Consider the following 62688-nt stretch of genomic DNA (forward strand, 5'->3'; position numbering starts at 1 on the left):
TACACAGCACTACAAGACATCACAGTTACAGCACCTCAGCATCATTGGTCTCTACACAGCACTACAAGACATCACAGTTACAGCACCTCAACATCATTGGTCTCTACACAGCACTACAAGACATCACTCTTACAGCACCTCAACACCATTGGTCACTACACAGCACTACAAGACATCACTCTTACAGCACACCAACACCATTGGTCACTACACAGCACTACAAGACATCACTCTTACAGCACACCAACACCATTGGTCACTACACAGCACTACAAGACATCACTCTTACAGCACATCAACATCATTGGTCACTACACAGCACCACAAGACATCACTCTTACAGCACATCAACATCATTGGTCACTACAGAGCACCACAAGACATCACTCTAACAGCACATCAACATCATTGGTCACTACAGAGCACCACAAGACATCACTCTTACAGCACATCAACATCATTGGTCACTACACAGCTCCACAAGACATCACTCTTACAGCACATCAACATCATTGGTCACTACAAAGCACCACAAGACATCACTCTAACAGCACATCAACATCATTGGTCACTACACAGCACCACAAGACATCACTCTTACAGCACATCAACATCATTGGTCACTACACAGCACCACTAGACATCACTCTAACAGCACATCAACATCATTGGTCACTACACAGCACTACAAGACATTACTCTAGCAGCACATCAACATCATTGGTCACTACACAACACTACAAGACATTACTCTTACAGGACATCAACATCATTGGTCACTATACAGCACTACACGACATCACTCAGAGAGCAGACATTAAGTAGCATCTCAGTGGTACACATTTTGTATCACGCACCATAACCATAATAAAAGTAAGTAACTTTTATCAACTGACAATATAAAACAAACCCTGTTTTTGTGAGAAATTTTTTTTGGTCTGTGTTGCATTCTTTTTCGCGGTTCAACTTTTAAAAATGGGCCTTTTTAATAATATTATATATAATTATATGTAGATACACAGTTCTATGCAAAGTAAGTGACCTAATTAATGCGTATAGTGTAGTGAAGAAAACTAGTAGGCCTACTGTTAACCCAATCCAACCCTCTTTACACATGCTCAATATATCTCAAATTTAGTGTATGTTGACTGTTTTGTTGGTGTTTGTTTACTTTGGATTTTTGGGGGGGGTTGAGTGGTGGGCTTTTTTTTTTTTTTTGTTATTTCTTTTGCTCAGAGGTATGTGTGTGTGTGTGTGTGTGTGTGTGTGTGGGTGTGTGTGTGTGTGTTGTATGAGCGCACGCGTGTGCTTTTGGGACGTTTTCTATTTTCTTGTAATATGCTATCCCTCTTCAAGCGAATGTTCTCCATCGTTGTGTTGGCACTAAACCCCGTCAACTTGGACGGTTGTGAATATTTTGTTATGAATATTAATCAAAGTTTCAAATCACTAACTTTTTTATTACCGATCTTCCTATTCGGTTATTGACGAAACAATATCTGAAATACTTTTAAAATATTTATAGTCCTGGGCCCCGTTCCACGAAGCGATCTTAGGGCTAAGATCACCTTAGTGCATAAGGTAACTATGGACTTAAGGTGATCTTAGGGCTAAGATCGCTTCGTGGAACGGGGCCCAGTTCAATTGTTTAGACCCTAAGTTTTTACAACTGTTACGTTTAATTTCTATTCAATCCTTGGTTCTTTTTTTTTTTTTACATTTGCATGAAAACAAACCCCAACCCCAACAGGTTTTATATAGAATTCATCATCTAAAATGCACGAAGTTGACAAACAATATATAATGTTTTAATTTTTAGTTTTATCTTTATTTGTTTCTATTTTATATCAAGTTGATAAAGGGACACACTATATTCGGAATTTGTAGAATGACCCTTTTGTGCTTGTTTGTTTTTTAAAATTAAATCTATAACAGGTGAGTAGATGTTGCCAGTTCGTATCGTTATGGCAAGCTACTGACTCTCTCCCTCATTCGTTATGGCAAGCTACTGACTCTCCGTCGTTCGTTATGGCAAGCTACTGACTCTCTCCCTCATTCGTTATGGCAAGCTACTGACTCTCTCCGTCGTTCGTTATGGCAAGCTACTGACTCTCTCCGTCGTTCGTTATGGCAAGCTACCGACTCTCTCCGTCGTTCGTTATGGCAAGCTACCGACTCTCTCCCTCGTTCGTTATGGCAAGCTACCGACTCTCTCCGTCGTTCGTTATGGCAAGCTACTGACTCTCTCCGTCGTTCGAGGGTCGGGACGTAGCCCAGTAGTAAAGCGCTCGCTTGATGCACGGTCGGTCTGAGATCGATCTCCGTCGGTGGGCCCAATGGTCTATTTCTCGTCACAGCCAGTGCACCACTACTGGTATATCAAAGGCCGTGGTATGTGCTATCCTGTCTGTGGGATGGTGCATATAAAAGACCCCTTGCTACTAATGAAAAAATGTAGCGGGTTTCCTCTCTATGACTGTGTCAAAATGACCATATGTTTGACATCCAATAGTCGATGATTAATAAATCAATGTGCTCTAGTGGTGTCGTTAAACAAAACAAACTTTTAACTCTCCCTCGTTCGTTATGGCAAGCAATAATATTGACTCTCCTTCCGACCGTCATTCGTTTTATTCTAAATCCAGATTTTACATTCGTCATGTCCGTGTTTATTTGTTGGCATACTTCTTAATGATGTAATCACTTTAAATATATTTTCAATCGCGTAGAGATTTCTGGGTAAAGATTGGCTTTCTCGGGAAAAGGTAAAGCATTACTGGTTGCCGAGCTGAAGACGCCAGCCGTGATAAGTAATGGATCACGATACAGGTATTTTTAAACAATTAAGAGATTTGTTGTACAGAATTCATCTATCAATAACTTGTTCTAACAAAATGAAAGTTTCTCTGTACACCACAAAACAAAATTCATCGTTTCGTTAGTATATTACTGACATCGTTGAGAACATTTTATCTGTCATATATATATATATACACACACATATACTAGTATGTATACATTGTATGATGTATTCTGCATAATGTTATTATTTCAAATAAAGACAAAGTTACTCTTCGTTTCAAAAATTAATTATATATTTATATAAACAAATGTGTGTGTATGCATATATGCATACATACATACATACATACATACATACATACATACGTGGAACGTAATTGGTCTGATTGGTAGCGTTCCGGCCCAACAATTGTCAATGCCCCACACTCACCCCAATACACCAATTAGTGCCCTACGACTGGTATATTAAAGGTCGTGGTATGTACCGTTCTGCCTATGACAAAATGACGTATATCAATGATTACGTTTTCAGTAGGAGTAGCCTATGTGACGGATCTTTTTCTTCGTCTTCTTCTCTCTCTCTCTCTCTCTCTCTCTCTCTCTCTCTCTCTCTCTCTCTCTCTCTCTCTCTCAGTGACTATAAATATGTAAATACATATTTCAGAATACAACGACTTGGGCGATACGGTCAGAGTTCGGGTGCGAGTCCCAGGGCTAGAGCCAGAGGGTGGATCATGTTGTGGAAGCGACTCCAATGCAGAACCCAGAGCTAAAAATGCAACCTTTGATGGGCCGCATTTTGAAGAAAAGTGTGTATTGTTAATTACATCGAAACTAGTAAAACATGTTTATATCAAACTAAACAAGAATAAATAGTGTGTCTTGTGTAGAGAAAAATACATTTAGTTTTTATATTACATCTCGACAATAATTTTACGCATATTAGCCGATGTAAAACAGGATCTGCCGTTGTTGTCTGTTTATTGGAAAAGCAAATTATGTTCAGCTTTTGGGGTCATTGGTGATACTAACAAGTCGCGAAATATAGCAAATGCCAAAAATATATTGCTTGTAATTTATTATAAAACACTCGGCATTAGGCTATGCTGTGGTATTTTTAAATATACTTAATACGTGGCAGAATATTTTTAAATATACTTAATACGTGGCAGAATATTTTTAAATATACTTAATACGTGGCAGAATGTCCCAACACATTTAGCTTAAAATAACTGAAAAGAATAGAAAAGTATATTTGTTTAGGCTGTTTTTATACACACTCTAATATGCCTTTTCAACTTATTTTTCAGAGGTTATAGAGTAAAAGTCACTGTTAATAAAAGAAGTCACGAGATAGCAGAGTCAAACATTGAAAATGCTATTGTTCCTGGAGAATGCTATTCCCAGGTGAGATGTTTATGTTAGAACTTAACTACATTGAAACATGAGATGACTAAACAGATAACGATAAGATTCATGTATAATGCATTTTAGTTTATGTTGTAATCAAGATTGTGATACAGAGTATTGTTCATGTGTGTATCCTTATTTTACAGGTGAAGACCGGTTTCCTTCTCTTGTTTCTGAAAAAGAAAAGCCCACGTCAATCTTGGGAGAGCACTATCCGAGCTGGACATCTGTAACTATAGTGAAAAACTGCATCAAATGAAACGTTGGCTCCACAGATGGCAATGTGTTTACAATGTAGAATACACGCACTTTTGTTCGTTATTAGGCCTGGCTCACGCAACAAGGCGAAATGACCAAATACTTCGTTTTAATCGGCCTGATTTCGCCCTGTCATTGTCAATTAAACAAAACCGATATCGCCTTTTAAAAATAGTAGTGGTCACTTAGTATACAGTCATGGATAAATGTTAAATAACTTGAAGAAAGTTACATTTGAACGCCTCTTCTAGTGTCAGTTGCAATTATCTGTCAAGCGAGTCTCTGGAAAACCCCCCAATCTATTCCTTGACACATTACCCTGCGACATGGTTAAAGATAGCTAATCCCAGACCACGCCTTAGTGCCTAGCGCTAAAAGTAAAATATACTAGTGGCTGTTGAAGCGGATCTTTTAGCACCGGTAGTTCTATTATTTATTTCGTATACATACAATAAATATTTAAAACTCTTTAATTTGCTCAATGAAACCTCGTTTAAAACCATTTCTTTGCACGCTAAAATAATATTGTCACTTGATCATAAATGGTGATACTGTTTATTACAGTTTTCAGAAACAAGTTTTGTTTTGTTAATATATTTACACAATCTCGTGGAATTGATCATTGTCAAGTTTCACTTAAAAAGACACAAATAAATTATTATTCTGCATTAGGGGATCGCTTTTATATTAAAAAAGGTGTGGGGGGGGGGGGGGGGGGGGGGGGGTTCTACAGGAATATTGAAATTATCAAATCAACTCTTTCAAGAGGCTGTCCAGACTATTCTAAACCGTGTGATCGTAAGCCCATAAATAATGTACATACTTAAAACTGTTGTGTATACCTAGGATCTATAAAAGGAATGTACAAGAACTAGTCATATAACTAATTAAAGATAAACTAAAACGTCGTAATAAGAATTTCAGGCAATGTAGGATTCATAACTCCTCTCAAACAAACGGTTAGCTTAGTTCTTGCATACAGTTATACAGTTTAATTTTTTTTTTTTTTTAAGGAACACCATAAAGCTCTAAAGTGTTTAAATCGCTCTCTGATAAATTTAAAAAGTTTTATGACTGATGAAAATGAAATTGCAATAGCTCTGGACAAATACTGCTATTTAGGTTTTGAAGTCAGAAAATCCTATCTTAATACTAATTGTTTGACAGTGCAACAGACATAACTGTTAGTTAATAGTTTTCTTTCTTATATTGTTATGTTTATAGATATAGCTCAATATATTTGATACTGTACATTGCATTGTTACACGTTTGTCGTTTCATTATAACATACATAAACTTTGTCAATAAAAATGCAGGAAACTATTCCTTGTGACGTGTTTGATGTGGTGTAATATGAGGGGAGATTATATGATTGGGTGAATCGAAATCATCAAAAATTAGGGAATTGAGGTATTCGCTAAAAGATTGAGTAGAAAGTTATATTGCATTGTCATGATTACAAACAAAATGAATGCAATTTAAAATGGCTCGGAAAAGAGATGTATCTATACGTACTTGTTTAAAGAACATTAGCGAGTCGTTTCTTTAAATAGTTTTCATTTACGAGAAATACAAATATATTAAATTCAAACTTAGATAAAACTTTGCCAATATGTTACATTATTGAGGTGTATACTTTAAATTTGGCAGGTTATCTAAATACAAATCCAAATATTACGATATATGATGTGGTAATATGTAAGTCCGTGGTATCAAACTGAACATTGCAACAGGACCCACTGAAAGAGATGGGTACCTAAACCTATAGTACAACACGTAGTATCAAACTGAACATTGCAACAGGACCCACTGAAAGAGATGGATATTTAAACCTATAGTACAACACGTGTTATCGAACTGAACATTGCAACAGGACCCACTGAAAGAGATGGGTACCCAAACCTATAGTACAACACGTGGTATCGAACTGAACATTGCAACAGGACCCACTGAAAGAGATGGGTACCTAAACCTCTAGTACAACACGTGGTATCGAACTGAACATTGCAACAAGACCCACTGAAAGAGATGGGTACCTAAACCAATAGTACAACACGTGGTATCGAACTGAACATTGCAACAGGACCCACTAAAAGAGATGGATACCTAAACCTATAGTACAACACGTGGTATCGAACTGAACATTGCAACAGGACCCACTGAAAGAGATGGGTATTTAAACCTATAGAACAACACGTTGTATCAAACTGAATATTGCAACAGGACCCACTAAAAGAGATGGGTACCTAAACCTATAGTACAACACGTGGTATCAAACTGAACATTGGAACAGGACCCACTGAAAGAGATGGGTATTTAAACCTATAGAACAACACGTGGTATCAAATTGAATATTGCAACAGGACCCACTAAAAGAGATGGGTACCTAAACCTATAGGACAACACGTGGTATCAAACTGAACATTGCAACAGGACCCACTAAAAGAGATGGGTATTTAAATCTATAGAACAACACGTGGTATCAAACTGAACATTGCAACAGGACCCACTGAAAGAGATGGGTACCTAAACCTATAGTACAACACGTGGTATCAAACTGAACATTGTAACAGGACCCACTGAAAGAGATGGATATTTAAACCTATAGTACAACACGTGGTATCAAACTGAACATTGCAACAGAACCCACTGAAAGAGATGGGTACCTAAACTTATAGTACAACACGTGGTATCAAACTGAACATTGCAACAGGACCCACTGAAAGAGATGGGTACCCAAACCTATAGTACAACACGTGGTATCAAACTGAACATTGCAACAGGACCCACTAAAAGAGATGGATACCTAAACCAATAGTACAAGAGCACGGTTTGTTTACACTGTAGTCAGCAGTAATTTAAAATTTCAACCGAACGTGTGGTAACAGTTTTGTTCTGAGAATCAGAGAATAGGTACTAAATTGTGGTTTTAGACAGTAGTAATGGGGCAGCTTACACTCAATATTTGACTCAATTGTGTAATTTTGGTTAAAAGCATGAAACTTGGCACATAGGCGCCTTGATCCATAATAAATATGTTCAGATATATAACCAAGTCAGGAGCGCCCCCTGGTGTGTAGGGAGGATCTACAAATGTCCCCCACCCATTCTAATGGACAGCTTACAATTATATTGTGCACACTTGGTTAAAAACATGAAACTTGGCACACATATACCTTGACCCATTGCAAACGTTGTGAGATATGGACCCAAGTTAGGAGCTCCCCCTGGTAAAATGTGTTGAGTGCGTCGTTAAATAAAACATTTCCAATGTAGTCTGTAGTTATTTGTCACTAATAGATGTATGTAACGTAGTCTGTAGTTGTTTGTCACTAATACATGTATGTAACGTAGCCTGTAGTTATTTGTCACTAATACATGTATGTAACGTAGTCTGTCGTTATTTGTCACTAATACATGTATATCGTAGTCTGTCGTTATTTGTCACTAATACATGTATGTAACATAGCCCGTAGTTAGTTTTCACTAATACATGTATGTAACGTAGTCTGTAGTTATTTGTCACTAATACATGTATGTAACGTAGTCTGCAGTTATTTGTCACAGTTATTTGTCACTAATACATGTATGTAACGTAGTCTGCAGTTATTTGTCACTAATACATGTATGTAACGTAGTCTGTAGTTATCTGTCATTATTACATGTACACGACTGGCATATCAAAGGCCGTGGTATGTACTACCCTGTCTGTGGGATGGTGCATATAAAAGATCACTTGCTGCTAATCGAAAAAGACTAGCCCATGAAGTGGCGACAGCGGGTTTCCTCTCTCCGTATCTGTGTGGTCCTTAACCATATGTCTGACGCCATATAACCGTAAATAAAATGTGTTGAGTACGTCGTTAAATAAAACTTTTCTTTCTTTCTATTACATGTATGTAACATAGCGAAATATGACACCTTTAACTACATCTCAACTGTGGCGCAGAACTAAATAGGACACAAATTCCACTTGTTTGTCACTGTACAAAGACAGTGTTTACGTGACCATTGACGATGTCGGGTGACGGTCGGGTAGCTCTATTCATCTCCTTGGAGATGTATTGAATCAATACCTCCACTGTTGCTGACGTGTAACCCGAAAGAGAAAAATCGAATCTGTGTTATGAACTGGCTCTATTTTTACTGGCAGTCTAATATTTTATTTTAGAAATACATTGTGCATATACTATCCGACACATGACGCTTTAATATACAAGGATAACTACACTGAAACCAGAAGCGTCATAGCATTATAGTATATCAATTACTCTGTACTGACAGTTACTTAAGTTGTAGACCTGGACGACTCTAGACACTGTATAACTGAACAAATGCCATTTTAGGAAAGAAAAGGATATGTAACAATCGATTAACACGCTTAATATCGGTTGCTGAGTTGAGATCTTTGGTCAAATGGGAGAGAGAATCCCTTACTGCTTAGCGCTCGCTTTATGCCTGGTCGGTCTGGGATCGATCCCCATCGGTGGGTTTATTGGGATATTTCTCGCTCCAGCCAGTACATCACGACTGGTATATGAAAGGCCGTGGTATGTGTTACCCTGTCTGTGGTATGGTGCATATAAAAAATCCCTTGCTACTAATGGAAAAATGTAGCAGGTTTCCTCTCTAAGACTATGTCAAAATTACCATATGTTTGACGTCCAATAGCCGATGATTAATGTGCTATAGTGGTGTCGTTAAACAAAACAAACTTTTAAACTTCCAATATTATTTTTCAGGTAATTTAATAAAGTGTTTTTCCAAATTTAACATCTGGTTTTACTGTCAATAACAATTTTGTTATATAATCTAATTAATGGGCAAAATGCAAAAAGCAAAATCATCTAATGAGCTGTCGTGTTAAATTATATTGTAATGCGGAGGTGAACATGACATTTGCTCATACTAACCTAATCCTTTCATAGCCTTTCTCAACTTGGCTGCTGTTTTTTCTTCATTGAAAACAAACTCTTACTGCTTAGATAAGTGCGTGGGGTGACTACGCACCATTACCCCAACCCCATTTATGGTAGTTGTGTCAGTTGTTGAAAAGTAAGCTTATCATATTAGATCTACTTTAATCACCCCTTCCTAAAAAAAAACAACCTACAAAGTACAAATTAATTTTGAAGATCCAATTAATCACCCCGCCGCGATTTCAGACTACGTAACAGGTGCCGTGATAGATTACTCTGTTGGGTTCATTTATACTCGTCCCAGCTTCAACGGAAAATGGAAGATATTTGGCAGGAGTTGTTTTTCTCTATTCTTCTTTTCTTATCTTACCTTTTTTTTTAAAATGAAAGATCTAACTTCTTAGAACTAATCTTCCCCACCCCGACCAAAGAAAGTTCTCCACCACATCCTTCCTTATTACTAACCTTCCCAGCAGTAAAGCGCTCGCCTGATGCGCGGTTGGTCTAGGATTGATCCCCGTCAGTGGGCTCATTGGGCTTTTTCTTGTTCCAACCAGTGCATCACGACTGGTATACCAAAGGCCGCGGTATGTGATATTCTGTCTGTGGGATGGTGCATATAAAATATCACTTGCTACTAATCGAAAATGTAGCGGGTTTCCTCTCTAAGAATATATGTCACAATTACCAAATGTTTGACATCCAATAGCCGATAATTAATAAATTAATGTTCTCTTGTGGTGTCGTTAGACAAAACAAACTTTTACTAACCTTCCTCACCCCAACTAAAGAAAGTTCTTCACCACATCCATTCTAACTACTAACCTTCCTCACCCCGACTAAAGAAAGTTCTTCACCACATCCATTCTAACTACTAACCTTCCTCACCCCGACTAAAGAAAGTTCTTCACCACATCCATTCTAACTACTAACCTTCCTCACCCCGACTAAAGAAAGTTCTTCACCACATCCATTTTAACTACTAACCTTCCTCACTCCCACCAAAGAAAGTTCTTTACCACATCCATTCTTACTACTAACCTTCCTCACCCCCACTAAAGAAAGTTCTTCACCACATCCATTCTTACTACTAACCTTCCTCACTCCCACCAAAGAAAGTTCTTCACCACATCTATTCTAACTACTAACCTTCCTCACTCCCACTAAAGAAAGTTCTTCACCACATCCATTCTAACTACTAACCTTCCTCACCCCCACCAAAGAAAGTTCTTCACCACATCCATTCTAACTACTAACCTTCCTCAACCCCACTAAAGAAAGTTCTTCATCACATCCATTCTAACTACTAACCTTCCTCAACCCCACTAAAGAAAGTTCTTCATCACATCCATTCTAATTACTAACCTTCCTCAACCCCACTAAAGAAAGTTCTTCATCACATCCATTCTAACTACTAACCTTCCTCAACCCCACTAAAGAAAGTTCTTCATCACATCCATTCTAACTACTAACCTTCCTCAACCCCCACTAAAGAAAGTTCTTCACCACATCCATTCTAATTACTAACCTTCCTCAACCCCACTAAAGAAAGTTCTTCATCACATCCATTCTAACTACTAACCTTCCTCACCCCCCACTAAAGAAAGTTCTTCACCGCATCCATTCTTACTACTAACCTTCCTCACCTCCACTAAAGAAAGTTCTTCACCACATCCATTCTAACTACTAACCTTCCTCAACCCCACTAAAGAAAGTTCTTCACCACATCCATTCTAACTACTAACCTTCCTCACCCCCACCAAAGAAAGTTCTTCACCACATCCATTCTTACTGCTAACCTTCCTCACTCCCACTAAAGAAAGTTCTTCACCACATCCATTCTTACTACTAACCTTCCTCACCCCGACCAAAGAAAGTTCTTCACCACATCCATTCTAACTACTAACCTTCCTCACCCCCCACTAAAGAAAGTTCTTCACCGCATCCATTCTTACTACTAACCTTCCTCACCTCCACTAAAGAAAGTTCTTCACCACATCCATTCTAACTACTAACCTTCCTCAACCCCACTAAAGAAAGTTCTTCACCACATCCATTCTAACTACTAACCTTCCTCACCCCCACCAAAGAAAGTTCTTCACCACATCCATTCTTACTGCTAACCTTCCTCACTCCCACTAAAGAAAGTTCTTCACCACATCCATTCTTACTACTAACCTTCCTCACCCCGACCAAAGAAAGTTCTTCACCACATCCATTCTTACTACTAACCTTCCTCAACCCCACTAAAGAAAGTTCTTCACCGCATCCATTCTAACTTCTAACTTTCCTCACTCCCACCAAAGAAAGTTCTTCACCGCATCCATTCTAACTACTAACCTTCCTCACTCCCACCAAAGAAAGTTCTTCACCGCATCCATTCTTACTACTAACCTTCCTCACCCCGACCAAAGAAAGTTCTTCACCACATCCATTCTTACTACTAGCCTTCCTCACTCCCACCAAAGAAAGTTCTTCACCACATCCATTCTAATTACTAACCTTCCTCACCCCGACCAAAGAAAGTTCTTCACCACATCCATTCTTACTACTAACCTTCCTCACTCCCACCAAAGAAAGTTCTTCACCACATCCATTCTAATTACTAACCTTCCTCACCCCCACCAAAGAAAGTTCTTCACCACATCCATTCTTACTACTAACCTTCCTCACTCCCACCAAAGAAAGTTCTTCACCACATCCATTCTAACTACTAACCTTCCTCACCCCCACTAAAGAAAGTTCTTCACCGCATCCATTCTTACTACTAACCTTCCTCACTCCCACCAAAGAAAGTTCTTCACCGCATAACCATTCTTACTACTAAAGTTCTTCACCACTCCCACCAAAGAAAGTTCTTCACCGCATCCATTCTTACTACTAACCTTCCGAAATACTCCCACCAAAGAAAGTCCTCACTCCCACCAAAGAAAGTTCTTCACCGCATCCATTCTTACTACTAACCTTCCTCACTCCCACCAAAGAAAGTTCTTCACCACATCCATTCTTACTACTAACCTTCCTCACCCCCACCAAAGAAAGTTCTTCACCACATCCATTCTTACTACTAACCTTCCTCACCCCCACCAAAGAAAGTTCTTCACCACATCCATTCTTACTACTAACCTTCCTCACCCCAACCAAAGAAAGTTCTTCACCACATCCATTCTAACTACTAACCTTCCTCACTCCCACCAAAGAAAGTTCTTCACCGCATCCATTCTTACTACTAACCTTCCTCACCCCCACTAAAGAAAGTTCTTCACCGCATCCATTCTTACTACTAACCTTCCTCACCCCCACTAAAGAAAGTTCTTCACCACATCCATTCTTACTACTAACCTTCCTCACCCCCACTAAAGAAAGTTCTTCACCACATCCATTCTTACTACTAACCTTCCTCACTCCCACTAAAGAAAGTTCTTCACCACATCCATTCTTACTACTAACCTTCCTCACCCCCACTAAAGAAAGTTCTTCACCGCATCCATTCTTACTACTAACCTTCCTCACTCCCACCAAAGAAAGTTCTTCACCACATCCATTCTTACTACTAGCCTTCCTCACCTCCACTAAAGAAAGTTCTTCACCACATCCAGTCTTACTACTAACCTTCCTCACATCGACCAAACAAAGTTCTTCACCACATCTTTTCTTACTACTAAGCTTGCCCACCTCGACCAAAAACGTTTTTGTCACCTAATCCGTACTACTAAACTTACCCATTCCGATTAAAGAAAGTGCTTCACCACTGCCTTTCTTACTGCTAACCTTTCCTACCCGACCAACTAATAATCAATCATTGGCGAAGCTATATTTTGGAGATTTTAAAACTAATTGGTCTTATAGAGCTACCATCATATCATTTTTGCTATTATAAAAAAGTTTAAATATAATAGTGTTTGTTTTAAACACTTCACTAAATATATGGTACATTGCAATATTACACGAGAAATAAGTTTTATGCAGCAAATCTGTGGTTTGTATCCATAATTATACAAATAAATGTTTCCCCTTGGAATCGTTACAGTAAGTTGTTGGCTCGATCACTCGTTCGTTTCATCATAAATTCAAATTTTACGCTATTTGTTGTTGCTATTATTAAAGTACTAATCAAAATTATACCCAGGTGATTTTCCAGTCTTATATATTATTTATAAAAATCACTGGAATAAAAACCATAAAAATGCGTCAGTATTATTATGACCTGTTATGATATTCAAACAACTAATAAAAAAAATGACAATAAATTACCTATTATAGATAGAAATATGAGATGTATTTACAATTTTACTGCAAAACATATGTAATTTGAAACGGACTATAACACCCAGGTTGATATTGATTACACCTGACAGGTGAAATCACAAATACTAAGTGTAAGAATACATAGCAGTCCAGCATATTTAATCAAATAACTAAAATAATTATATAAATTTGCTACCAACAAAATGACTTCTGTTGTATCCATATAATCAATGTGCTAATAAATAATTTGTTAAAATCTTAATCTGACAAAGCAGTATATTGAACTTCTTTGTATTGGAAAGGACATGTGTATTATTTCTGCTATCTATAACAGGTCATTTATTGTTATTATTATTCTTTTTTCTTTCTTTTTTGTAGTGATGTTTATTAGTGATGTAATGACTTAAAATAGATTTGCGTAGAGATTTCTGGGTAAAGGTTGGTTTTCGTGAGAACAAGTTCAGCATTACTGGTCGATACGTTAAAGAAGAGAGACAGGATAATGGAGCCTGATACAGGTACTTTTAAATAATTAGTGATTTCTTATACAGTATTGTTGTGTAAATTTATCATCATCAAAATGAATTTAAAAAACCCAAACAGTAAATACAATCCACTTCATCCGCGGTTTATTTTTTCTCCAAAGTGTCCGTGCCGGTTGCTATTAGTGTTATATGCATTTATTCCTATTTATACGTCTTGTTTTCACTTTGAAACATGACAGGTAATTGTGAACATATAGCAAATGGTTACCGTCTGTCAAACGTTCTATTTACCAACCTAATGTCTTCGTTTGATTGTTAGTTTTAAATATTTTTAAATTCTGTTAGTTTTAATTAAATATAACAAAACTTTCTTTGTTTTGTTTTGTTGTTGTTGTTTGGTTTTTGTTTGTGTGTGTGCTTGTTTTTAACTAAATATAACTACACATTGCAGAATACAGTGACAACGGAAACACTGTGAGAGTTCGCTTGGGAATAAGAGGACTGATGCCAAACAGTACATGTTGCTCCGACATTACAGCAGAGGCGAGCAATGCAACGATTGACGGACCGCATTTCAATAACAGGTACATCTAGATCAATACGATTTTCAAATAGTAACATTACATTTAATAATACCGAAATTAATGTCTTGTGCTGAAGACATCCACAATTGACTGAAACAATTAACAGATCCGTCATTTTGAGTTGTCGTTGTTGGTAAAACGAAGTATACTGCTGGAATCTTGATTTCGTCAAGAACCATTTTAAATGCACTATTGTTGAAGTTCGTGTACAGAGCGCCAAGGACGAAAAACTCTCTCATGTGTTCACAGAGACTTAGGTAATTCCTAGCCTTTGAACACATGAATTTACACGTTAATAAAGATAGCAAATGCCAATCAGAAATTGTTTTTAATTTACTATTAAACACTCCACAATATGGTGTTTTGTAAAGATTGATGCCATGTTGCAGATTTATCCAACTGTTCAAGATACGTTCTTGCCGTGTCGGTTTCTTGGTTTCGTTTGTGATTGTTGTTGTTGTTGTTGTTTTTAAGTCTTACACAATCAAACATCAACCAAAGTTATATTTATTTAAATTGTTTTTACCATCATTTTATTTTTAATATATTTTTCAGAGGTTATCAAGTAGAAATCAAGATTAATGGCCAAACCTACAGAAAGACTGAAGCTGAAATCGAGCATGCTATTGTTCCTGATCAATGTTATCACGAGGTGGGCTGTTTGTTATAACATGTATACATATGTATGCATATATCTGTACAAATAGAAGATGTATGCATATATCTGTACAAACAGAAGATGTATACATATATCTGTACAAATAGAAGATGTATGCATATATCTGTACAAGTAGAAGATGTATACATATATCTGTACAAATAGAAGATGTATACATATATCTGTACAAGTAGAAGATGTATGCATATATCTGTACAAGTAGAAGATGTATACATATATATGTACAAACAGAAGATGTATGCATATATCTGTACAAATACAAGTTGTATACATATATCTGTACAAATACAAGATGTAGGTATATATCTGTACAAATAGAAAATTTATACACATATCTGTACAAATACAAGTTGTATGCATATATCTGTACAAATAGAAGATGGATGCATATATCTGTACAAATAGAAGATGGATGCATATATTTATACAAATACAAGTTGATTAAATAATAATAATAATAATAATAATAATAATACAAGCGATGTGTGATACATTTTATACATGCCGTAAACTTAACGGGCCCAATACATTAAGTTTTTATTATTGTTTAATTCTGTTTGGGTTATAATCATGTTACAATATATCGTTATTTTGTAGGTGAAAAAAGATGCTCTTCTCACATTTCTGAGAAAGGCAAACCCAAGCCAGTCTTGGCAGGGCGTGATTCAACAGGGACATCTGTAATGATGCTGAAACCTTCGTCAAGTGATAACATTGACTTTATTGATGACTATATCTAAAATGTAATTTACCTTTATATTTGTTCAAGTTCCTATGGTAGAAGTGTTTAAGTTATTTGTGAATCTTCAACAGATCTATGCATACCAGCCTCTGGCATCATAAACGCCCACCTATGTTTTAAAATGAAAGACCCTAGTTTTTAATAGAGCTGTTTTTTAATCACTGAAATCAGACAATACTTACATTTTATGGTTTAGATTATCTATTTCCGTATATCCGAAGTGTTTCTGGTCATCCTGGTGTTTCTAATGGCACGAAAAGATTTTGCCATATTATTAAAATGCAGGTGCCTCTGAGAAGTAACGGCTATGGAACTCTACTCTTTTGTACTTTATTCAAACGTATTACATATTTGTAGATTAACCAAATTTGGTGTCCATTTTCACGGGTTGAAACAAGGGTCTGTGACTTTAATAATAAAGAATCATACAGGTGTTTTTGGTCTTGAAGTAATTACAAATAGGGTCATAATTATAAACAGAACTCAATCATTTAAAACATTTTGAGATACATTTGTGTGTTACTGCCATAATAATAGACCCAAAATTTCAAAATGTGTTCCAAACAATACATGATTTTTGGTGCTTTTTTGACCATCTTCACAACTATGCTAACACAAGCGGGAGTTAGCGGATATGACACATATATTTATGAAAACTTAAAAATCATAAAGTCAGCTTGTTTGGAAATCACACATATTGTAGCGCCCCACTTTTGTAACAAGTGGAAACAGCCAAACAGTTTCACTCCTGGTTAAAATACAAATGTAATTTTAAAAAATAAACTTCTTAACCATCACTAATATTAATTTCATATTCGTAATAATTAGTCTTCAAACATGGATCTATGCAAACACGAGCGACAGAATGGAGATAACTATACTGCTCCCAAGTGTGTGTGTGTGTGTGTGTGTGTGTGTGTGTGCGCGTGTGTGCGTGTGTTATTAATTAAATCAGTTGACAATCTACAGCGTCTACTGTAAGGTAACAACGACAGAACGAAGTTCAAGTGAGAAAACAGCGTCTACCGTCTAGTAATAACGATGGGACAAAACGAAAACAACAAGGATTATTTCAAAATGAAATGATGCAAAAAACATTTTAAAAAGTATTTTGTCTGTTCTTTACCCACCTTTTCACAAGACTATAACGCATTTATAATTGGCATCAAGGATTATTTGCTATAAAACACACACCTGTGCACAGTTTATATTTCACATACAACTCCACCAACATGTATTGAGACGTATAATAAGGGTACAAAGCACAAATGAATTTGAAGAACGTCTCTAGCATAATAGTTTATTGAACGGCCTTAGGATTGGTAGATGCTGGGTTCGCTTCCAAACAGTGTTACTTTTAGTTTAACAACACCTCAACACACTTTCAACGATATGGCTATTTGGTGACTAACAATGCTTGGTTATTTTCACACTTCAGAGGAAACCCGCTGCAGTAGCTCAGCATATCCCTACCAAACAAGCAGCACGGGATCTTTTATAGGCACATTCTTATAGACAGGACAGTACATACTACGACTGTTGGTGTAAGAGTTGTTGGGTAAAACAGAGTCCATCGAGAATCGTCGATTTTGTCATCCATCGCACCTCGGGTGATCTCTCAGGACAGTACATACCAAAGCATTTGACACTAAGGAGATGTGACTGTAAGGTCACAACACCGACGTCTTTCTCACTAACCACTAATAACAACTAAACGCCAACTAATAATCATTAACTGTCCAAGAAAGTTGAGGTACCCAGGACAGTGTACTGGAACCTTAATTGGATATAATTGGTAGTGTTGGGAATCGGTTGCAGTTTCATCATCGATCATCGGTTATAATCGGTTAGCACTAACCGATCGAATATCGATTACACAATCGGTTAGAATGTATAGGAACATGGAGAGGATTTGACAAATTCGGAATTATGCACCTATTTAAAAAATATATACATGTATATATTTCATCATAATGATTATCTAAATGTCTGAAGTAGTAAATTTTACTTTTAAATGTTCTTACATTTCCCAAACAAATATCTTTTACATGAGCTGTGGATTTTGTGCAGGTTTGTAGAATATTTTGAGGAACAATATAGCAGAAACATAAATGTAGAGTTCAAATAGCATAATGGATTCATTTCTTCAATATAGGTCCGTATCCAAGAGCAACTGGATAGCTACATTTAAGCATTCTATAGTGATTCTTTGTTTAAGTAGTTTGTTATACAACTGAAACAAAATGCAAGGGGAAACATAGGAAATTGCTTAAAGTAAAAATAAGTATACTTCAGACATCAAATATGCTGGGATTTGTTTTGTTTTTTCACATATAGGTAAAATGAAAAATGACAATAATCATATCATAATACACTTTTATTTTACTTTCTGTTAATGACTGCTTGAACCTTTAAAAATGTAACACGAAAGACAAGTGCGAAAATAAATAAATGTCAATGAACACACTGATTTACCAGTACATAGCGGCATAACCTCAAAAGGTTAAAAATCAAGAAACGTACCTAATAATACTTCGCCAGACCCTAAAATCGATGGTCACCCAACGGACTATTTGCTAATTTTCAACCCTGTAACAGCCCACAAATACTGGATTTCATGAATACAAATTCTGACAACGAGCAAGGAAATATTTACTGCGGTTAACATTTTCCCGCGACAATCAATTATGAATTTCAAAATCGATCATCACATCGCTAGAGCCCTAACCGATCAATCTTCAATTATAATCGATCATCGGAACACCACTAATAATTGGATACAAGCACGAACAAAACAAAATGAAGATAAAACTGAACTAAAAAAAGAAGAACATAGTGTATCATCTTGGTCTAGTCCGTAAGGGAAACAAAGGTAGAAAAAGTAACACCTGTAGTGAGACTTGTTCTGCATGTCACTGAATGATCACGGTTTTCTTTTTTAATTCATTATTCTTTTCTTTTTTGTTTTTACTGACAGTGATGACAAAAATATAGGAAACAGACAAACTGGAGATGATATAAATTGCAAATCCCTCACCCTTACTGTAAATAGCACATACATACATCGGTCACAGGCTGACATGTTATAGAGCTATTTAAAAAAAAAACCCCACAACAACAACAAACCAACACAAAACTCCACCCCAAATAACAAAAAAACACCCCAACAAACCAAAACAAAACAAAACAAACAAAAAGAAACAACAGCAACAACATCACAAGAAGATGGAACCAAAAGGAATGTATTTAACGACACCTCAGCACATTTAAAACTACGGCTATTTGGTGTCTAACAAATGGTTATTTCGACACTATGTCTGTTTCTGGAAATCACTCACTCCGTAATGCTGACCAATTGCAATATATTCACGCTAGAACAGAATTATACAGAAAATCGTTTTTACACTCAGTAGTTCGTGAGTAGAATAGTAAGTATAAAAATATAAGACAAATAGAATATTTTTTTTTAAAATAAAAAATTGTATATTCCCGCCGATAAATGGGTTGAATAAGAAATGGGTTAAATAAGAAATTATTAGAATTCGGATCACGGGTTAAACCAAATAATTCATTGTAGACTTCGTTTAGAATGCAGTGACCTCAACGCTCATAGATATACAAGACATATTTATGACAATTCCATTTGTAGTTGTGGGCATCTATATGAAGATACGTTACATTTCCTATTTGTCCCAGCCTCAACGGAAAATGGAAAATATTTGGCTAACCTAATCTTCCCCACTGAGACCAAAGAAAGTTCTTCACCACATCCTTCCTTATTGCTAACCTTCCCAGTAGTAAAGCGCTCGTCTGATGCGCAGTCGGTCTAGGATCGATCCCCGTCAGTGGGCTCATTGGGCTTTTTCTTGTTCCAACCAGTGCATCACGACTGGTATATTAAAGGCCGCGGTATGTGCTATCCTGTCTGTGGGATGGTGCATATAAACTATCACTTGCTACTAATGGAAAATGTAGCGGGTTTCCTCTCTAAGAATATATGTCACAATTACCAAATGTTTGACATCCAATAGCCGATAATTAATAAATTAATGTTCTCTAGTGATGTCGTTAAACAAAACAAACTTTTACTAACGTTCCTTACACTAATCAAAGAAAGTTCTTCACCACATCCATTCTTACTACTAACCTTCCTCACTCCCACCAAAGAAAGTTCTTCACCACATCCATTCTAACTACTAACCTTCCTCACTCCCACCAAAGAAAGTTCTTCACCATTCTAATTACTAACCTTCCTCACTCCCACCAAAAAAAGTTCTTCACCACATCTTTTCTTACTACTAAGCTTGCCCATCTCGACCACAAACATTTTGGTCACCTAATCCGTACTACTAAACTTACCCATTCCGATTAAAGAAAGTGCTTTGAACACCACTGCCTTTCTTACTGCTAACCTTTCCTACCCGACCAACTAATAGTCAATCATTGGCGAAGCTATATTTTGGAGATTTTAAAACTAATTGGTCTTACAGAGCTACCATCATATCATTTTTGCTGTCATAAAAAGGTTTAAATATAATAGGTTTTTTTTTAAACACTTCACTAGATACATATTACATTGTAATATTACACGAGAAATAAGTTTTATGCAGCAATTCTGTGGTTTGTATCCATAATTATACAGATAGATGTTTCCAATTGGAATCGTTAAAGCTCCAGTCCCTGAAATATTTGTTATTATTAAAGCATATAGAATGGATGATTCAGTTCTGTTTGGTACATAAAAGGTCCACCACATCGCTATAGTTTCGAAATGCTCGCTTATCTACATTAGCTAGGTCAACTACAAACGCAATGGCCAGCTTTGCTTTTCTTCATTTAGCGGGACGCCAGTAGAACTGAGACTCTACGTGATTTGCGCAGGCGCTGAGTTTCTCACTTGAACAAATTTAACTCTTTTGATTGAGGGGTCGTCTCATATCTCCAAAACATATTTATATCCATAGAGGTATGGTACAACGCCTTTCCAGGGGTCGGTGGGGGATTTGCCTTGAAATTTTGACAGTGGCCAGCGGTTGGCATACGCGTTACATGTAAGGGGGTGTTACTAATTACGTAACGCTCTAGGGGTAGAGGAAGAGGGTGTTGTGTTCGATTTAGGTAACATTTTTCAAGACTATATGTTATTTTTATTCATTACTTAGACCTAAAAAGGTGTTTTTTTTGGAAATGCGCGGTCAGTCTAGGATCGATCCCCATCGGCGGGTATATAAAAGGCAATGGTATGTGATATCCTGTCTGTGGGATGGTACATATAAAAGATCCATTGCTACTAATGGAAAACTTACCATATGTTTGACATCCAATAGCCGATAACTAATAAATCAATGGGTGCGTGTGCAGGGAGTTCAGCGGGGTTGAGGTTATAGACTGTGTTGAGCGAAGTTTATATGGGGCCATGCTCCCCAGAAAATATCTCAATTTTTTTTAAGCTTGGGCAGGTAAGTGTTTCAACCTCCAATACTCTCCCCTGCACATGCACCCGATTCCTCTCTAAGATTATATGTCAAAATTACCAAATGTCTGACATCCAATAGCAGATGATTATTAAATCAATATGCTCTAACAGTGATGTCGTTAAACCAAAAAAACCTAACTTTACCGTTTCCAAATGAAAGAATATTTATTTGAATTTGTCGATTGAATTTGTAAAATTAAGAAGTGAAAACGTTCATTGTCTACTTTAGTATATTTTATTTAAAAATATATATACATGATCAATGAGTTACTAGTATACAAACTAAACTTTGAAAGTTCTACTAACACTTTATAAAATATCAATTCTGAAATAGGAAGGTACGATTGTCGAAAATACGTTGTCAAGATCAAACCGGTTTTAACGAAAGACTCTAGTACCGTATCCTCAACCGAACGTGCTTCGTACAGCGCAAGATTTCTCATTTAATTTTTTGAGACGAACCCTACAATTTGAAATCGGCAAACGCACGTGCTAACTGAAACTGACAACAGGCTGTCGTTTGTGCTTTGCCGAGCACTGGTGGCACAGGCGACGAATCGAGCGTATACTTTTGACGATCACCGTTCATAGCAAACACACACGAGTTTTTTAAAAGTGCATTTGAGCTTGTATTTCATATTTGTACATGATGTTATAATATGGTAACCAGAGACTGTAACTTTAAGGAAAGTTGTTGGCTCGATCACTCGTTCGTTTCATCCTAAATTCGAATTTTTGTTGTTGCTATTATTAGTGATGTTTATTAGTGATGTAATGACTTAAAATAGATTTACTTAGCGATTTCTGGGTACAGGTTGTGTTACCTCATTACTGGCCGATACGTTAAAGAAGAGAGACATGATAATGGAGCCTGATACAGGTACTTTTAAATAATTAGTGATTTCTTATACAGTATTGTTGTGTAAATTTATCATCATAAAAATGAATTTAAAAACCCCAAAAAGTAAATACAATCCACTTCATCCGCGGTTTATTTTTTCTCCAAAGTGTCCGTGCCGGTTGCTATTAGTGTTATATGCATTTATTCCTATTTATACGTCTTGTTTTCACTTTGAAACATGACAGGTAATTGTGAACATATAGCAAATGGTTATCGTCTGTCAAACGTTCTATTTACCAACCTAATGTCTTCGTTTGACTGTTAATTTTAAAGGGACATTCCTGAGTTTGCTGCAATATTTAAGATGTTATCGATTAACAGAGACTTTTTGACGACTGTAATTACATATCAAATATATTTTTCTGCATAAAATATTAGTGGCTTTATATTAAACGTGTTTCAGATCGTTCTAATATTTGTACTAGGTTAAATTTCATTTTATTTCCTAAAAAATATTTTTTCGTACGTATGAAATTATCTGAAGACAAAATCCAGTTTGGGCTTCTTACAAATATTAAAGAGACATTCCCGAGTTTGCTATATTGTAAGATGTTTCCGACTATTAAACTATTTCTACGATCAAACTTACATATTAAATATATTTTCTTGTTTAGAATATCAGTGTCTGTATATTCAATGTGTTTCTGGTTGTCTTAATATTTGTAAGAAGCCCAAACTGGATTTTGTCTTCAAATAATTTCGTACGTACGAAAAAATTATTTTTCGGAAATAAAATGAAAATTAACCTAGTACAAGTATTAGAACGATTAGAAACACGTTTAATATATAGCCACTAATATTCTAAACAAGAAAATATATTTAATATGTAAGTTTAATCGTAGAAATATTTTATTAGTCGATAACATCTTAAAACATTGCAGGAAACTCAGGAATGTCCCTTTAAGACGACCAGAAACACATTGAATATACAGACACTGGTAATCTAAACAAAACAAAAAATATATACATGTATTTAATATCTAAGTTTAATCGTAGAAATATATTATTAGTCGAAAACATCTTACAATGCAGCAAACTCGGGAATGTTCCTTTAAATATTTTTAAATTCTGGTATTTTTAATTAAATATAACAAAACTTTGTTTGTTTTGTTTTGTTGTTATTGTTGTTTGGTTCTTGTTTGTGTGTGTGCTTGTTTTTAACTAAATATAACTACACCTTGCAGAATATAATGAGAACGGAAACACTGTGAGAGTTCGCTTGGGAATAAGAGGACTGATGCCAGACAGTTCATGTTTCGGCGGCACTGCAACACAGGCGAGCAATGCAAGGATTGACGGACCGCATTTCAGTACCAGGTACATCTAGATCAATACGATTTTCAAATAGTAACATTACATTTAATAATACCGAAATTAAATATGTCTTGTGCAGACGGTATCCACAATTGGCTGAAACAACAGATCCGTCATCTTGAGTTGTCGTTGTTGGTAAAACGAAGTATACTGCTGGAATCTTGATTTCGCCAAGAAGCATTTTAAATGTACTATTGTTGAAGTTCGCGTACAGAGCGCCAAGGACGGAAACCTCTCTCAGGTGTTCACAGAGACTTGGGTAACGTCTAGCCTTTGAAGTGATTGGTTACACATGAATTTACACCTTAATAAAGATAGCAAATGACAGTCAGACATTGTTTTTAATTTACTATTAAACACTCCACAACATGGTGTTTTGTAAAGATTGATGACATGTTGCAGATTTATCCAATTGTCCAAGGCACGTTCTTGCCTTGTCGGTTTGTTGGTTTCGTTTGTTATTGTTGTTGTTGTTGTTGTTATTGTTTTCAAAAGTCTTAAACAATTAAACACCAACCAAAGTTATATTTATTTTTAATATATTTTTCAGAGGTTATCGAGTAGAAATCGAGATTAATGGCCAAAATTACAGAAAGACTGAAGCTGAAATCGAACATGCTATTGTTCCTGGCCAGTGTTATCACGAGGTGGGCTGTTTGTTATAACATGTATACATATATCTGTACAAATAGAAGATGTATACACATATCTGTACAAATACAAGATGTATACATATATCTGTACAAATACAAGATGTATACATATATCTGTACAAATAGATGTATACATATATCTATACAAATACAAGTTGATTTAATAATAATAATAATAATAATAATAATACATGCGATGTGTAATACATTTTATACATGCCGTAAACTTAAGGGGCCAAATATATTAAGTTTTTATTATTGTTTAATTCTGTTTGGGTTATAATCATGTTACAATATATCGTTATTTTGTAGGTGAAGAACGATTCTCTTCTCATATTTCTGAGAAAGGCAAATCCGAGCCAGTCTTGGCAGGGCGTGATTCGACAGGGACATCTGTAATGATGCTGAAACCTTCGTCAAGTGAAAACATTGACTTTATTGATGACTATATCTAAAATGTAGTTTACCTTTATTTTTGTTCAAGTTCCTATGGTAGAAGTGTTAGTTATTTGTGAATCTTCAACAGATCTATGCATACCAGCCTCTGGCATCATAAACGCCCACCTATGTTTTAAAGTGAAAGACCCTAGTAGTTTTTAATAAAGCTGGTTTTTTATCACTGAAATCAAACAATACTTACATTTTATTGTTTAGATTATCCATTTCCGTATATCCGAAATGTTTCTGGTCATCCTGGTGTTTCTAATGGCACGAAAAGATTTTGCCATACTATTAAAAATGCAGGTACCTCTGTGAAGTAAGGGCTATGGAGACGAGCTCTACTCTTTCGTAACTTTATTCAAACGTATTACATATTTGTAGATTAACCAAACTTAGTTTCCATTTTCACGGGTTGAAACTAGGGTCTGTGACTTTAATAATAAAAAATCATACAGGTGTTTTTAGTCTTGAGGTAATTACAAATAGGGTCATAATTATAAACAGGACTCAATCATTTAAAACATTTTGAGATACATTTGTGTGTTACTTCCATAATAATAGGTCCAAAAATTCAAAATGTGTTCCAAACAATAAATAATTTTTGGTGCTTTTTTGACCATCTTCACAACTATGCTAACACAAGCGGGAGTTAGCGGATATGACATATATTTATGAAAACTTAAAAATCATAAAGTCAGCTTGTTTGGAAATCACACATATTGTAGCGCCCCACTTTTGTAACAAGTGGAAACAACCAAACAGTTTCACTCCTGGTTAAAATACAAATGTAATTTTGAAAAATAAACTTCTTAACCATCACTAATATTGATTTCATATTCGTAATAATTAATCTTCAAACATGGATCAATGCAAACACGAGCGACAGAATGGAGATAACTGTATACTGCTCCCATGTGTGTGTGTGTGTGTGTGTGTGTGTGCGTGCGTGCGTGTGCTATTAATTAAATCAGTTGACAATCTACAGCGTCTACTGTAAGGTTTCAACGACAGAACGAAGTTCAAGAGAAAAAACAGCGTCTACCGTCTAGTAACAACGACGGAACAAAACGAAAACAACAAGGATTATTTCAAAATGAAATGATGCTAAAACATTAAAAAAAATATTTTGTCTGTTCTTTACCCACCTTTTCACAAGACTGTAACACATTTATAATTGGCATCAAGGATTATTTGCTATAAAAGACAAACCTGTGCACAGTCTATATTTCACATATAATTCCACCAACATGTATTGAGACGTATAATAAGGGTACAAAGCACAAATGAATGTGAAGAACGTCTCTAGCATAATAGTTTATTGAACAGCCTTAGGATTGGTAGATGTTGGGTTCGCTTCCAAACAGTGTTACTTTTAGTTTAACGACACCTCAACACGCTTTCAACGATATGGCTATTTGGTGTCTAACAATGCTTGGTTATTTTCACACTTCAGAGGAAACCCGCTGCAGTAGCTCAACATATCCCTACCAAACAAGCAGCAAGGGATCTTTTATATGCACTATCCCACAGACAGGATAAAACATACCATAGCGTTTGATATACCTGTCGTGGTGCACTGGCTGGAGCGAGAAATTGCCCAATGGGCCCATTGGCTGGGTCGACTATTGGGTGTCAAACATTTGGTAATTCTGAGCTTCAGAGAAAACCCGCTACATTTTTCCTAATGCACTTTCCTGCAGACAGGAAAGCACATACCACGGCCTTTGTCCAGTTGTGGTGCACTGGTTGGAACGAGAAAAAACGCAATCAGCTGAATGGATCCACCGAGGTGGTTCGATTCTGCGACGCAAGCACCTCAAGCGAGTACTGAAACTGACTGAGCTAAATCTCGCCTCAGTTGTGTTGTGGTTAAGCCATCGGAAGTAAGGCTGGTAGGTACAGAGTTCGCAGCCCGGTACCGGCTTCCACCCAGAGCGAGCTTTAACGACGCAATGTGTAGGTGTAAGACCACTGCACCCTCTTCTCTCTAACCACTAACCCACTGTCCTGGACAGCCAACCCATATAGCTGAGGTGGGGACGAAATGTAGCTCAGTGGTAAAGCGCTCGCTTGATGCGCGGTCGATATGGGATCGATCCCCATCGGTGGGCCCATTTAATTATTTCTCGTTCTAGCCAGTGTATCACGACTGATATACCAAAGGCCGTGGTATGTGCTATCCTTATATGTCAAAATTACAAAATCATTGACACCCTGTATCCGATGATTAATACATTAATGTGCTCTAGTGGTGTCGTTAAACAAAACAAACTTTGACTTTGTGTCTCATGGGTACAGATCAGTGTACATGTATACTGGTTTGATGTGCTTTATAATTCGGATTTTGTTTTGTTTGTTGTAATTTAGGGCTAGAAAAAAACATTTGCGCTTGTGTTGTAAGTTATTTAAGTTTCTTTCGTGGGTGGAGATAAAAATCGAATAATACCTGTCTAAAACGTATACAGTTATTATTTTGTGTGTGTATGTAAGAGGGTAACAGGGTATTCTGCACACACCCCTCCCGAATATTCCCCCGGTCAATTCCCGCTTCGTCTTCCCCAGTCAATTCCCCCAGAACATTTTCCGCCTAACTACTCCAACCCGACCTCCCGAATGACACCAATTAATTATTTCTTAACGACACCACTAGAGCACATTCATGTATTAATTATTGGTAATTTTGACGGGTTTTTTTTTTTTTTTTGGTTTCTCTTAGAGAGGAAACCCGCTACATTTTTTGGATAGTAACAAAGAATCTTTTATATGCCCCATCTCACAGACAGACTAACACATACCACGGCCTTTGATATACTAGACGTGGGGGATCGATCCTAGACCGAGCGCTTTACCATTGAGCTATGTCCCTTCCCGCTATTTAGTAGGGCTAGCAAACATTTTCTCTAAAGCACGTGTATGCTATTTAATGTAGCTTATTATATCTCCTTATAGCATTTTAACTGGGTTACTGTTGTGCTTACCCTTTAATTATTAACTGGAACATGAGGGAAATGATCAGAGAGGGGAATACCAGGGGGAGTTGACTGGGGGATGCTAAGGAGGCAAAAATGGCTAAGAGTTAATTGTTAGGGGAAATAATAAAATCTACAGGTGTTTAGACGCAACTTGATGAGCTGAACGTCTGCAGGGTGGAAGGTGGATGAAGCGTTACTTACATCAGTGAACTGACCTGCAGGGTGGGTGGAAGGTGGGTGAAGCGTTATGTATACCACTTACATCAGTGAACTGACCTGCAGGGTGGGTGGAAGGTGGGTGAAGCGTGATGTATACCACTTACATCAGTGAACTGACCTGCAGGGTGGGTGGATGGTGGGTAAAGCGTTATGTATACCACTTACATCAGTGAACTGACCAGCACGGTGGGTGGAAGGTGGGTGAAGCGTTATGTATACCACTTACATCAGTGAACTGACCAGCACGGTGGGTGGAAGGTGGGTGAAGCGTTATGTATACCACTTACAGCAGTGAACTGATCTACAGGGTGGGAGGAAGGTGGGTGAAGCGTTATGTATACCACTTACATCAGTGAACTGACCTGCAGGGTGGGTGGAAGGTGGGTGAAGCGTTATGTATACCACTTACATCAGTGAACTGACCTGCAGGATGGGTGGATGGTGGGTAAAGCGTTATGTATACCACTTACATCAGTGAACTGACCAGCACGGTGGGTGGAAGGTGGGTGAAGCGTTATGTATACCACTTACATCAGTGAACTGACCTGCAGGGTGGGTGGATGGTGGGTAAAGCGTTATGTATACCACTTACATCAGTGAACTGACCAGCACGGTGGGTGGAAGGTGGGTGAAGCGTTATGTATACCACTTACATCAGTGAACTGACCAGCACGGTGGGTGGAAGGTGGGTGAAGCGTTATGTATACCACTTACATCAGTGAACTGATCTACAGGGTGGGAGGAAGGTGGGTGAAGCGTTATGTATACCACTTACATCAGTGAACTGACCTGCAGGATGGGTGGAAGGTGGGTGAAGCGTTATGTATACCACTTACATCAGTGAACTGACCTACACGGTGGGTGGAAGGTGGGTGAAGCGTTATGTATACCACTTACATCAGTGAACTGACCTGCAGGGTGGGTGGAAGGTGGGTGAAGCGTTATGTATACCACTTACATCAGTGAACTGACCTACAGGGTGGGAGGAAGGTGGGTGAAGCGTTATGTATACCACTTACATCAGTGAACTGACCTACAGGGTGGGAGGAACGTGGGTGAAGCGTTATGTATACCACTTACATCAGTGAACTGACCAGCACGGTGGGTGGAAGGTGGGTGAAGCGTTATGTATACCACTTACATCAGTGAACTGACCTACAGGGTGGGAGGAAGGTGGGTGAAGCGTTATGTATACCACTTACATCAGTGAACTGACCAGCACGGTGGGTGGAAGGTGGGTGAAGCGTTATGTATACCACTTATATCAGTGAACTGACCTACAGGGTGGGAGGAAGGTGGGTGAAGCGTTATGTATACCACTTACATCAGTGAACTGACCTGCAGGCCGAGTAGTATTAGTATTAGTTTTTGTTTCTATTTATTTGTAACTCCTTTCAAAGTAAACTGATAAACTGATATAAATATATTAACATAAAAAAGAAACACAAACAAAAATAAAACAAATTAAACTCCGAAAAACAAAAAGAAACCCCAAAACAAAATAAAACAAACAAACCCCACCATCTCCCTAAAACCCCCCCAAAAAACCCAAAACCCCCCGAAGAAACAAAAACAAACAAAACAAACAAAATAAAACAAAAACAAGTTATATATCAATTCTGCTTTCATGTATGTGTTGGATGGGGAGGGAGTATGAATAATTGTTAGACTTTGGTGGTAGGGGAGGGGTTGGTCCCTTCTGCTTTTGACGCCTCATAAATGTTTACAAATCATTGGAGGATCCAGAGGGTGGGGGGCCACGGGGGTCGTGTTAATTCACCCCGCCTATTTGAAAACGCATTTAGGAGTATGTTCATACCCTTGAATCCCCTACGGATTTCGCTCCCTTTAGAGTTCGGCTCATTTGCCTTTGACAGACTCAAATTGCCATTTTACAAGTTTGTAACTCCTCCCCATTACAAAATTCTGAATCCTCCCCTGCATGCTTTCCAGACGGTTCGTCCTCTGGACGTTTCGTTCACAGACGATTCGTCCGCCGTACAATTCGTCCACGTACAATTCGTCCACATACAGTTCGTCTACCCACCTCGGATAATTCGTCCACTCGATTACAACATTTAGACCAATAAATTTAAAATGTTATTTCTTAGCCAAAGGAATAGTTATTTATTTTCGTTTTGTGGTAAACTACTGGTATATAAACAAACTAAATTTTAGTGGCACTATCAACTTGTTATTGTCTGACTGCTGTTATTTTTTAATGATCAGCTATACTCTCCACAAACTATATATATATATATATATAATTATTATTATTATTATTATTATTATTATTGAGAGCTCGTTAAAAATATCCCCTGCGCGTGCTGTAACCTCACTGTGGTGCAGGGGTGTAACATTCTCTTTGAGAATGGCCAATACAGCACACATTCCCTTGGGTTTTTTCGAGATATAATTGAAATTTTGAGTAAAAGTCAGTATCTATCTGTGATATTTGTATTTTTGCACAGTTCTTTACACTGTTTTTATTTAAATTTTGTATTTTTATATTGATGTTGATCATCACTTTATTTGTTTGCATTACCATAGTTTGACACCCAATAGCCGATGTATTTTTCGTGCTGGAGTGTCGTTAAACATTCATTCATTCATTCATCCATTCATTCGTTAAAAATAGCGTCGTAATAAATTTGTAAATACAGTAATCATAAATTTATTTTAATTGTCCCATTCCCTATTATAATTACAATATTATAACTATAATACACTATGCCTATCGAATTGTCCCCATCATACTTGGTAACCTCGATCCCTTCTGCCGCGGGCAAAGCCACTGGCGATGTCAGAGATATATAGGCATGGCAAAGCTGTTAGGTTAGGTACTTTAAAAAAATATATAGTTGACGAATTGACCAAGGTTTTGACATTAGTGAATCGAGAGTAGCTCGTTAATTAGACCTCTATGATGCTGTGGTATCCCCCTAGGTTGCCCATAGAGCCCTTAAAAAGGGCCTGACCGCTTCTGGTCGTTACATGACAACCCAGGAGAGACTCGACGAATCGTCTGCATTCCCCCTGCATATGGCTGAAGGGCAGTCATGCGTTGCAGGTGACCTGTAACAAGTCACCGGTGCAAAAAAACAAAAATGTCAGAGCACCTCCACCCACCCACAATTGTTCACATCTGTCATACTATGACAGCAATCTAAATCTACTTGAATACAAAATGTGTTTTCTATCAATATGCACATCAACTTTCCATGTGTGTTAGTTGCCAATTAATTATTTATATCATGATCCACCACCGCATATTGAAAACAGAACAGATCGTTTCAGCCCTTCATGAAACCCATTCCCTACGCCATTAGAAGCTTTTGTTATTTCTTTTACATCATTGATATTAACAGGAGCACTTGTAAGTCCTATTAATAAACGCACGTATTGCTTCTAACACTACTTTCCACGAAACAGAAATAGAACCTATTCCTCGAAACGACCATTGTTGGCATATCCAAATATGGATAATAACTGAAGATAAAAAATAAATATTATTAAATACTATTATTATATTTTTAAGAACTGTTAATAAATGTTTGATGTTAGTAAATTAAAAAAATAATAATAATAACTTCGTTGCTAAGGGTAGGCTAATTAAAAGTTGCAATACGAAATGAACTAAGGAAATATATTTTAATTATTTCTTCAAATTGTTTTCGGTTTTGTAGGAAAGAACATTAACAGTTACGTTTTAAAAGAAATATTTGAACTGAAACTGATTTATGCAATTCCTTTTCAGCTTCAAAGTAAATTAAATAAATATACAAAATAAAAATGTACAAAATCAATTGATATGCTAATTAAGCTTGCTGTGTGCCACAATAATATTTTTAATTATAATTCTCATTAGATTTAAAACATCGCTAATAGTAAATCATATTATAATATAATGATTATTTTAAATAATATTTATTTTGGGTGTAAATTTCGTTGCGCCTAACAACAAAACAACAAAACATTAGGACAGCCCACGGTTGAACATGGAGGAGCCCGATTCGAGTACAGTATACTTATTTTCTCTTTTATAACATTATTTTTGAGTGTGTGGTGTAGGGGTTGAGTAATTTCACTAGAAAATGAAGTTCCGTATTGACATACTTGTATATATGAATTGATGTACGTATATTTTGCAAGCCGTTCACAGACAGACAAACAGACAGATAATGTATTACGTGTCACCTTGTGTACGTCACATATATACACAATAAAGCAAACATAAAAGTACATTAGCTTGGAATTATGAGAGGCAGTATAGTTAAATAACATAAATATCTTCAATAAAAATAAAAATAATAATGGTAACTCTATTGTCTGTATAATGCATGAACAAACACATTCCCGGACCACCTGTTGTATTTATTAGAAAACACCCTCTGCTTTGTGATTCTAACGATATTGGTGATGAATATCATTATCTATTCACTTGTGCCTTCTTTACTAAGTCTCGAAAAACACTCCTAAAACAATATTATTATGTGAACCCCAGTACCCTAAAATTTAAAGAGTTAATGACTAGTAATAAAATAGGTGTCCTAAGAAAAGTCAGCAAATTAATTAAAGAAATTAATGATAAATTTAAAAGACCATAGCTATTTGTATCAACATATACCACATCACTCGAGTTAAATATGCTTTATTATTATATCACAGATATCCCTATTTTAATAAATCGAAATATACTAGTACATGCATGACATTGTATAACAAATTATATAATGAACTTCAATTACTCTACTATGCCGAATATTATTGGCTTATTGTATATATGTATTTTTGTTATATCCACTCGTTGTATTTCAGTATTAATGTATTTATATAATTTAACTATTCATATACTATATTATTTACTATTTAATGTTCTCCTGTAAACCCTGTCCTGTCTTGTCACATATTATATTATGTAATTATTCATGTTTCCCCATATGCCGTTGCCTAACGGCCTGGGTGTAATAAAGTTCTGTTCTGTTCTGTTCTACTCAGCCTGGTACCTCCAACTGGAACTCACCCTTAGAGGGACATAGACTACAAATAATGGCACTGCCAGCGAGTCAATATTATTAAGTGATTACAGTTAGAATATGAGGCAAACAAAGCTAACCGTCTGATTAGAAATACTACTAGTACAACAGCTTGAAAGTCCAGTTGACATCCATGCAGCTGGCAATAAAGAGCGTGGTTCTAGGCGTCCTGTCTGCAGGTAAAAGATCTCTTGCTACTAACATTGGCATTGGGTTTCTTTTCAATCAAACCAGACTGGACTAACCGTTTCTAAACACAGTATTTTCGAACAGGTGCTACATAAGCTGAGACGTTGCTTCGGTGTCAAAATGAAACAATTTTGTGCGATGTCAACAAGAGTAATTAACAATTAGTAAAAGTAAGGATGCCTGATATATTTATAACTGTATTACAGCATTGCTATTATAATTATTTCATTTCACCCCGTTATATGCAGTTCAATATTATATGACAGGTTGCGATGAAAATACCAAATCTGGGTATGTTAGAGTACGACTTGGAATTCCAGGATTGCAAGTCAGCTCCAACAAAGTGGCAACAAACGCCGAGATAACGAAAGAATTTGGAAAACGGTCTGTACTGCTATACATATTTTAAAAATTATTATTGGCCCAGAACTGTCGATAATGTCAGGAATAGGACCCTGAATCACCATCTTACAGATAATGTTGAACATAAATAATATTAAATACATATAATACATAAAGAGTATTGTTAAAGTAAATATTTTCACATTGATTGCACATTTTTTCCTTAGAAGAGAGAGAGAGAGAGAGAGAGAGAGAGAGAGAGAGAGAGAGAGAGAGAGAGAGAGATGAAGTAAAATAGGACAGTATGACAGCAATAACATTTAAAAAACAAACAAATGAAAACATATACATACACGCACATACATACACACATACATACACACGACATAAAGCCTGTTGTGCCCAAATGAGTGCGATTTAAAGCCTGTGAATGTGACTATGTTACGTAAGGTGGATATTAGATTGAGATTTAACTCGTACTGGTCATCATAGACGTACGGGCTCCATTATTGGGGGGTGGGGGGGGGGGGGGGGATAATTTTTGCTCGAAGTAAACTAAAATGCCGGAATCTGAATAACAACGTTTATTTATATTTGCATTATTACCAAACAGCTATATAGGGTTCTGAACGAATCACTACGCATTTCTACATGGATTGAAACTAATATTGTGGTTAGAATGATGGAAATACATGGTGAAAAGCATTAGAACTAGTATAGTTAGTACAATGATGGAAATACATGGTGAAAAGCATTAGAACTAGTATAGTTAGTACAATAATGGAAATACATGGTGAAAAGCATTAGAACTAGTATAGTTAGTACAATGATGGAAATACATGGATAAAAAAAATTCCAGACCAACTAATTTTGCTCAAAATTCTGAATAATTTTTGCTCCAATGTGAAGATTAGCTCCATCACTGGAGGATAAGTCGACTCCTCCCTCTCCCACCCCTGTCTTGTACGAGTATGGTGGTAATGGTCCAACTTACGGCCCAAATCATAGTTAACGTTTTTGTCCTACTGTATATTTAAAACAAAAACTATGCTCCCCCCCCCCCCCCAACTTTTTTTCTTAATAAGCACTTTTAACTAGATAATTAAGATGTAATATTAAGCCCAGGATATCGTACTTTAAAGTACAACGCAGCAGTACCAAATTGCTAAACTTTTTTGATTTGTAGGCCTATTTTTATAGATGAGGCGTCAATGTAGATATTGTTATAAAACTGGACAAGAAATAACGATCTTTATATAAGGAGAAACATAAACATGCCGATAAATGAATTATATAATATTCAACAAATGATTAATAATAATTTTCTCTTTCAGGTCTTACAGGATTAGAGTTGACTGTGGTGGGACGACTTACGAAAAAGCAAAAGCATGGGATGAAGTTCCATTCGACATTGTTCCTGAACAGTCGTTCATCGAGGTAGTACTTGTAGCTCAACACTGGAGAAAGGTTTCCCTCCCATCCTGCCTACACCCATGTTGCCTACATAGTATGCCTACACTCTGTTTGCCTACAGTATGAAAAAGTGACATCCCCAGTTAATAGTGGGACAATCCCTATTATTTTGTGTCTCAAACCAATATAAAAACATAGTATTATATAAACAATTAAAATTATAATGAACACAAGCAATGTAATTGGGGCTTAGTTGCGCAAAGGTGATTTCATGCTCTTTATGGTGATTAGTATTAGTCCAATGATTCCATTTTAATAGTTTATTAAAATTAATTGTTTTTGTTGTGTACTGTTACTTTTATGCATAGGGACTATACATGGAATGTTTCACTTTTAACTGGGGATGTCATCTTTTTATACTGAGTGTAGAGGCAAACTGGGTTGTAGGCAAACTGAGTGTAGGCAAACTGGGTTGTAGGCAAACTGAGTGTAGGCAAAGTGGGTTGTAGGCAAACTGAGTGTAGGCAATGTGGGTTGTAGGCAAACTGAGTGTAGGCAACGTGGGTTGTAGGCAAAATGGGAGGACACCGGAGAAAACAATGGCATTTAATTAAATGACGTAACGGATTAAAAACAATAGTTCCTACATTTAAAAAAAAAAAAAAAAAAAAAAAGTTTTGTTTGACGTAAGAAAAGTAAAAGCGTTTTGGAAAGAACAAATAAATACTATTTTTGTGTGCAATTTAGAAAACAAAACTTGTAGTAAATTCCATAGCATGAAAAAAGGCGTTCCCTGTGGGACGGACTATAGTTTTAAATTAATCCTGCTGTGTTGATATAGATGGCTGGCAGTTTCTATAAGTTTTTTATAATCCAAACTGCAGCCGGTTCGAAAACCTATATATTCACGTTTTGTTTCAGTTCAGTTCATTTAAATTCATCGTGTCAATACACCTGTTAAAACAATGTATAATATTATATATCATACAATATAACAGACATAAAAAGATGACGTATGTACACAAATATAAGTACATTACTTGTTGAGTTTTATATTGTTCATTGTTTGTCTATAACTATATTAGTGTAACGATACTTGACAATCACGATTATTATATGCTCATTTTAAATGCAATCTTGAGAATATATTCTGTTAATCAAATATATAATTACGAATAAAACTAATATTAAATTCATTGTTCTCTACAGGTGGCCAGAAACTTCATCCACGTATTCCTAAAGAAACAAAATCCTGGAAAAAGCTGTGCACAATATATGTCAAATCATGATTTGGATTAGTTCGGATACAAACGTCACTCGGTTTTTTTCTGTTTTCTGTTATGTGAACTCGCTAACTTTGCCTATTCTGTGATTCTTGACATTTACGAACAATATTTGTCTAATCTGGTATTCTTTTTGTTAACGTAGGAGAATAGTAGGTCTACTACATGTATATAAAATTATAAAAGCAAATTCAATAATAGATACCTCAAACCCATTGCATGCGGTTCGAGAGGATTTTGGATAGATAAGTTAACAGCTTGATAAATAGTGACCGACGACGGTGGGGTGGGGTGGGATGAGGCCATGTTGTCCTACAATTATTATTATGTTTTAATTGTTGGTATTTTAAGTACATTCTTGGACATTCTAAGTGGGATCTTCTAGAATATTAAAACTGGATTGGGGTTTAAAAAGACATGAGGGTCACAACTCCTCTACATTTCGGAAAGGTCAGCATCGAGTAACATTCGTCCATTCTGTTTCAGATACCCTTTTTAAAAAGTATTAACAATGTTAAAGGGACATACCCTAGTTTCAAACTGTGAAAATTAACACTAAGTTTAGTTAATGTACAAACCTGTAACACATTTGGATAAAGTTACAACAGTGAAACATGAGTCTGTGACTTTGAAATGGTGAAATACACTCTAAAAATAGATTAAAATTGGACTCCATGGCTGTTACTTCTCAGACGTACGTGCGTTTTTAAAGATATGAGAAATGCATTTCGTGATATTAAAAACACTAGGATGACCAAAAACACTTCGAATGTACGGAAATGGATAATCTAAACAATAAAATCTAAGTAAAGTATGATTTTATTTATAAAAAACGGCTCTAATAGTAAAAAAAATATGCCTTAGTGTTTAAAAACTAGGGTATGTCCCTTTAAGGTATTAGATAGTTATACATGTAAGTGACCTATCTGATGTGTAATTACATTTTTCGTGCTTCCGTTTTTTGTGCTTCAGTTGCTTCATTCTTTACAATAAAAGTTCTGTATCTAAATAGCAGTAGTTTTTCTTAATGTTTTGGGTTATCTACCTTGCCTCGTAGCAGTCAAAAAGATTATAAAAACCGGCCTCGGTGGCGTCGTGGTTAAGCCATCGCATATAAGGCTGGTAGGTACAGATTTCGTAGCTCGGTACCGACTCCCAACCAGAGCGAGTTTTAACGACTCAGTGGGTAGGTGTAAGGCCACTACACCCTATTCTCTCTCACTAAACACTAACAATTAACAAGTAACCCACTGTCCTGAACAGACAGCCCAGATAGCTGAGGTGTGTGTGTCCAGGACAGCGTGCTTGAACCTTAATTGGATATAAGCACGAAAATAAGTTGAAATAAATGATTATAAAAACAAACAAGAAATTGCAAAGAAATACAAAAGTTATAAAATACATTTTCTTTCTTACTGTATAGAAACATACAAAATACAATTGTTTGGCTGTAGTTAAAAATAGAACGTATTCATAACATAACCTTTATTGTGTAAATATAGCGACCATAATGTTGTATCCAAGCGAAGTAAGCGTTAAATATAGATGCTGGTAACTGGTGACATTCAGTACTGAGGGTGCTTGCGACACTGACAGATGTAATCACTTACTGACTCTCGCTTCCAACTTCATCAGGCCGAGCTCTCCAAACAGCAGACAGAACACAAGTAATCCAAACACGTGATGTGGCTCAAACAAACAGCCTTAACACAAAGAACACAGAAGCAAGTTGAAGAATCCAAAATCCAGATGACTTTCAAAAGATGATTCTTCTTGTACGGTAAATTATCAACACTTATACTGTCACCATTTTGTTTTCACTTGTTATAGTTAACACAGTGACGTAAAAACACAAACTTGTCACTGGGGTATGCATGGGGTCATCTTGAATTGTATAGTTTTAAGAAAGGCTATTGCACCCAAAAAGCATTGTTTTCACAATTTATCAAAAAGTATCTCTTAGTAGTGTAGATAATATAAAAGGTAACTGAGTAAATATATTTGTAAATATGCGTAGATTGTCCGTGGATCATAGCATGCAGTATGACAAAACACCTAATCTCGGTCCAAAGGAAGCTCCGTCAGATTCATTTTCTGTTCTACACCAAATCTGCATTTACAATTTCCCTCAGATGTGAAATAGACTACTCCGTTTTCAACTTGGAATGATTTGCAAGATTTAAAAATATTTTTCACATCCAAGCGTCCCGATGACAGATGGTTTTTCTTTTTGTCCCACACAGTGTAAACCACCTTGCCCTCTAATTTGGTACGCAGTGTGAAATGGCCATCAAAATTATCTTCTCTTATAACTAAATCAGCTTTGGTGCATGATTGTTTGGGCACTATGATCTGACTATTAACGGACCATGTCATTTCTTTTGAAAATGTGTCATTTAACCCTGACATCTTCGACAATTCTCCTTTAAAACCTGCATTGGCTTCGATGATTGGATTAGGCGGCGTCAGTCGAATGTTGAAGGAGCCGCCCATCGTATACGACTTAGACAGCGATACCGTGCACGTGGACTCCGTGCGCCGTTCCGTGGTCAGCGTGTGGGTCTGCTGGGTGCTGGTGTTGTTGGTAAAGTACGCAGTAAAGATGATGTGCGAGCCCGGCGTGCTCAGCTTCCCCGTCTTTATCATCTCCCCGTTGGCATCCTCCTCGTTGCTGTCGCCGTTGTCGTAGGTGTATTTGGCGGGGTAGTGTGTGAACTGCACGTGGTCCCACTTGATCTCGGCGTTATCCATGTCTGCCTCCTTGCGGTGTCTGTCCTCGAGCCAGTCGTTCCGGATGTAGTCCTTCACCACCTGCTCCAGGTCCACCATCTCGATAGGCATGTTCGCTGGCGTCTGCTGCTGTCACTGAAACGAACATCATCGCCGTTATAGCATCTCTTAACCGAGCTCAATTCACTGTGCGGCATTAGTAGTTATTTACAGGCAGATGTCCAGTTAATACTATCTGGATTACAGCTTATCTAAGGTATGGATTTTACCTAGTAGAATTAATTCCTCATAACGAATCTATTGGGGTATTTTCCGTTTTAACCAATGTTATCTTAAAGGTCAGCGGTAACTTCGGACTTCGGTAATCTCGGCCCGGTAATCTCGGCTTGGTCCTCGGCCCGTTACTGAATGCATATAAATATCGCTGCTTTTATCAGTTACAACTACTAGGGGTATAAATAAAAACATAAAACTTGGAAAAATTAACCTTTTTTCTCTCTTTAGTACACGTGAAAATAAACGCAAACTCCAGCATATTTATATCAATTCTATCATACAAACTGGAGAAACTATTACAGTTAATATTTCCTCCACACAATCAATTATGGATTTTTATAATCGATCATCAGAACATCACTAGGTAACAGTAAATGATGTATTTGGATACAATATCAGGGCCCGTGGTTATAAAACTTTGGAGTCCAGACTCAATCTTTAATGACGTCACACGCATAAATGTGTATGACGTTGTCATGACATTAGTGTCTCAGACTATATTGGAGTCTCGAATCTAGACTCTCAAAGTTTTATAAGCACCAGGCCTGAAGCTACCCAAATGTAAGCAAAATAGATGTAACCGATAAAAGCAGTGGTTTTACTATTCTTTCAGTTCTAATTAGATACGAGCTGAGAATACAGTCCGAGATTATCAGGCCGAAATTACCCAAGTCCGAAGTTATCGTAGGCCTAATTCATATTAAAGACACAGCTAGTGTTATGCTGATCGTGGAAAAGTACATACGGTATAACAGATAATCGATAGGCGAGAACGGGTTTCTTTTCTCATATTAATCAGTGTGCTGGTCTCTTTAGACAAACATTTATCTTTTGTATCTATATTGGCGAACAGGTAAAGTGGTTTATGGTTTCTAAATACGACGGTAGTGTTACAGAAACTGCTACTTAACATATACAGTAATGTAGAATGTGTCCTATCTTCTTTGGTGTAACTATGTTCACTACCATGTCTTAATAACATAGGCTAAAATATAAAAATTCCATGAGATATAGTTACTAGTATATGAAACAAATACACGCTAAACAAAGTGAAACACAATGCAACCTAATGTTTGATACAACAATTAGGTACCCTGCTGTAACTCTCATTACACAGAGAAGACATTAGTCCATTTAGAACATTTTAAACTAAATTAACCAATACTTTTTTGAAAGGTTTTCCAGAGCCGTCGGAGTTTGGAGATAGGAGTTGAGTTTGGGCGTCATCCATCCGACACCCCAGTACGAACATTATACCAGCTTTAGGATGTCAAACAAAGGTAAACTACACAGACTGCAAACATTAAAGATTAACAAGGCAGAGCGTAAACAACAACGATGACGCACACCAACTGAGGTAGCCATCTTGGAATCGCTAGTCTATAATTGATAATTTTAACAATACACATAGCCAGACGGAAACACTTGACTGCTCATCTTCCTCGCTCCAAAATTGTCTCTGACGAGCTTATTTTATATTTAACCTCGGTTTACTGTTTAACCTGGAGCAAACTTTACTTTGCACACAGACAGGACAACACATACCACGGCCGATACGAAAATTAAGAAACCGGCAGATTAAAGAGTTTTATTTTTCTCTCAGAAGGCAGTTTAACACACTGTCATAAATATATCGGTGGGAAAATATAGTTATGGAAGGCGTAAGTAATAAATGATTATCATTAAAACTTATTTTTCAATCGATATGTTTTTACCTTCTTTTTTTTAGCAATCCACACAAAAGTGCAAAACAATAGCACGAAGCGTTCTAAAATAAATGAAATTTTTTTATCACTGTGACACAGCCATTATCAACTTTATTTTCATGATTTTTTATTGAAAAAATACAACAAAAACATAACTAAATAATAATAATTTAAGAAGGGACAATTACATAAAGGTTTACTAATCATCATCTCTCCTGTCTAAACAAAACTCCAATAGCGATAAGCCCCAGGAAATTAATACGCGGAATACCAGACACTGGTGTGTGTATATAATGCGAGCGCAGTGTTCTGGCTTGCGGCGATACCGCGATCGTATTTACTATTTATAAACACGGTAAGGCGCTGTTTTATGTCGGACAGGTATAATAGAGCGCGTGACGTCTTACGATATTGTCGAAAGTTCATAAACAGCTTTATTTCTGCATATCAGCATTGGTCAGTGTTGACGGATAATATATCTGTTTCAGATACGTTCAATGAGAACAGGACAACGGAAACAGACTAACAGGCATAATGATAAAATAAATTTATTGCATAATTTATTGGTAACTAAAAACAACTACTCATAATATTAGTACAACTCTTAAGACACGCACATACAGAGAGAGAGAGAGAGAGAGAGAGAGAGAGAGAGAGAGAGAGAGAGAGAGAGAGAGAGAGAGAGAGAGAGAGAGAGAGAGAGAGAGAGAGAAGAATTAATTCAAGTATCATTCTACATAATAATAATATTATAGTTTTGGAAAAGTAAATATTGCAGTGACGAAAAACCCTAAGTATCTAAATTACGTGACCCATTTAACCATAAGAACTCTGTGGAGCATGCCGTACGCCAGGGCGAAAGGCGGTCTCTTAAACTACGTTATGTGTACACGAATTAGAAACCGGGAAACATTTGCCGCTTTATTGTTATGAATGACCCCAGTAATCTTGGTACGGCTTGCATGCACAGTCCCACAACAGATTTAGCATTAATATAATTAACTCTGTCCATAACACTTTGATTAGAGTTTGGCATCCACAATTCCTGTAGTCACATAAACCGTTACTTCGAAGCTACACGCATATTTCGTTATGTACTTCTCGTACGTATACGGGTATAGGTATTTCAACATTTGCTATGCTGATCTAAAATGGCCGTCGAATATGGGTGTTGTCGTTCAGAGAACAGGTCTATATATGTAGCAAATAAATCACTTGAATTCTCTGCACTTAGAAAATGACGAATTTGTCCAAATACAATATTTTATATTTTAGATATTCTTTAACATGTGTATAGTGTGATAAATATATATGTACAGACGTACTCATTGCAATTCGTAGTTGCCATGTATTGAGAAAAACAAACCAGAAAAACAGGACACAACACCAGAAGAAATCGAAAAGACGCGATATTATATTATCACAGATACACAGTATTTATAGAAAATAACAGTATAAAGTAAGTTTTATGAACCTTGATGGTTTAAAGCAATAAAAACAACATGGTAAAGCGTTTACTTACCTAAATAAACACAAGACAGAACCGATCCCTGTCTTCACGAAATGCTGCTTACAAACGATTGGCTGAAACCAGAAACGTGACTGCTGATTCACATTCAATTAATAAATAAACGAGGTTGTAAGAGCGCCATTTTTAAACCTGACTTTTGAGAACTTGAATACATACTAACATGTTACTAACATGTCCCATACACGGCCTGGAACACCAGGCACGTTGAATAATTCACCTGAACTAATGAGTCAGAACGTGTAGAGTTGGGCCACGATGATTGATCCAGCTAGCCAGTTGCCATCCTACAAGACACCGTCGGCGAAACTCTTGTCATGTCTCTCTGGTCCAAATTAAACTGCAGACAGACACGTGTCGGACACGAGGCTTTTAACAAAGCGCATCAAATCAGGACAGAAAATTAACACTGTCTTCAATATTGATGGCAAATAAAACGAAATTAACATCACAACGGGAATCTATTGAGTTTCATGAAATGGACAGAATTTCAGCTTTGATGGTGGTTGTGCATGCCAGTTAGTTGATTCCATTGCAATTGTGTTAACCACCCATTTCGATTAAAATTCATTTGTACCAAATGGTAGCGAATACGAAACATTTTACATTAGCGCAAGTAATTTAACCATTACCAGGATATTATAATAACTATCAATTTCAGTTGATATAATGCTGAATCTTGGTATGAAAATAAATATTTGATCAAAATAGTCACAAGGCAACTATTAAAACTCGCACCAAAATTGCGATTTTAAAATTTACTATTTAAAACATATTGAGACGAAGAAGGTACATTGTCAATATTAAAATAGCATTCATCTTAAATGTCTGTAATCTTTCTCTGTTAAACGAGGACTCCGTGCTTTCCATTATAAACGCATTCAATAAGTACTCGTTAGTCATCTTGTGAACACATCTGCAAACACGATTCTACAGAGGCAGTTCATCAGAAACTTTGTTCGTCTATTTGGTATATGTACACGTTGTATACCATTCTCATCTCATATAGCTCTTAACATAACATAATATAATGTTACAGTTTTTAGCGTGAAACATTAATTTCCCACCATAGTGTTTGCGGTCATCCCAGTGTTAATAGCTCCAAACAGGTTAGGATAGAATAGTAATTCTATTTACGTGCCCATATCCACTGAAGGTTCAGGCACGCCTATCCCGGGCCAGTGACTGGCAGGAAAGGCCAAACAGGTTATAAATGCCAGTAAAACCTCACGCACATTTATACTTATTTCTACTCTTGCTCTATGATTTCGATGAAGACAGACGTGACTTCGTGCGCTCTCGATCTACTTCACCCCACCCACCACTGGGGGCGATGCTCTCAACGTATGGTTGTTTGATAGAGTACCGAGTCGCCTACATTGGATCACTAGCAACCGTGACTCTAGTGTATGGTGTATGGCGATACGAAGAAGAAAGGTAGGAGGAGAACTTCCAGGAAGAGGCCGTGCGCGCCAGGGGCGGATCATGGGGTGGGGTGGTGGCAAAACCGGCAGCTAAACTGCCGGCAGTGGCTCCTTCTGCGTGGCTGCCCCAGACCCGACCCGATAAGCCTGCCAGACGAACTGACAAGCCTGCCAGACGAACTGACAAGCCTGCCAGATCAACAAATAAGCCTGCCAGACCAATTGACAAGCCTGCCAGACCAAAAGACAAGCCTGCCAGACCAACTGACAAGCCTGCCAGACCAACAGACAAGCCTGCCAAACCAGCTGCTGTCCCACACGTTGTTGAGGTCGGCTCACCAGCGAGCCCTGATCAAGCCCCTCTCCAGACTCCAGATATGCCACCGCCACCGCGGAAGTCGCTACCTGTCGAGTCAACCCGAATTGTGCCCGTTGCAAAAAGGAATGCCGTCACTTCTCCAAGTGATCAACCCGCCAGGGAAAGGCCCCCCCTTCTACAACAGGAAGCGAGCTCTACCAACTGGTTCTTACAAACTACTAAACTTTGTCCGCAGTATTCACGACTGTTGGGGCCCATTTTGTAATAAACTACCCATTTTGTAATAAGTACCCATATTGTAATAAAAAAAGAGACCCATTTTGTAATAAGTACCCATTTTGTAATAATAAAAGGCCCATTTTGTAATAAAACTAGGTGCACATTTTGTAATAAAAATAGGTACCCATTTTGTAATAAAATGGGACCCATTTTGTAATAAAAAATAGATATCCATTATGCGTGGACGTATAGACAGACATGGAATACCCCTTTTGATATACTGGTGTGATATTTAGCTCGCCTGATATCCTTAGTTCGCAGGATCGAACCTTCTCGGCGGACTTGACTAGTTTGTTCCGTTCCAACCAGTGCCGCACGATTGGTATACCAAAGGCCGTGGCATGTATTGTGCTGTTTATAAATAGGAAAGTGCATATAAAATATCCCTTGCTGCTTTTTTCGGTACGATTAGCCCATGAAGTGGCGGAAGCGGGTTTCTTCTCTCATTATCTTTGTGGCCCGTAACCATGTGTCTAACCACATATAACAGTAATCAAACGAGTTTAGTGCGTCGTTAAATAAAACATTTTTTTTGTTCCTTTGATGTATTTCGCCAATTCTGTAATATTTTCAGGATGTAAAATCTAAATAAAATTCCAATCCAAAATGCATTAAATAAAAGGGAATTGGCTGCCGCCACCACATCCACACTCCAAACCCAGGTTATATGTTTTTAAAGGTATACCCTTGTAGGTTATATTCTCACCTCTTGTCAGCCTGAGTTAGGATGAGATCTTTATGACAACAAAACGAAAACACAAAAACCCAGTTACCTTTATAAATTATTTGTTCTAGCATATTAAAGGTTTGGATATAATTAGCCTAACTGAAAGGATAAAGAAAGCATAATCTGTTTACGAAGTTTCCTTCAAAACAATGGTAAAGGGTTGATTCTGAACAGGCAGTTAGAAACCAGGGAACCTAGGTGTGGGTGGGGTGGGGTGGGGGTAGGGACAGGCTTCTTCTCTACTCCAGGAGCATGTTATTTAGGTTACGTTCTCGTTGATAAGTAAAACGGGACCGCAAGTATTGTTCGGTACATGCAAGTACAAGACAAATCTAATTTTCTGACATTAATGGAAGAGTTAGTAATTGCTGTTGTCATGGGGATCCGATCCTCTGCAAGAATGGAACCAGGACCTGGTGGAAATAAAACTATAAAACAAATGTAATCAGCACATTTTGGTTTAACCAACGGGCTAGTTGGTGGAGATATACAAATTGGACTCATTCATTCGTTTACCCCTTTCTTCTACCTTCCTAGAAATGCAATAATTGGAACAAAAATGTTGAACTCTGTCCATATACGGCTGCAACAATCATAACTACAAACAAATACTTACAACTTTCTTTTAACCTTGTAATTGCGAATTATTGCGAGTTGGTATTTTCGTGCTTTTAATGTAAGACGCATGTGCAAATATGACGCTTTGGCGGCTAATTAATTATATAATGGATTTGTTAGAAGAAACCTGACCTCTAACCTTTACTAAGGGGATACGTTGTTGTTTTTTTCATTTAAAGAACATCACCGCTGGAAATTAATAACCGTCGCTGATACTGGAATAGGGGTTGGGAATGGTGTTCTCGGTCCCCTTTAATTCGTCATCGATTGATTTGTTGTGTATTGATTCGAGAAACCCAGCAAATGACGCCTTTCCTACGTTTTCCCGTTACAACCAGTGGTCCACAACTGGTTCATCAAAGGCCGTGGTATGTGCTGTCCTGTCTGTGGGAAAGTGCACATAAAAGACCCCTTGCTGCTTATCGGAAAGAGTAGCCTATGTGGCGGCAGCGGGTTTCCTCTGAAGAAATATGTCAGAATGACAATATGTTTGACGTCCAATAGCCGATGATAAGATAAAAATCAATGTGCTCTAGAGGCGTCGTTAAATAAAACAAACTTTACTTTACTTTACCTTTCCCACGTTTAGTACTTATGTTTGGGTTTGTCCAAACCCCATTCAAGACAATCCGGGATCTGCGTTTCAAAAATACAAGGTTGAAAGGAATACACAAATATACCAAAACAAATGTTTTATTTAAAAACGAAAAATCAGCAAGGGATATATTATATGCACTTTTCTATAAACAGAAGAGTACATACCACGGCCTTTGATATACCAGTCGCGCGGCACTGGTTGGAACGGGAAAAAGTCTAATAGTAGTCAGGTCCACCGAGAAGGTTCGATTCTGCGAACAAAGGACATCAGGCTAGCTAAATATCACCCCCAATATATCAAAAGGGGCATATCATGTCTGTGTATACGTCCACACATAATGGGTATCTATTTTTATTACAAAATGGGTCCAATTTTATTACAAAATGGGCACCTAGTTTTATTACAAAATGGGTCCAATTTTATTACAAAATGGGCCTTTTTTATTACGAGTTCCGGGATGTCATCAAATCGTCCTAGTCACGAACTCTCCTACCAAAATCCTGTGCCTCCGTGAGTGTGGACTTTTTTGTTCGAACTTAAAACGTTTTGGCTGTTATTCCAAAACTTTTTTTTTTTTTTTTTTTTTATAAATAGTCCGATACCCTTTATTTTTGGCAGATCGTCTAAATTGCTCAAATCACCTTCATACTTCAGTTGAGCGCTCACATTTTTTGACCAGACATGTCATTCTCAATTTGGACTAATTTTTCCAAATTCTGCTCACCTCAAACTTACCCTCCCCACCCCCCTCCTGTCCCGGAATTAGCACTGGCGATGTCAGAGGTTAAGTCCGGGGTGGGCGTGCCCGAACCTTCATTGAATATGGGCACGTTAATAGAGTTCCCATACCCATACCTGTTGTTAAACAAAGCTCGGTCATCCAGGACATATCAGCAGAAAAAGCCCAACATGTTAGCTACATCTACTTGAGATACTCATATTGCTGTAAGCATCTTGAGATGCACGTATTGCTGCAGGCATCTTGAGATACACGTATTGTTGTAAGCATCTTGAGGTACACTATTGCTGTAAGCATCTTGAGGTACACGTATTGCTGTAGGCATCTTAAGATACACGTATTGCTGTAGGCATCTTGAGGTACACGTATTGCTGTAAGCATCTTGAGATACACGTATTGCTGTAAGCATCTTGAGGTACACGTATTGATGTAAGCATCTTGAGATACGTATTGCTGTAGGCATCTTGAGATACACGTATTGCTGTAGGCATCTTGAGATACACGTATTGTTGTAGGCATCTTGAGATACACGTATTGCTGTAGTCATCTTGAGATACACGTATTGCTGTAGTCATCTTGAGATACACGTATTGCTGTAAGCATCTTGAGATACATGTATTGTTGTAAGCATCTTGAGGTACACTATTGCTGTAAGCATCTTGAGATACGTATTGCTGTAGGCATCTTGAGATACACGTATTGCTGTAGGCATCTTGAGATACACGTATTGCTGTAAGCATCTTGAGATACGTATTGCTGTAAGCATCTACTTTAATAAGCTTACTGTGCTTGCTCGGGTTCAGTGATCCTAGGTAAATACTGTTATGACGCCCAACTGCTCATAACGTTTAAAACTCGCTGTTTAATCACGAGTGCGTTAAATTAAGTTGAACACTGAATGATATCCAGGTTTTACCCATTCGGGTGATATATTAGTGAAAAAGGTCCAGGTAGAATCATCGAGAGTATTTGCAAGGTGACACAGAAGACCCAGGCGGATCACCATTGTTAGTAAGATGATGTTGGACCTAATTCAACCAATGTTTCACAACGAGTAAAAGCCGTGGGACATGATATCTGTATGTGGCTTACATTAACAAGCCAACGAATTGTATTAATGTTTAAACGTTTTTAAAATCTGTCTGTTTGTAGAGTCAATCCCAGAGAATCAATGAACCAAGTTTTAGAACAATCCAATCAAAGCACTAGGCGATGATGGACTTTTCGAACAGACGGACGTCGAACACATCGGTATCAGAAAAGCTCTGCTGATAAACGCAATAGCAGAGCTAAAATCAGTGGCGGATCCAGGGGTTAGGGGTGTAAACCTTTCTCTGGGTCTCAATAAAACGTACATTCTATTGCAGAAAATGCACGCGCGCACACACACACACACACACACACACACCTCAGTGACTATGCATAGACAATAAAGCTCCCTTCTAAAAATCCTAAATCCGCCCCTGAAAATTTCTCTACACAACCAGCTGAAAACATGATTACTTAAACAATATTATTTCCTCAAATACAAAAATAAAGAGATGTGGGATTGACTATATTAAAGGCAAAGACTGATCTGCCCTGGAAAAAATATACAGATCGTTTATATTACCAGTATTTGATTATGCAGATGTTATTTGGGATAACTGTACATTCGAGCTGTCACAACTTGAAAATGCTTAATTAGATGCTTTACGTATTATATGTGGAGCAGTGAAAGGCACTTCACACCAAAAACTTTATCTTGAAGCCGGTTTTATTCCACTGTTTGAAAGACGTAAACGTCACAAACTTACTATGATGTATAAAATCCTAAACAACTTACACCCAGATATTTATCCCTCCAAATGCCGCGTCAGTTGATTGAAACAACTCCTTATAATTTGAGGCATAATGAACAAAGTCAAACAATTTTTTTCACGTACCAGATTATACTCTGATTCATTTTTCCCTTCAGCAATTAAATTATGGAATTCTGTAGACATCAATACTAAACAATCCAAGACATTTTCAATTTTAAAAAAACACAATTAAAAAATGAGGAAAAACATGTTCCCAAATATTTCTGCCTTGGTACTAGAATAGAGCAAATATTGCATTGTCAACTTCGTCTTGGTATTAGTAATTTAAATGGTCATAAGTTTTCACGTTTTATATCAGATGAATCAACCTGTGGCTGTGGGCATTATATTGAAGATTCTGAGTGCGAGTGCGAATAATTTTAACATGCTCATATACCACTGGAGTTTCGAGCATGTCCGCCCCGGGGCCTGTCTCTGGATAGCCAGTGACTTGCTCCGGGACAGAACAAAATTAAGGGGACAATTTTGAAATTTACATCCAAAAATTAAATAGTGGGCCTTTAAAATTTTGATGCGCATCTCTAATTAATATAATTAATAAAGAAAATTCTACTCATTAAATTTGGTCGCTAGATTAGATTGGGCAGTCAAATTGAAATTAGATAGATAACACGCCTGATTTGGGATGGGGGGGGGGGGGGGTGAAAATGGACAGAATTTTGAAAATAGCAATTAGTAAAAGAAATTAGTAGGATTAAAATTAGAAAGACAAAAAGTTACAAGCCAAAAATAAAAAGAATTAACTGCTCGGTCGAATATTTATATAATTTGGAGCATTTTGGAAGTACAGTCCAAAAATAAATAAGAGAAAGAAGATAGGATTGGACTATTTAATAATATTACCAAAAAGAGAAGAAGTAATTTCGACATGAATTTTTGAACGAAGGTCTAAAAGTTTTTAAAGTCCGATCTATACGTTCACGTGAGTGGCCTCGTTAAGGCCGTTAGGTTGTTACGTCGGCGAGGCTGGAGTGTCCCGGAGGTTCGGCAGCAGATGTTGGCGTCGTAACAGGGTACTGACTACCGTACCGTGTCGGGGCCGCAGACCGCTCGGATCATCTTATGTAGATTCCGGTTGTCCAACTTGTTCGAAAGTATGGCCTGTCTATAGGTCTGCTCCCTCCGGTGCGTCACGACTACGGTGTGGTGAGTACCGAACATCTTGCTGTGAAGTTCGTACTCGCTGCCGTCCTTCAGGGGTCTCCAGTCCGCGTTGAGGTAACTGCCACGGAGCTTGGTCGGGTCTGTCGTGTCCCCCTGCATGTACTAATGAAGGTGTTTCTTCAGTCCGCTCACTGCGACGGTCCACTCGGACTCTTCGGGGGGGGGGGGGGGGGGGGGGGCGACTACCGGCGCTGGTCTCTCGGTCTTGGCAGGCTGGTTGGTTGGTGATGTTGCCTTCCTCTTGCCAACGGCGGCTGATCGGGCCTGTGGCGTGGCGACTGGCTGTACCGGCGATACCGGCCAGTTCTGTCTGGGCCACGTGACGGTCGGCGATGGAGGGTCGTCGTGGGGTGTCTCACACACCGCGGTGTTGAGTCGGTCCCTCTCGGTGGTCGACGGTTCCCGCAGGGCTGGTCTCGTCAACTCAGGCTGGGCTGGGGGCGGCGTCGCAGAAGGGACCGCCGCTGGCGGTTGAGCCGCCAGCTTTGGTCCCCCCCCCCCCCCGTGCCGTTCCTGGCGCGCTTTTCCTCTTCCTCCATCTCCTCTTCTTCGTCGGTACGATCGCGTCACCGTACACCAAAGTCACGGAAAACCGTGACCCAGTGTACGAGACGCGATACTCCAAAAGTTTTCCATAACTGCATAAGAGTCCCCCCAAGGAGGGTGGGGGTATGGGGACTCGAGAGTACAAGGCAACACGTCTGTTCTCATCGTGAATCAGTTCGGAAGTCTGAAGATTCTGAGCATTTTATTTGGTATTGCCCCTATACACTGAACTTCGGAACAAGATCATGTTTCAATATATATATCTTCATTCCACTACTATTCTTTCTGGAAATCCAAATTACTCAATACATGAGAATGAAGTTTTGGTTAAGGCTACTCAGAAATTTCTTATTGAAAGTAAACGGTTTGATGTATAATGTAAAATCTCTCTCTCTCTCTCTCTCTCTCTCTCTCTCTCTCTCTCTCTCTCTCTCTCTCTCTCTCTCTCTCTCTCTCTCTCTCTCTCTCTATATATATATATATATATATCATCTTTTTTGATTTATTAAATAATAAAGTGTTTTAATTTTATCATATCACTTGATTGTTGCATCTGTATATTCTTTATGATGTAATGGAGAGGTCTTAATATAGGCATGACTTGTTGAACGATCCATGACCATTATAATTTGATAATAAATATGTTTAAAACAAATGCAAAAACTAGTATCCATATTAAATGTTCGCATTTCACAAGTACACATATTTCATAAATTAAGGTGTCAGAAACCATAATAATTTTAATATTTCAATATGCCTAAAAAGGAGAATAAACTAAAAGAAAAAGAAAGTAAAGAGAAGAAACAAACAGAAAGAAAGAAAGTGAAAAGAAGCAAACAGTTAATTGGTATCACCCGATATGATTTTTAAAATCTGAAAGTAAAACCATGTCAAATGTATATACACATGTATAACTAACACGGTTAACCAACACTGCATTGCATTCTCAGGTTGTGAAAAAGAAAAACTATTTGTGCAAGGAAAACTTTACATTGTTATCAATGGCTTGGAAGACGCTGGGAGGAGGTTAATAAAGATTTTATGTTCAAACAATACCAAGTACCACACTATTGTCCGTTTAAGATTGTCGTCAAGAACTCAATAATTTAGATGTATTTACTACAGAATGATTAAAAATAACACACACACACACACACACACACACACACACACACACACACACACACACACACACACACACACCAGAGGCAAGTCAATGGGGGCAGCCCCCCCCAAAAAAAAAAACACCCCCCAAAAAACAAAAACAACACAAGTCCGTATTTCGAATATATCTGAAATTACTTGGTGTAAGGGGAATAACTCTCACTAGAAAGGATAAAAAGAAAACGATACAGAACATGAAATGAAAGGAATGTTTATGGAACTATAAACCAAATAGTAGAGCACTTACCTCAAATGGGATGGGTCGTAAAGAAAAAAAGAGAAAAAGAAATGTTTTATTTTGATTTACCCACCAGAATTTAACATAATAATAATAATAATAATAAATAAAATAAATAGAAGATTTCCAGTCAGTTACATACGTAATCTGTGCGGTGAGATTCCAGTCAACACTAGCGTCCAAAATAAGATGTATGCCAAACGTCCTGACTAAAGATTTCCAAAAGTGAATTCAAAACGTTTTACGGTAGATATTTAGAGGCCATTTTCCGATATGACACATCGTTGACTAAAATGATGCTAAACTCTATTTGGAGCTTATTTGTAAAAATCGCTTTAGTGAAAACATGTGGAACATAATTTCACCGTTTATATGAAAACATCGTTTTTGTCTGCAGCTTTGTGCTCATGGCGTGTACCACCGGCGGCTGGAGCAGGATATACTCACCTCCTGACAGTGATTCCGGTTGGGGCACGATATACTCACCTCCTGACAGTAATTCTGACTGGGGTACAATATACTCACCTCTTGACAGTAATTCTGACTGGGGTACAATATACTCACCTCTTGACAATGATTCCGGCTGGGCCACGATATACTCACCTCTTGACAGTGATTCCGGCTGAAGCAGGATATACTCACCTCTTGACAGTGATTCCGGCTGAAGTAGGATATACTCACCTCCTGAGAGTGATTCCGACTAGGACAAGATATACTCCCCTCCCGACAGCGATTCCGGCTGGGATAGGATATACTCACCTCCCGACAGTGATTCCGGCTAGGACAGGATATACTCACCTCCCGACAGTGATTCCGGCTGGGGCAGGATATACTCACCTCCCGACATTGATTCCGGCTGGGGCAGGATATACTCACCTCCCGACAGTGATTCCGGCTAGGACAGGATATACTCACCTCCCGACAGTGATTCCGGCTGGGCCACGATATACTCACTTCCTGACAGTGATTCCGGCTGGGGCAGGATATACTCACCTCCCGACAGTGATTCCGGTTGGGGCAGGATATGCTCACCTCCCGACAGTGATTCCGGCTGGGGCAGGATATAATCACCTCCTGACAGTGATCCCGGCTGGGGCAGGATATACTCACCTCCTGACAGTGATTCCGGTTGGGACTCGATATACTCACTTCCTGACAGTGATTCCGGCTGGGGCAGGATATAATCACCTCCTGACAGTGATTCCGGCTGGGGCAGGATATACTCACCTCCTGACAGTGATTCCGGCTGGGCCACGATATACTCACCTCCTGACAGTGATTCCGGCTGGGGCAGGATATACTCACCACTTGACAGTGATTCCGGCTGGGCCACGATATACTCACCTCTTGACAGTGATTCCGGCTGAAACAGGATATACTCACCTCCTGACAGTGATTCCGACTGGGACACGATATACTCACCTCCCGACAGCGATTCCGCCTGGGGCAGGATATACTCACCTCCTGACAGTGATTCCGGCTGGGGCAGGATATACTCACCTCCCGACAGTGATTCTGGCTTGGGCACAATATACTCACCTCCTGACAGTGATCCCCGAGTGCCCACCAGTACAAATGTTTAAACATCTACTGAGCGTAGTCTGCTGCGGGCTGAATACTGTCAAATTAATCTTTTAATAGCAGTCCTCTCACATATAGAGTGGCAGTCCTTCCAGAGATCGAGTACAGATGATGTTATCTGGGGGAGTGGAAGTCCTTCCAGAGATCGAGTACAGATGATGTTATCTGGGGGAGTGGCAGTCCTTCCAGAGACCGAGTACAGATGATATGTTATCTGGGGGAGTGGCAGTCCTTCCAGAGATCGAGTACAGATGATGTTATCTGGGGAGTGGCAGTCCTTCCAGAGATCGAGTACAGATGATATGTTATCTGGGGGAGTGGCAGTCCTTCCAGAGATCGAGTACAGATGATATGTTATCTGGGGGAGTGGCAGTCCTTCCAGAGATCGAGTACAGATGATATGTTATCTGGGGGAGTGGCAGTCCTTCCAGAGATCGAGTACAGATGATATGTTATCTGGGGGAGTGGCAGTCCTTCCAGAGATCGAGTACAGATGATGTTATCTGGGGGAGTGGCAGTCCTTCCAGAGATCGAGTACAGATGATATGTTATTTGGGGGAGTGGCAGTCCTTCCAGAGATCGAGTACAGATGATGTTATCTGGGGGAGTGACAGTCCTTCCAGAGATCGAGTACAGATGATATGTTATCTGGGGGAGTGGCAGTCCTTCCAGAGATCGAGTACAGATGATGTTATCTGGGGGAGTGGCAGTCCTTCCAAAGATCGAGTACAGATGATATGTTATCTGGGGGAGTGGCAGTCCTTCCAGAGATCGAGTACAGATGATGTTATCTGGGGAGTGGCAGTCCTCCCAGAGATCGAGTAGAGATGATATGTTATTTGGGGGAGTAGCAGTCCTTCCAGAGATCGAGTACAGATGATGTTATTTGGGGGAGTGGCAGTCCTTCCAGAGATCGAGTACAGATGATATGTTATCTGGGGGAGTGGCAGTCCTTCCAGAGATCGAGTATAGATGATGTTATCTGGGGGAGTGGCAGTCCTTCCAGAGATCGAGTACAGATGATATGTTATTTGGGGGAGTGGCAGTCCTTCCAGAGATCGAGTACAGATGATGTTATCTGGGGGAGTGGCAGTCCTTCCAGAGATCGAGTACAGATGATATGTTATCTGGGGGAGTGGCAGTCCTTCCAGAGATCGAGTACAGATGATATAGTATCTGGGGGAGTGGCAGTCCTTCCAGAGATCGAGTACAGATGATGTTATCTGGGGAGTGGCAGTCCTTCCAGAGATCGAGTACAGAGGATGCGTTACCATGGGGGAAGTTATTTCCTGTGGACTGTCGTGTGTATAGACACGTTGGAAGGAAGGAAATGTTTTATTTAACGACGCACTCAACACATTTTATTTACGGTTATATGGCGTAAGACATATGGTTAAGGACCACACAGATATAGAGAGAGGAAACCAGCTGTTGCCATTTCATGGGCAACTCTTTTCGATTAGCAATAAGGGATCTTATCCACAAACAGGATAGCACATACCACGGCCTTTGTTACACCAGTTATGGAGCATGAGAAATAGCCCAATGGGTCCACGACGGGGATCGATCCCAGACCGACCGCACATCAAGCGAACGCTTTACCACTGGGCTACGTCCCGCCGCCCCGCCTCCCCCAAACACGTTGGAAGTCACAAATGGTCAATGTTTAAATTTAGGTGATCCAAGTAAAATATTAATAACGATGATGACATACTGGTTTCGAGAAACAGGAAACGAAAAGAGAGTATAAGACTGTGAGTACCACACCCCTCACATTTAGAGATTAAAAAAAAATCTTTTAATGTTTTTCTACCATCAACATGTCCTGACGACCGTTGTTGACTTTGTCAGAGAAAGTTTCCCACATTGAATAGTCCATAGTGTTGCTGGCGGGAGACTTAAACATAGACATATCATCAAAATGTTGGGGGAAATAAAAATCCCAAGCAACTTAGAAGTAAAGAAGTGCATTTTATTATATAATACAACACCCCTCCCACATACACACATGGATGGCCATCGTTTTTAGTCCGTACAGTGATGTTTTGTAGCTTCTCAGCGGTACAGCATGTTTTAAACGTCAGCTACATGGTTTGGAGTATCCCAAATGGCTCCTATGATCATCGACAATTAAAACATTTTCCAGATTTGCCTTACCTCAAAATAACAATCGTGAAGTGATCATTATTTAACAAACGAAAAATAATTATGCATTTTAATGAACGAACTTGGTTCAGTCATTAGTTAATGTTTTTAAATACAAATATAATGACAATGTACACTTGTTTTCTTTTATCATTTATATATATATATATATATATATATATATATATATATATATATATATATATATATATATATATATATATATATATATGTATATATATATATATATATATATATACATGTATATATATATAATATAATATCTATGTATCTGTGTGTGTGTGTGTGTGTGTGTGTGTGTGTGTGTGTGTGTGTGTTTATGTACGTAAGCGGGAACGACTGCGTAGCTTGTAGGCCCAATGCACATAGATGTGTTAACGAGCATTCTTTTATTAAAATGACTCCGTAATCCAAAATGTATCGTGGAAAGTCTGCAAGTCCCAGCAACGGCATGAGACAATTTGTGAGGCCAGAAACGATTTAATTAATTCCTGCGCCAGTGCGTTAATATCTATGTATGTAAACGTTAAATCCGACATACATACTATATATAGATATTCATACATCAGTACATACTAGTCAGTTCTAGGTTTGCCCACTGTTTCATGCACGTAATATTTATATGTACTCATTTGTTAGCTATGGACCGATTGACAGGGAACCAATTCTAGCAACGAGTCAGTCCTACCAAGTTGCGGTCCTTTCGCAGAAGTATATATCCTTCACACACACACCCTATCTGTGTGTGTGTGTGTGTGTGTGTGTGTGTGTGTGTGTGCAGTGGTGGACCCAGAAAATCCATTTAGGGAGGCCGCAGTGACATGAGGCAGAATGCCAAGGAACTTTGGGGGGGGGGGGGGGGAGGTTTGAAGGGGATCGTAAAAAATAAATAATAATAATATAGGCGTATAATAAAATTATAACTGTTGCAAAAATATTTGGGGGGGGGGGGGTGGGCCCCTGCCCCATTGATCCGCCTCTGGTGTGTGTTGTGTGTGTGTGTGTGTGTGTGTGTGTGTGTGTGTGTGTGTGTGTGTGTGTGTGTTTCCTCCTGGAGCGGGTATCATAAACGGGACATAGCAGTAGCTTCCACTGTACCAAAGCAGAAAGTTTCGTGTGGACGTTCGATGTGATATATATATGCCACTGACCCCATTACTTTTTCTCTTTTTGAATTCTATCTCATTTCTTCCCGATATAGAAACTCTTCCTATATTTCAACTTATTTTGCTGTCCACCTCCACATCCCAATCCTTGTCTCTCCAACCGCGACAGGTGCTTGTCTCTTGTGGCTATCTGTGCCACACACCTGACATTCCCCATCAGCTTTTAGCTGTGGGCTTAGTCTGACCACTTTGAGGAGTGTTCAGTAGTTACTTCTGGCATTGTTAAGAGGAAACTGTAACCACCTACCATACACCCCTACTACCGGCGGTCGTTAGTGCCGTGGGTCAGACCAGCTTTATTAGTGGCAGAGGACGAGGATGCCAGGTGGGTGCAGGGAAATACACAGAGACTGCCCCCATGGAGGAAGTTGAGACAGGTAGGCGATGGTGTGGATAGCTCAGAAGACAGAGTCGGAGGAAACTGACAACAAGGGTCGAAACAGATTGAAATCGTGAGAGAAATTGGAAAGTTTTTGGGGTTTTTAAGTAATGAGAATGATAGGCAGAGGGTGATAGATTCATTTCATTTCAACTTATTTTCGTGCTTATATCCAATTAACGTTCAAGCACGCTGTCCTGGACACACACTTCAGCTATCTGGGCTGTCTGTGCAGGATAGTGGGTTAGTTGTTAGTTGGTTAGTGAGAGAGAAGAGGGTGTAGTGGCCTTACACCTACCCATTGAGCCCTTAAGAACTCGCTATGGGTGGGAGCCGGTACCGGGCTGCGAACCCTGTACCTACCAGCCTGTATTCCGATGGCTTGACCACTGCGCTACCGAGGCCGGTTGGGTGATAGATGAGAAAGATGAATGAAAGTGTGAGCCAGATTTGATGGGATTTGAACGACTGTCGTCAGCTTGATTGTCCAGCAGCTTATCCACTAGATCACGGTAGACTGATTTATATTTATACCGTGTATATGGATGTGGCGTTACGTGGAAAGTTGCACATGAATCACCCTGTGTTTGTTATTTATGGCTTGGATGTGCACTACCGAACATTCTGGGCCGAACTTACAAAGAATGTTTTTCTTAAACGCAGGTGTTTAAGCATTGTAATTATATATATGTATATAGTTACACGCGTGTATGTCTAAAACTGGCTTTGTAAATTCGTCCTTCTATGACTAGTTTCAGAAATGTAGGTAGGTTGATTTTACACTGTGTACCATATATATGAATGGGGCGTTACGTGGGAAATTGCCTCTGAGCCTTTATGTGTTTATTTTTTAATTGAAAACATATTTTATTGCATAAACAACAAAATGATTGGGTACAAGTTTGCCAACTTGCTAGGCCCTCTCCTATATAAATACAATATATAATGGCGACAATTAATTAATTATAATACATGTATAATAGTAATGTATACATATAAAATTTGTATACAAATGTATTTTAATAACGATCAAATTGAGGAAAAGAGGGTATTGTGTACAACAGGAGTTTTAAAGAAGCTAAAAAAGAAACAAAGACGTACATATACAGTCAAACGATTAGACTATTTTAATAAAAACGATGTGTTTGTTAAATAAATTTTTGAACACAAATAAAAGCAGTTATAAGTGCATTGGTTGTACATGAGTTGCTCTGTTGCTCATATTTGAATTTTTTTTAGTGAATACAGCTTTCTGTATAATATCCACAGTTATAAGAAGGATTTGTAGTGAGCCCACATATGTAAAGATCTGCATTCAAGGCAGTCATGTCGTAATCTTGTGTGTAATATATTTTCTCTTCGTTTCTGACACCAAAAGTATGATTGAACCACATCTACCGTTGGTGTTACTGCTTTTTTAAAGGATGATATAGTTACAGAGTTTCTAATAACTGGATTTAAATTATTGCAAACATTAATTGTTGAATAAATAAATGGAAATTTTAATAAACTTGTTCTCGAAAACGGTGTTGATATGTTTTCCCGACTTCTTACCATGTAAGGGACTCTTTGTTCTACACGTTCTGGAATACAATCAGTTAACAAATCGGGAGCCATTATTTTCATTATTTTAAACATTGTGTATAATTATTTTGCTTTTCTTTTTTCATATGACCAAAATTTACACTCATGAGTAAATATACATTTATGCATATTTTACTCACGTGTTACATGACGACTGTATTTAGCCTGAGTCTAATCTCATTTCAACCAAAATGCCGGGGTAAGCAAGTTTTGCTGTGCGTACACATGGCCAAAAATAGTCTGAAAAGTCTTCTCCAGTAGGCGCAAATTACACATGTGAGTATATTTACTAATGTATGCAAATGCGTTCATATTACCAAATTTACTCAGGTATACAAATTTGCATACAATTCAATTTAATTTAACATTTTATTAACGTCTCACCTTTAAAAAAATACATAATACATGTAATACATAATAAAGCCACCCAACATAGAGTTATGAGAGACGAGATACAACTAAGATATCATTAACAATAGCTAGTAAGCAATAAAACTACTCATCTTTAAATAAATAAACTTCTCTTTTCTAAAATCTTGGCACAGGTTTTGGCACAAGTTTTCATTATATCTTTGTTGGAAAATAAAAATATCATTTTATCACATGAATTAAAATCATTAAAAATGTTATTAATTAAGGCAGCGTTGTTAAATAAAATGTCTCTAAAATCATAATTACAATGGACAGGATAAAATTGTGTGCTTTTCATTTTCAATACAACCATTGCAATAAAAACAAAATCTTTCATTTTCTAGCATATTTTCGTACATCCCTGTTTCAGTTCTTAATGGTGCAACACCGCACCCAAACTTAGTAAGCGCGCTTCTATGAGAAACAGGTGAAACAGATGCACAATAAAAGTTATTATAAACTCTGTTACGTACTTGTTTTTAAATAAATTGTAAGTTCGAAGTTTGTTACCTCCCTTTCCATTAATTATTTAACCAGTCTGTTTCATATCTGATCAGCATAGCGGGTAACACGTTGTTTAACATTATTCGTTCACTTACTCTTACATTACCATTAGTAAAACCAGGGAAGCCGTACTGAATTAAAAAAAAAAGTTTTATATCAAAATTCCAGTTTTTTTAAATTCCATTCATACTGCATAATTGTTCACACCATACAAATATTTTCTTAACGACTGTAAAATCTTCACAATTAACAATTCGACACCGCTATGTAATAATGATTTTCCACTGTCTATTCAAAGATGGGATCCAACCCATATCACCCTAGCTGTACTGCTGTAGTGGGTGTGTATTTATCAACACCTAGGTAGAAACGACATGCCCTATTCTGAATAGTATTTATACCCGAGTACTCCTTTGTACCCCAAATGGCTACTCCATAGTCTATAATAGAACGTACAAGTACATCGTACGGTTTTGTGAATACTGCAAAAGGAACACCACCCATGTAAATACATGTAAACAAATACTCTTGTATGCAAATGTGTGTAAGTGACCGTGGTTAGAGTAGTCAAACCTGTTTCAATATATAACGAATTACGTGAGGCAAATATAGGCATGCCAGTGATTATTCTAGTTACTTCTAACTGTACTTTTTCTATATCTGTATCTAATTGAGAACAGCCACCCCATACCCCAGAAGCATATTCCAAAATAGGTCGTATGAAGGTTATATAATTATATTCTCATTAAAATTTGACGATTTAATAAGTTTGTATTTCCTTAATATCGACATCATTACTGACGCTGATTTATACACAGTTTGAATATAACTGGACCATTTTGCACCAGCTGACAGAGTTACACCTAAATGGTTGTGTTTTGGATAGTTTTAAAGTTTTGTTTGGATTAGAATATGCATCTGTGTTTGTTATTTATGGGTTGGGTGTGCATTACTGAACACTTGTTTATCAATTGATAAACATTCTATGTTTAGTTTCAGAATTGTGGGTTCAATCTGAACACTGAGCTGAGCTCTAAATCTTGACCTTTAACGGGGCGTCACGTTAAGATAGAGTCTTCAGCCACCCTAGGTTCTTCACATTTCCATCGAACATGTACTAGAGGATGAGAAAGTGTTGACTTGGGTCTTGCAGATACCGACTAGACATCGTTCGTTATATTATGGCATACTCGTCCGGGCAAAAGGATACAACGAAAGTGACTAACCGTGCCAATCTGTGAAACTAGATAAACGGTCAGCTATCTGAGCTGTCTGTTTTAGGACAGTGGCTTAATTGTTAGTGGTTAGTGTGAGAAAAGAGGGTGTAGTGGTCTTACACCTACCCACTGAGTCGTTAAAACTCGCTCTGGGTGGGAGCCGGTACCGGACTGCGAACTCAGTACCTACCAGCCGTATGTCCGATGGCTTAACCACGACACCACCGAAGCCGGTACAACGTAGCAGTTGTAGCAAATGTTAGGCTGTAATCAGGCACGGAACTCTGAACAACAAGACCGGCCTCGGTGGCGTCGTGGTTAGGCCATCGGTTTACAGGCTGGTAGGTACTGGGTTCGGATCCCAGTCGAGGCATGGGATTTTTAATCCAGATACCAACTCCAAATCCTGAGTGAGTGCTCCGCAAGGCTCAATGGGTAGGTGTAAACCACTTGCACCGACCAGTGATCCATAACTGGTTCAACAAAGGCCATGGTTTGTGCTATCCTGCCTGTGGGAAGCGCAAATAAAAGATCCCTTGCTGCCTGTCATAAAAGAGAGCCTATGTGGCGACAGCGGGTTTCCTCTAAAAACCAGTGTCAGAATGACTATATTTTTGACGTCCAATAGCCGATGATAAGATAAAAAAAATCAATGTGCTCTAGTGGCGTCGTTAAATAAAACAAACTTTACTGAACGACAAAACCGTCATGCATGGTCAAACCCGCAACACCCATCATGAATACTGCCGCCACAACAGTCAAGTCCGTCACTTCATCTAACATCATGAAAAAGTGCAAGTGTTTCACCAAAGAGATAAAAAAAAAAGTATGGACAAGTTCAAAATATGGTATAGCATCAGCCGTCATTTTGGTCAGTGATGCATCATATTTAGTAGATATAGCCTCTAAATACCTACCATAAAACGTTTTGAATGCCCTCAGGTGTCCCTTGACATCTAACCCTGATGGAACAACGTCTGTGCCAGAAGCGGTTTCCAGGATTTTTCTAGAGAGTGAGTACAACGTCCGAAAAAAAAGCGCCTACGGCATTCCAGTGTACACTACACTAACACCATATAGAGGATTTCCATGGAACTTTGATGTTGGGGGTGGGGGTGGTGTGTTTTTGCGCGTGTGTGTGTGTGTGTGTGTGGGGGGGGTGCAATCCCAGTACCATTCCCCTGGCCCCGCGTCTGCATAACAGTAACGGTGTGGTTGTGAAACCGCTCACAAACAGCGGTCGTGGTCAGTATGCACGAGACTGAAGGAAATGTTTTATTTAACGACGCACTCAACACATTTTACCGACTGACTATTGATACCAATAAACCCAAATCAAGAAGGAATAGGTATGATTATTTTTAAAAAATAATTAAAAACAGTAACATTTCATTTT

General features: G+C 38.1%; 5 protein-coding genes across 7 annotated transcripts in view; 4 read left to right on the forward strand and 1 right to left on the reverse strand.

Moving 5' to 3' along the window:
• LOC121374659 overlaps nucleotides 1-825 on the forward strand; it is a 12099-nt gene extending 11274 nt beyond the window's left edge. The window contains exon 6 of the mRNA XM_041501768.1: nucleotides 1-825. This exon is cut by the window's left edge and continues 73 nt beyond it. Coding sequence (XP_041357702.1) covers nucleotides 1-825 — 825 coding nt within the window.
• Nucleotides 826-2664: 1839 nt separating this feature from the next.
• On the forward strand, nucleotides 2665-5793 carry LOC121375749. The gene is made up of 4 exons (XM_041503364.1): nucleotides 2665-2829; nucleotides 3467-3611; nucleotides 4113-4209; nucleotides 4359-5793. Exons 1-4 carry the CDS (start codon nucleotides 2814-2816, stop codon nucleotides 4443-4445), a joined length of 345 nt encoding a protein of 114 aa, XP_041359298.1. The 5' UTR covers nucleotides 2665-2813; the 3' UTR covers nucleotides 4446-5793.
• Nucleotides 5794-14034: 8241 nt separating this feature from the next.
• On the forward strand, nucleotides 14035-25369 carry LOC121375799. 3 transcript variants are annotated; one of them, XM_041503455.1, is made up of 4 exons: nucleotides 14035-14155; nucleotides 14574-14706; nucleotides 15262-15358; nucleotides 15983-16924. In XM_041503455.1, exons 1-4 carry the CDS (start codon nucleotides 14140-14142, stop codon nucleotides 16067-16069), a joined length of 333 nt encoding a protein of 110 aa, XP_041359389.1. In that variant the 5' UTR covers nucleotides 14035-14139; the 3' UTR covers nucleotides 16070-16924. The 3 variants fall into 3 exon arrangements, with proteins under 3 accessions (XP_041359389.1, XP_041359388.1, XP_041359387.1); XM_041503454.1 differs by lacking the exons at nucleotides 14574-14706; nucleotides 15262-15358; nucleotides 15983-16924 and adding exons at nucleotides 23689-23821; nucleotides 24369-24465; nucleotides 24784-25369 and having other exon boundaries at nucleotides 14106-14155; XM_041503453.1 differs by lacking the exons at nucleotides 14035-14155; nucleotides 14574-14706; nucleotides 15262-15358; nucleotides 15983-16924 and adding exons at nucleotides 22381-22483; nucleotides 23689-23821; nucleotides 24369-24465; nucleotides 24784-25369.
• Nucleotides 25370-32057: 6688 nt separating this feature from the next.
• LOC121376239 lies at nucleotides 32058-36984 on the forward strand. Its single transcript, XM_041504056.1, has 4 exons — nucleotides 32058-32120; nucleotides 33595-33712; nucleotides 35005-35107; nucleotides 36293-36984. Exons 1-4 carry the CDS (start codon nucleotides 32102-32104, stop codon nucleotides 36380-36382), a joined length of 330 nt encoding a protein of 109 aa, XP_041359990.1. The 5' UTR covers nucleotides 32058-32101; the 3' UTR covers nucleotides 36383-36984.
• Nucleotides 36985-37836: 852 nt separating this feature from the next.
• LOC121374995 lies at nucleotides 37837-42659 on the reverse strand. The gene is made up of 2 exons (XM_041502178.1): nucleotides 42601-42659; nucleotides 37837-39231 (listed from the first exon to the last, which is right to left on the reverse strand). Exon 2 carries the CDS (start codon nucleotides 39205-39207, stop codon nucleotides 38422-38424), a length of 786 nt encoding a protein of 261 aa, XP_041358112.1. The 5' UTR covers nucleotides 39208-39231; nucleotides 42601-42659; the 3' UTR covers nucleotides 37837-38421.
• Between the last annotated feature and the right edge of the window lie 20029 nt (nucleotides 42660-62688).

Source organism: Gigantopelta aegis, chromosome 6 (genome assembly GCF_016097555.1).
Source record: "Gigantopelta aegis isolate Gae_Host chromosome 6, Gae_host_genome, whole genome shotgun sequence".
Lineage (NCBI taxonomy): Eukaryota > Metazoa > Mollusca > Gastropoda > Neomphalida > Peltospiridae > Gigantopelta > Gigantopelta aegis.

Bases quoted from the DNA above. Each gene is read 5' to 3' on its own strand.
- LOC121375749 (XM_041503364.1), top strand. The intron at 3,612-4,112 runs GTGTGTATTGTT...CTTATTTTTCAG, and splicing joins GGGCCGCATTTTGAAGAAAA to AGGTTATAGAGTAAAAGTCA. The intron at 4,210-4,358 runs GTGAGATGTTTA...CTTATTTTACAG, and splicing joins CTGGAGAATGCTATTCCCAG to GTGAAGACCGGTTTCCTTCT.
- LOC121375799 (XM_041503453.1), top strand. From the start codon at position 22,462: ATGATAATGGAGCCTGATACAG. The intron at 23,822-24,368 runs GTACATCTAGAT...TATATTTTTCAG, and splicing joins GGACCGCATTTCAGTACCAG to AGGTTATCGAGTAGAAATCG. The intron at 24,466-24,783 runs GTGGGCTGTTTG...GTTATTTTGTAG, and splicing joins CTGGCCAGTGTTATCACGAG to GTGAAGAACGATTCTCTTCT.
- LOC121376239 (XM_041504056.1), top strand. The intron at 33,713-35,004 runs GTCTGTACTGCT...TTTCTCTTTCAG, and splicing joins ACGAAAGAATTTGGAAAACG to GTCTTACAGGATTAGAGTTG. The intron at 35,108-36,292 runs GTAGTACTTGTA...TGTTCTCTACAG, and splicing joins CTGAACAGTCGTTCATCGAG to GTGGCCAGAAACTTCATCCA.
- LOC121374995 (XM_041502178.1), bottom strand. From the start codon at position 39,207: ATGCCTATCGAGATGGTGGACCTGGAGCAGGTGGTGAAGGACTACATC.